The sequence below is a fragment of the Corticium candelabrum genome, chromosome 8 (assembly GCF_963422355.1).
Source record: "Corticium candelabrum chromosome 8, ooCorCand1.1, whole genome shotgun sequence".
Taxonomy (NCBI): domain Eukaryota; kingdom Metazoa; phylum Porifera; class Homoscleromorpha; order Homosclerophorida; family Plakinidae; genus Corticium; species Corticium candelabrum.
In genome coordinates, this window is record NC_085092.1 from 992,923 (window position 1) to 1,065,011 (window position 72,089).

The 72,089-nt window shown below is 42.0% G+C and overlaps 4 protein-coding genes and 1 long non-coding RNA gene across 5 annotated transcripts; 3 read left to right on the forward strand and 2 right to left on the reverse strand.

Moving 5' to 3' along the window:
• The first annotated feature begins 2,348 nt into the window (after window positions 1-2,348).
• Window positions 2,349-3,809, forward strand: LOC134183521 (uncharacterized). Its single transcript, XM_062651084.1, has 5 exons — window positions 2,349-2,577; window positions 2,942-3,037; window positions 3,166-3,315; window positions 3,390-3,448; window positions 3,510-3,809. Exons 1-5 carry the CDS (start codon window positions 2,418-2,420, stop codon window positions 3,591-3,593), a joined length of 549 nt encoding a protein of 182 aa, XP_062507068.1. The 5' UTR covers window positions 2,349-2,417; the 3' UTR covers window positions 3,594-3,809.
• A 25,747-nt stretch (window positions 3,810-29,556) lies between these two features.
• Window positions 29,557-32,122, forward strand: LOC134183423 (uncharacterized). Its single transcript, XM_062650953.1, has 2 exons — window positions 29,557-30,043; window positions 31,115-32,122. The coding sequence occupies exons 1-2, from the start codon at window positions 29,635-29,637 to the stop codon at window positions 31,885-31,887; spliced, it is 1,182 nt and encodes a 393-aa protein (XP_062506937.1). The 5' UTR covers window positions 29,557-29,634; the 3' UTR covers window positions 31,888-32,122.
• Window positions 32,123-57,656: 25,534 nt separating this feature from the next.
• Window positions 57,657-58,999, forward strand: LOC134183627 (uncharacterized). The gene is made up of 5 exons (XM_062651211.1): window positions 57,657-57,871; window positions 58,224-58,319; window positions 58,448-58,597; window positions 58,672-58,730; window positions 58,792-58,999. Exons 1-5 carry the CDS (start codon window positions 57,730-57,732, stop codon window positions 58,873-58,875), a joined length of 531 nt encoding a protein of 176 aa, XP_062507195.1. The 5' UTR covers window positions 57,657-57,729; the 3' UTR covers window positions 58,876-58,999.
• Window positions 59,000-59,924: 925 nt separating this feature from the next.
• Window positions 59,925-61,015, reverse strand: LOC134183769 (uncharacterized). The gene is made up of 3 exons (XR_009970554.1): window positions 60,434-61,015; window positions 60,057-60,181; window positions 59,925-59,990 (listed from the first exon to the last, which is right to left on the reverse strand). It is a non-coding gene; the product is annotated as an uncharacterized LOC134183769 (long non-coding RNA).
• Window positions 61,016-67,177: 6,162 nt separating this feature from the next.
• On the reverse strand, window positions 67,178-70,978 carry LOC134183626 (uncharacterized). The gene has a single exon (XM_062651210.1). It carries the CDS (start codon window positions 70,976-70,978, stop codon window positions 67,391-67,393), a length of 3,588 nt encoding a protein of 1,195 aa, XP_062507194.1. The 3' UTR covers window positions 67,178-67,390.
• Between the last annotated feature and the right edge of the window lie 1,111 nt (window positions 70,979-72,089).

Genomic DNA, 72,089 nt, shown 5'->3' on the forward strand with positions numbered 1-72,089 from the left:
CCTTTTTGGTGATGATACTATCATTCAATAATCTATCTATGATCTCGACGATCTCGTTGTCCAGACCGAGGCTCTCGTTATCGGCGTCTTTGCTGGCAACGAGAACTTCCAAGCGAAGACAGAGTTCGTCCGGGTATTTGTAATACTTGATTTCGGGGGCTTGCGGTCGGTACTTCATGGATCGCTTGCTAACGGGAAGATCAGACAGTTCGACCAGGTTGTTCCAGGTCTCGAGGGATCCATCGCTGTACGTCTTGTTCGTTTTGAATCGTTTGGTCAACAGCTCCAACAGGTCCGTATCAATCTTTCTCGATCTGACCTTATCTGTGTATATATCTTATCTCATGATCATGCATCCAGTGAACTTCAGGCGAGGAGCTGACAAATTTCCGCATATCAAGCACGAACTTTACGAGCTACAGCCACCATCTCTCGCTCTGTACTAATATATAGCCACCATCTCTCGCTCTGTAAGTCTGCTGTTTCCTAGCAAAACCGGCATCATTTCCTCTGCTGTTCCTGTTACATTATAATTAAAAAGGCAAACTAGCATGCATGGAGATGATTGTTCAATATACCAACAAACCGGCAGATATCGTAAGCAATTTATCCTCCTCGCGGCAAGCATCTAGAGTTTATGATAAAGCCTATCATATCAGTAGAGATTCACTCGTCAAAGTCTAAGTTGGAGATTACATTTACACCCCAACACAACCTGAAATAAAGGAAACCAGCCGAAATGTTGTCTCAATTAAGAACATAATATCAGTACATTTCATACACCACAATTGTATAAAATTGTACAATCAGTTTCATATCGTTTTCTGCATAAAATTATGTTAACTACAAACGTTTGCTATCATCTAGACAATAACATCAATCAAGTAAGCATACTAGAGTCTTCTGTCTCACAAAATCCTCATCAAAGCTGTGAATCCAAATTACAAACTACTGAGTGAACATCAAACGTCTATTACATAGAAAGTACGTAATAAGAAAAATCAAATTATTTATGTAAAAAAGAGAACCGGACTAATGAAAAAATAGCGAGACAGAAGGAAAGACACCAAAAGAAAAATTTAATACAACGAAGAATAATAAAAATCTAATTAGGAAGAAACGACTACAGACAAAAAATAAAAGAGAAAAGTTAAAACGAGAAGAATGCAGACCGGGAGACAGGAAGAAAGAAATAAGACTAAATAACACTGAAAAAGAAAATACAAGCGCAGAAGAAAAATATAAAACAGAGTGAAAAGACAGTAAACCAGTAACAGTACTAGCTCTAAAGATTTTAAACCCAAAGAATGTCGTCTAGTCCACAAAGCCAAACAAAATTTTCGCGCGCGTATAGGTCTATACAGCAATTTACCCCAGTTAGCGTGAGCAAAGATAAATATACGCTTACCTAGATTCCCTTTCCACACAAACTTATCTAGTTAAATTTGCGTAAACCTTTCCTTCATGATCAACTATGCTAGCTATATTATCAAACGAACTACAGATGTGTAAGTTAGTACAGATATTTATACTTCTAAAGGTGAATTACATGTTTTCTTTAGTACACTTTTCTTTAGTACTACTTTCTTTAGTAGCAACCCTTACTATATAAATAGTAACAGCATGAGGGAAACAAATTGCCTTCTAGCGGTGGAGCTAAATGCACAGGAGGTTCAAAAGTAAAGCCCCCCTCCCGCTCCCAGCAAGGCGCAAAACCACCTAGACAAAAATTGTCTTGCCTGTAACCTAGACGACAATAAATAGCCTCCAAACAATCAACGCACACCTGAAGGCCTGAAGAATCATACAAAAGCGCCCGTACTTCGTAGTGAACGTACTTACCGGACACCGTGCATTTCAAGATCAGCCATTTCCGCCCGTTCCATCTTCCTCTCTTGTGTAAAAGAAATCACGAAACCAACGGAAACTGCATGCTGTTAGCAATCGGCTAGGATACACTGCATCCTATGCTGATCGAAACAGGGTAGTTGGTCATCTCGTTTCCTGGGACGAAATTCACGAAGTGAGGCGCCATGGCGGCAGCATCAGAGCGCGTCCACTTCCGTCCCTCTCCTACTCGTCCTCTGTTGCATCCTACCTATCGTTGAACCTATTCTCCAAACCTTCTTTTCACTACACGTTGCGACAATGGAGAAGAAAAGCTCTGGTGGCTAGACACAGTATCAGTAAAGTAGTTGACATATCAAGCAGCCGAATACGGGACAATGTAACACAATCAGATGCAGTTAATCCGGGTCTTGCTGTGGAGGATAACGCGCGGGCTGACGGTAACTTACACTGCCATAGAGACGGTAGGCGTTCCTGGTTGATACGGGACACTACCTGAGGGTACTCTAGCTAAAACCCAGGCCTGGTTCGCGTACACTTCACATCTGTCGTCTCCGCCGTGCTGGATCATGTTGTATGAGTGTTACGGAGTCTCTCTTCTTCTATTTAGTCTTGCACGAGCATCTTCACTTGGAGTCTCTTCTCTGAAAGAGCCAGCAGAACGGGAAGCAATGAAGGAGCTTGATGCCAATTTGCCTTGTTCAAAGAACTACTGCATCACAAGCTGTGGTACACAATATCTATGACATTGTACTGGTTTCGTACTTTTGTGAAAAGCATGGACAGATCGAGTTCATTTGACCTTTCACGTAGAAGAGGAAGTTCCGTGTTTAGTTCCGTGTTTAGTACCGACGCGTAAACGCTAAGTATAGTACATCGGCCACGTGACGTACGTACTAAGTAAACACGCAATATGCACGAGTCCTGCTAAAAACTCACCAGACGACAGGCCCCCTAGGAAGACCAGCTCTAGGCTGATAGAGCTACCTATATAAATATATCTATCTATCTATCTGTCTATCATGCTTGCAGTCACTATACACTCTGTAAACTTGATAATACGGTAACTGTTGTAAACGTTTTTTTCCAACAGGTGGTTCCGGACTAGAGGACTTTCAGTTGCAAATGACAGGATTTCCTTTTCTTCCAAACTCCAGAAAAACAATTTTTAATATAACATTTATTCCAAGTAAGCAACGTAGACGTAGAGATCGATTGAAGTCTAACGACCTGTAACTAACTGGTATATTACATACTACACCGAGACGTACTGCATGTATATTCGACTAGGTGTATCTGCTGTTTTGTTCAATGTAGGCAAGATCATCACTTACCTAGTTGTAACTGGCAATTTTTCTATAAAATCTGCCAAGTATCCTGACATGGCGCCTGTCACTCTCTTCAAAACTCTAAACGGATGTAGCGATAGTCCAACTTCACAACTGCAGTGTCCGTTGATTGCAGGAAGTATGATGCCATAAACGAGACAAAAGTCACTAAATTATTAATTAATTAATGAACTTGGTTTAAATAAATTATAGAAAAAGTGGACATTAGTCAAACATACAATCTAGGAGGTCCTTTTGATTTCGCATTTGAGGTACACAATATGACAACTTTTGCCAGATGAGTCGAGTCTATTAGCTATGTATTTGTTGCAGATTGGCGTGCAGCTGACTTTTGTTTTAAAGGCTTTTGATCAGAATGAAGACCTCCTTATTTGCGGGAAAGGAGAACCAGTGTAGAACTCTAGTCAACACTGCAGAACTCTGTAAGGTTGAACGACATGAAGAAAACAGTAGTGACACTAATAGTGATATCTGTAGTTGTACTGCTAGCAGCAAAACTATTAAAATCATTGAAAATCTAGTTGTAGATCTCTAGACCGCATTGAGGTATGTATAAGACTGAGTATGTTAAAGGTAACTGACATGAAAATAAAAAAAAATTATTTTATTGCATTTTTCGTTTGTTATTAATGTTCTTATGGCCAAAAAATTAAAAGTTAAATTTTTGAAGCTACATTCGTGAAGATATCGAGGCGTAAGCGCACCTGCCGTGACGTCACAAGAGGAACGGAAGTGGCTAGAGCGCATGCTGGCAATAGAAAATGTCTGACGAGATAGTACATCTCTGGTTGCCTGCTGGCTCCAGTAATGTGCTCAGAAAGAAAGCATGGTTTTGATTCGCTTCTCCAATAATACCAAGATGCCAAAGAAATGAGCAGCGCGAGGAAACAGGCGAGAAATCGGTGGGATTGGCCAACCGCACGTTTAGACCCGTCTAGTGCGTATTCTCAGCCGGAATGTTTCGAAACGGAGGATAACGTTAGTGAGTCACTTACTGTGAGGCTTTGGGCTATTGCCCAAGGTAAAAGGAGACTGAAGCCTGAAGCATCAAGCTGCGCTGATGATTTGTGTACTACTTAGTAGGAAGCCATTGAGAGGATAGGCTCGAGTGTCCAGCCGGTCGTATCCAGCCGGTCGTATCCAGCCGGTCATCTCCCCCCCGCGGCGGAGAAAGACCGGCTGGAGACATTCGCCACTCAAACAAACCGCCGACTCTGTATCCTCCAATCAGAGTGCCGTTCAATGTTTGTGCATCCTCGATAGGGATGCCCATCTCTATTGGCTCTTTGCTAATGTAATTTCGCTCTGACGCAAGTGCGTGTAGTCTCGACACGTGCCATCCAAGTCTACAAACAACATGTCGACTCTTTCCGGCTCTTCTCGTTGTCTGTCTCTCGTTCTAAGATCGCTAGACTCAAAGTTTACCACAGAAGCCAACCAATGGTCGACCGCAATGTACGCAAATCATAGCTCTGCACGTCGCCCTGCGTTGAGTGCAAATACCACGCTTTGTAGATGGTCAACTCGTTCAATGCATGCAACGTACGACACCTTAGCTAAGCTACTAGAAGTTGTTTTGCATGCGCTGCCTAGTCCTCCAAGTACGAAACGGAAGACAAAGGAGAAGACGACATGCAGGTGTAGCTCACACGCTAACGAAACGTGATATCAGACGGTAAAAGCAATCGACTACTCAGTTACAAAGCCATTAGTAGAGAGCCAATAGCGACAGGCATTGCTATCAGCAGTTATCGTGAATACACGTGCATGCACAAACACTAACCAAACGTGTAAAATCCTGATTGGAGGATAGAGAGGCAGCGGTTTCCTTTGAGTGGCGAATGTCTCCAGCCGGTCTTTCTCAGCCGCGGGGGACATGACCAGCTGAACACTCGAGCCTATTGAGAGGATTGCAATGTGACAATGTGAGCAAGTCAACAAATACAGAAGGGGAGAAAAGGCTGAAAGAAAGTGTGAGAAATGAAGGGTAAGTCATGTAGAAATCATCAACTCACAAGACTCCGTGTGCTGGAAGTGAGTTGGAGAGAACATGAGTTGTACTGTCATACATACTCACTAATTAATTGAATCATGAATTGATATCAGAAATCCAGATCTAACTGGCTTCTTCTCACCTTTTTCATTTTAAACAACGAATATTTGAAAATTAGTCAATTACCCATAGTCAGAGCAAACAAGATTATGAAATCTCTCCTAGTTAATTAAACCGACTCTAATTTATGAGGATGTTGGAAACTGCTGTAAGAGGATGGGTGGGAGGATTGTTGATAATTGATTACAATCTTCAGAAGTTTTAATCAACTCTCACAACCTACAAACAAAAATAACACCATTCACTGGTAGTTCCAGTGACAATTATGTTTCACATGAAAAAAACTAAACATATAATTATTGATGGCTTTCTTTTACTTGAGATACTCTATAATGTCTGAGAGTCCCTTCTGACGTTTAAATTGTGACCTCATGGAATTTCCATTTTATACAAAGCAGCCAACAACAATCTGTAAAAGCAACATTACTTTTATAAATAACTTGATATTGTGTTGCTTGTGTGCTAGCATTTTTATATAACAAAGCTACTGTGTGAAGTACAACAGAAAATAAGAAGAGCCATTTTGCCAAGACATTGTAAGTACATAGACAGTAATTCTAAACGACCAGAAACACACTACCAACAACAACAACAATAACAACAACAACAATTGGCATTGCAACCAACAGTAAGGAATGAAAAAACCGCACTCATATACCTGCGAATGCTACGTACTGGAGTCCAGGACTAACACCAGGACACTGATCAAATTCTTCAGCATTGTCGACGTAATCCACGTCAACATCAAGAGAAGCTCATCTCTTCCGTTCAAACTTACTTTCACGCTCTAGCAGTAGGTAGAAAATAGTCACAAGCAACTGTAACGATAGTAGAATTTTACAGGACTTACCCTTCATTTCTTATTCTTTCTTTCAGCCTTTTCTCCTCTTCTATATTTGTTGACTTTCTCACATTGTCACGTTGCAATGGCTTCGTCTAGTATAATTATATATATCGCCAGCGCAGCTTGCTGCTTCAGGCTTCAGTCTCCTTTTACCTTGGGGTAAAGGCCAAAGCCTCCTACTAACGTAATCCTCCGTTTCGAAACATTCCGGCTGAGAATACGCACTAGACTGGTCTGAACGTGTGGTTAGCCCATCCCACCAATTTCTCGCTTGTTTCACTCGCGTTGCCCATTACTTTCACGTCTTGGCATTGTTGGAAAAGCGAATCAAAGCCACACTTCCTTTCTGAGCGCATTGCTGCAGCCAGCAGACAACCAGACGTTTACTTTCTCGTAGGACTTCACTATTGCCAGTATGCGCTCTATCTAGCCACTTCCGTTTCTCTTGTGATGATGTCACGGCGGGTGTACGCCTACTAAACATCCGGAAGCAACTTTGCGCCTCAATATCTTCACGAATATAGCTTCCAAAATTAAACTTTAATGTTTGGGGCAAACGAACGTTAAGAAATAACGAAAAATGTAATAAAATAATTCTTGATTTTTTCATGTCAGTTGCCCTTAACTAGATCATTTGCAGTTCAGGGATATATCTTCAGTATCTTTCAAAGCACATTGTAATAAATGACCTAGTAGCTGAATATCTGTCTGTTGGTGTATGTTTTGTGTGTCTGTTTGTCTAACTCACTATCTATCTTTTTACCTGTCTGTTTGCTCTCCGTCTGTTTTCAATTATTTCCAAAATTACAACTAACGCAGAAAGTTCAAACTACTGTCCTAGGCTACAAGTAGCTTGCAGTCTAATTAATTAAAACATGATTTAAATTAGCATTAATGGTTTATTTAATACTAATTAATTGACTTATTAGCAACAAGCTATTGACTAGACAACTGTTAGCAATTAGAGGAAAACCCGTCAGATTAAACTGGTAAATCGCAGAACTGTCGTTTAGTACTTCGACACCGATGATTTACTAGTCTGGCAGGCCCAGTGAACTTGGAACTCCGCATACATGTACTGTACAATACATGCCATTCAGAGTTGCCAACTCACACGCAACTTGCGTGAGTCTCACGCAAGTTCCTCCAGGTCACACGCTCACACGCAAGAAACACAGATCTCACGCAACTTTTAGATTGCTGGAACTAGATCCAGGCAGATTGTAGACGTACCTAGAGTGAACCTGTACTGTAGGTACACCGTACTGCGTAAAAGTCAGTAGTGTCTGATAGTAACTAGTATAATTTAACGAGACTGCAGTAAAGTGATCGATGATTACGAATAACCAACAGCTTAACTCCCAAATGCCTGCGCTTGCGATAATTTATTCCGGAAATCGAGGATACATAGAATAGTCCCGTATATTACTGCGCGGGATAAGTGTAATTATGCAAATGTATGCAATATTACGCTACGCGATCTCGAGAAAGCGACCAACAGTGAACACCCAGCAGGAGGATGAATCTAGATACCGTATGCAAGTCCAGTTCTGAAGCTGTCAAAGATATCCAGCCAATTCTACTACTCTAGAGTCCGCGCATCCAGTCCGAGCATACTAAAGTCCCTGCCCCTTTTCGACTTCCGGATCCGAAAGTCCAATACATTGCACCCTGTACATATCCAGACTCAACGGGAGAGCTATGTAGTGTACTGTTTGTAAAAATTTAGTTGTTTGTGGCCACTCCCATATGCATATTTAAGATTGCAATTAAGTACTGATGAAAATCAAAGATCTCACGCATTTTCAGTGTATTCCTGGTTGGCAACTCTGCATTCTATTGAATCACGAGCGTTACTCTGGCCACGCCCACACTAGTATGTGAAGCTACGCGCGTTACTTAGTTAGGTTCGCACCCACGCAGATTTGCCTTATGATCAATGGCTTATCAAGTCGCTGGTTCCGAGCATGTCGTTATATCAAGGGTTGACAGTGCTGAGCAAAAGTGAGAATTAGTTATGTTCATTTTGGTAAACACTACATTACGTAATAGCACTGGTATTTGCATACGTAGACATCTATCTCCGCTGTGAAGATGTACGTTTCTGTTCTGTAATTTTGTTGGTTTTTGGAGTGAAATATATTTTGGTCCTCTAGTGTAATCATGCATTGCTACAGCAAGAGAGGCATGGAATAGCTACGTACCTATAACGAATCAGGTCATCATGTTTCTCTAGAGCTTTGTGAGACGATGACTTGTTTCAGTCGTTGGGGAGTCTGGCGAACGGTCCGTTGACGATGACGTTCTCGTGGTCATTGATATCCATTAGGCGTGCTCGACCGTGTTCGTGGTCACCGTAATGCCGCAATCTCTATGGAATTGGCTAGTCATTGATCGCCGTGTGGACTACACAGAAACATGTACCCTGCTGGGCTCACCTGCCGGGTTGCTGGGCGCCCTGATGGGGGTAAAGACCCCACTTGCCTATCATGGAGAGGCATAATGACACAATAGTGGTTAGAGTTCTGGTTCTTTGACCATGATGGCCTTGGTTCAATCCTGGGTGGCTACAGCAATAATGAAACGAGTCTGTTGCTTCTTTCTCACTGTCTATTTGGCTATGTCTGTGAGAGTATAGACTTGTTTCCTTCGATGGGGAGTTTCTGTTATCTGGCGTGGGGACCATTGGCAATGAGGATCAGTGCTTTCCTGGTAGTCATGTTTATCTACTGGGCGTGCTTTTAAGAGCTGGCGAAATCCTCGTAGCGCACGCAATCAATAGCGATAAGCCAGTTACTAGCACCGTGTGGATTACACGGAAACATGGACCTCTCTGAGGCTTAACTGCGGGGTTGGTGTGCGCCCAGTTGAGGGTAAAGACCCTACTTACCCTACCTAGAGGGTGATGATGACATAATAATAATAATGTTGTAGATATCGACAATGGCTACCACTCCATGGTTTTGGGGTTAGGTGACGACAGTAAATTATGAAACTTGTCTGTCTTTCTTTCTCATGTTTCTACAGCTTCAACGATTTCCTGGTGGTCATCGATATTTACTAGACGTGCTCTTTTGAGTTCACGGTCACCGTAAAGCCTGCAATCTATATCGAATTGGGTAGTCATTGATCGCTGTGTGGACTACACAGAAACATGTACCCTGCTGGGCTCACCTGCTGGGTTGGTGGGCGTCCAGATGGGGGTAAAGACCTCACTTGCCCATCATGGAGGGGATAACGACACAATAATAATAACTATTTTGTTGCTTAATATTAGTACACTGTGCTGTTGTAGTTTGGCGTTTTGTATTTATTTAATTGATTTTATTGACATTACAGACATCCTATGATTGTGCATGCATTTGTCATGTCTAGTTAATTAGATCATTGTTTCATTTGTGTTGTTACATACGAGTGCTCCATACAGTTTACCCTCATTATACAGATCTCGAAATTGCAGAGAAAATCGTAGAAACAACAGTACCTAATAATAAATGATCTTTAGTTGGTTTATTGACATAATATCGACCCAGTTAACTGGTTAGTTACCCCATCAGACAAGTTACCTGGTCAGCTTGATAGACTTCCAGTCGTGAAGTAGCTTTTGGTAAAGTGTCTTCAAATAATGGTATAACTAGATTTAGTTTGATTTACTTAATTACGATGGCTGCATTGGAGCAACTGCAGACATAGCAGTCGAGGTTGCATCTGCTACCAAAGCAATAGCAAGAGTTGCAATAATAAAGTAGTAGTTTGATGTGTTTGTATCAGAAGTTGTAATAATAATATTGGTATAGTATCAGCAATCTTTCATAACACATAAACAAGTTTCATCTGTTTATGATTATGTAAGAACCACAAATGCTAATTAATATAAAACATGTAGTAACATGTAGGTAGAAAAAATAAAAGTACACAGACATGTTGCTTCCAGTTGTTTGAGTAAGAATAGAGCCATACAACAACAGCTATAAAATCGTTAACAGCAATGCTATTGCTGACTGCTTGTAAGACCCAACAAAGGCTCTCGCAATGCATCACTTGATTCATCCATTATCTGATCTTTATCAAGTGATATAGACAGGTTTGATTTGTCTCTATTAGGTATGTTTACCGATTGCATTTCTACGGAGATACCTTTTGTGCTGACTTCAGCATTACCAGGGCTATGAGGTTGCCTAGAATTTGTTTCATGTCGGCTTTTACTTTTCCATTCTTCCTTTCCTTCTTTCTTTCCATATCTCTGCCAAGCATAGAAAAGGAACCACAAAAAGGCAGCAGCATAAGGAACAAGAAACAGAGTTTCTGTAATGTAGGATGGCACAGGGGTGCGAGATGTGTACATCTGCAGTGCATTCACAACAACAAGATTGAAAAGAAGACATGTCTCCACAATATTATCACGAATACAAAAGTAAGGCTGAAGCTGACCGTGAAATGAAAGAAAAGCAGAAATGAAAATAATCGTTAGTGTCTGATGGAGATGTGGTTCACCAGAAAAGCAATGAATAACAATTAGCAGAAGCCTTCGACCAAAATTCCAACCTTCTCCCCACCAATACTGCCCTTTGAAAGCTTGAAGACTGATGTCAGATACTGGTTTAAGTTTTGAAATCCAAGGCAAACCAAACGCAACAAAGAAAGGAAATGGAATAACGTAGAAAATTGCACTAGTGATAGCAACAATGGCAAATTTGGTATGTTCACCAGTAAAGCATCTAACGGTGGCATCTCCATACCAGTAGTAATCATCTCCATCTTCTAACGGCACACATTGCAAAAGAATAAATGTTGTGTATGATATACTAACATAAGTCAATGTCAGTAAACTCCAGAAAGCACGAAGGACAGGAATTCGTGCCATACCAGCAAACTTTCGAGCAAAGATGACAAAGATAGCCATACAGACAAAGATGCACGTTGGCATAAATTACTGGAGCACAGTACTGTGGAGTGGTGTCATGTTCTTCCACATACATATGTCCTCTCGGAAGTTCAGGTTGGCAATGCCAGCAAAGTAAGCAACCCATTTCTGGGACAGAATTCCACTCGGCGCAACTGCATTTAGTGTAAATCCAACCATCTGGAAGTAAAACACAAATGAACGGAGTACACCAGAAGCCACATTTAAATTGAATAAGACTGCAACCACTACTACAAAGGCTGATAATAATGAGAGTAAAGGAAGCTCCCACTTGTATTGATCAGCACAGTTAGTTTGACATTTGGAATAGAGCGAGCCAAATGTTGCACTGTAACTTTCAGCACATTTCCCACAGAGAGTTCCATCGCGTCCTATTATTACATTGAGCATCTGGTCGAACACGTGGATCAAACCAGCAGCTATCACTAGTGCACACGCAGTAACCAACAGAACAGCTGTGTGATACAAGGTGTCCACCATTGGTAATGTGGCCAATCCAATATCCAGCTTCCACTCTGACTAAACCGTAAGAAAGGCATTCAATGACATGAGTGTGTCTATCTTTATTGTGACACACACAAGTCCGGGACTGTTGATCATATTTAAAACCAGCAAAGCAATTCGTTAGTCTCACATAAAACGACTGGTTGAATGATGTCGTCTGAGGTCGAATTGAAATTTCTGAAGTCGTAGTTCTAACTCCAGAAAAAAATAAACGTCCAACCAGTTGCAAATTGAAATTCCTTATTAGGACCGTTTGGATAAATTAGCAAATGATGATAAGGTGAAATACCTAAATCATTTTTAGTACTTGTTTCAACTATTGCTGATCCAATCACATCAAGACCAAGAGAATCTTTTCCGGTAGCAGCCAGATAATATGAAATACCAGGTGCAACACAGTAGACATTATTATCATCAGGACATCGAGTGTCACTGTTCAACAAATGTTTTGTGGTTATGTGGTCTCTAATGTCAGCTTCCAGTGTAGCATTGATTGTTACCATTACAGACCTAATATCATTAGGCTGATTGTTGACATACGAAAATCTAGATGATCTGAGTGTATGTGTAGAGTTGAAGCCACCGCCTTCTTGCCATGCGCAAATGTCCAAGGAATATGCATAAATAGCTCCACCTCTACCAATTGCATCTGCTTTGTTGTTGACAAACTTGATCTTTGCATTCAGTTGCTTTTGTTTATCATGAACGGATGTGTAGACATACTGATAACTGAATGGATTTATGAAACAGCGATGATTCCGTGTAGTAGGTCCAAGGAAACGCCATTCTCTGAATACACCATTGTTGTTCACAAACAGAGCACCACCACTATATGCAGTGTTGTTTTCAAAACTTAGCGTTGCACCTTTGTGGACACGAATTGCAGAATATTCATGCAGGTGCATTGCCCCGCCATACAGACCATGATTGTTACAAAATGTGACTGAATTAGATACAAACACCCAAGTATGTCCTAGAATGAGAAATGCAGATTATGTCCTAGAATGAGAAATGCAGATTCATTATTGGATTTCACTTTTGTTACTCCAGTTAGAGATATGTCAGCATAGACGGCAACTAATGCACTACCTTGACCACCTCTTAACACTTTGTTTCCAACAAACAATGTGTCATGGCATATTGTGGGCATTGGCCAGTGTCCCTCCTCCAAGATATTATTCAATGAAAGTGCACCACCTTCTTTAGCCAAATTGTTTGTAAACTTTGATTTTGCTACTGCAACTTGAATTTCAGTAGAATAGTCAGCAAAGAAAACTGCAATTGCAGCTCCTGCATTTGCATAATTTGAATCCAACAAGGAATTGTTTATATTAATAGTACCGTTGCATTTTCCAGACATCAACAATGCAATTGCTCCTCCATAGCCCTTCTTTGTAATGTGCCCCTGGTGCTCTACATAGCCATTACTCTGACTACGGCAATTGGTAAAAGGGCACTTATCAATCAGAACATGAAAGTCATCAGGTGATGGGTCCACATTAATGTAGACACCAGCACCATTTACTGCAATGTTGTTGTCAAAACTGAAAAGAAAATGGACACATTTACTGAATACCTGTACATTGTGTTTCCCAGGAGACAAATTCCTGCACCATTCCCAACACGAAAGTCTGTCTGTGTCAAAGTTGTGTAATTTAAATTCAAAAAATGACAAAATTTTATTGTCAACACGACTGCATATGATGTAGGAGGCAAGTGTTGATCTAGACGAATTTTGACTCCAGCTGAATAACTAACATTTGATCCAATAAACCGACAATGAGATATTTCAATAAAGTCGTAACCATTTTGTACTTCAATCCCGATTCCTTTATTGTTGACAAATCTGCATGAATTTACGATCAGCTTCCTGCTGTTATTCACAGACACAACAGAGAAAGTCGATAAACTGTTCACTTGTGCAGAGCATCCGGTAAATGTCAAGTTTGTAATCACGAGGCTGTTCAAACCATCAAAAACCAAAGCTGCACGAGCTGAGTTTCCAGTGCACGTTATGTTGGTGCGATCTTTATCTTCACCCATCAAGGTCACGTTCATTTTGCTCTGAAATGTGGCCACACCCATCAATGTGCCGTACTCCACGAAATGGACAGTCGGTGAGAAGACGACGTAACAGTGCACATCAGTAGAGTCGTCCACATTAATTATTCTCATGTCTTGAATCACGGACTTCAGACTGCTGCAAGGAGCCGTTCTGTTGCCGCAATAGGGCGAGGCAGATGTGTCATTAGGGACGTCAGGTGAAATGTAGTACATGATATAATCTGATATAATCAGTGGACAGACAAGAAATAATAAAAATAAGCAGAACGCAGTAATTAGCCACATGCTTTTTTCACTCCAAAGCCACTCATAACAGATCTGCTAACAGAGCTCGCGCGCAGCTCTAAACGCCAACTTACAATACGCAGGACGAGGCCTTCAATTTTCGGCTTTTATTTGATCTTGGCATTTGCTGGAAGTCGGCTTTTAATTAATTAAATATGACAGTGCGGTATAAATATTTAGCAATTACCAATTTGGGAAAATTAATGTTTCCCTTAGACTTTACAGTAGGCGGGGCTTATTTTTTGCGGCTGACTTGGAGGACATCTGGGATCTAGTTAGCTTGCGTTGTAAAAATGGTGAACTTCTGTGCTGTTGTTGGCTGCGGCAAACGTGCTGGCAGGGACAAGTCGGTAAGCTTTTACAGTCTGTCTACTGTTACTGAAATTCAGGGACAGTAGACAAGGCAACCAAGTGAGAGGAGACGGCGAGAATGGCTACAGGCAATTTGTCGACAAGACGGACAACCTGAACGGTAGGTATGTGAGAGTCTGTTCCGTTCATTTCGTGAGTGCGAAGCCTAGCCAGCTATACGACTCTACACATCCTGATTGGGTGCCATTTAAAAATCTAGTGTATGTCAAGCAAACAGTAACTATAGCAGGCAAGGTTGAGAGATACAGTAGGGCAGGTGAAAGGAATGCAAACTACGTAGGATTGACATCACAGACTCGGATAAAGGGTTGGTTGATGAGATTGAAGGTGGTGATGAAGCTGAAATTGGAATGCTGCGCAAACAGACCTTACTATGGAAGATTACATGAAAGCTGAGTCAGAATTTGAAAATTTAAAAAAATGCAACTGGAGGACACTAGGAGCTTACTTCGAAGAATTGCACTGACTGATAATGCTTTTCGCTACAATGACAAGAAAGTGTCTTTCTATTCGATCTTCCTAGTTGGAAAATATTTTCAATTTGCTCACTTTCCTAGAGTCACACCTGATGTCACACAGCTCACTTTCTCTCTTTCAGCAACTTCTTATGACTTTTACGGGGCTGACTTAATTGACTTGTTATTAGAAAGCTTGGCCTACCGCTTCAACTTACACACAGCTACAGTCATTCGAATATTTTCCACACAATTGATGTGATGTATATACGACTGAAGCATCTCGTGTTTTGGCCAGAAAGGGATATCATTCGTGTCACCATGCCTTTGGACTTTGTCAAACATTGCTCTTCTTGCGTAGTAATAATAGACTGTTTTGAAATATTTCTAGAATGCTCCTGGAATTTGTTGGCTAGAGCTCAAACATGCTCTGCATACAAGCACCATAATACAATCAAATACTTAATTGGAATTACAGCAGAAGGTAGTGTGAGCTACATCTCTGAAGGTTGGGGAGGACGAGTGAGTGATAAGCGACTTACAGAGAACTTTAGAATTCTTCACCATCTTCTTCCAGGAGATACTGTATTGGCAGACAGAGGGTTCGACATTCAGGAAACTGTTATCCTGTATTGTGCAAGAATCTCTGTGCCTGCTTCCACCAGAGCCAAAAACAGCTAACAGGAACCAATGTTGAACAAACAAAAAGAATAGTTAATTTGAGAATACATGTTGAGCGTGTAATAGGACTGATTCGACAAAAATATCGATTGTTAAGTGCAGTACAGCCAATTGATGTTGTGATCTCCAGAACTGATTCAATTCCTATGCTAGACAAGCTAGTTCACATATGTTATTCTCTTGTAAACCTATGTAATTCTGTGGTGCCATTTGATTGAGCCTTAATGAACAGAAATTAAGTTATCATGAAGTTCGATTGAATCTCTTCAGTTTGATTGAATCTTAATAAACAGAAACAGTAATTGAATTTTGATCAACAGATAATAAAGTTATCATGAAGTATTTTTTGAGTCTCTTTAGCTGCTTCTTGCAATCGGGACAAAACCATTTTCAGTCTTTGGAGCAGAACTAAGTTTTAAGCAAGTGAAGTGAAACCACTTGTGTTGACATGATGGACTGTCACAAGCTACCGTGTCACCACATTCCGGCTGTTTGCAATAGCAATACAATGCAGTTGTGTTGCTATTTACTTGCCAATGAGCTCAGGCAAGGCAGCCAGTCTGAATAATAGACCAGCTTTTTCCACACAATCTGTCTACAAGTCTTCATCCGGATATACTCTTTCTATATGTATATCTTTTCCAGTCTATAAGATGAAGTCACAGTATCTTCGTTGACTGTAAAACAGCTGGCATTGAAACTATTCGACAAAAAACCATCAGATAGGATGTGGTTGATGACACTACCAAGAAATGACATACTTGGTAGTAAGGATGACGCTTCTTTAACTGAAAGTTTCCTCGAGGCGCTTCCTCCAAGGAAAAATTTTTGTCAAGGACGGCATCATTTAATAGATCGTTTCCTTTGCAGTAAGGAAGACTTTGGAGGAGAGGCAGATACAACTAAGGAAGGGTCATGATTCTCAATGAATGAAAGAGCGAAGCTTTTAGCAAGGAGAAAAGGTCGCTGTATGGAACAAGCTGAGATGTACAGAGTAATGGATGCAGGAAATCGTAATGAAGCAAAGGGACGGAAAACCTACATCATCCAAACACCAGACCGGAACAGAATGGTGCATGCTGATGATATAGTGACAGCCGGCGGTTCAGATTCAGTATCAACGAGTATTAGTACTCCCAACAAGGGAGCAGCAGAGATGGTAATTATGGGGACTATTCCAACAGATGAAAGAGAAGGTACTGTACCAAATGAAACAACTACCAGCACAAAGCATGAGATACCAAGAGAACAGAAGAGACAGCAACCATGGTCGAGAGACGCTATCCAAGAAAAGACGGGATGCCGTTAGCAAATTAGATTTATGAAAAACTGAACAGGGCACTATAGCTAATGGAAAAAGGAGGAGTGGAGTAGAGTGCACGCATGCTCAGTCTGGGAGGTCTAGTTTGAGTGTGTTCTTAACTGTCGGTCTACGAGTTGCACTCTATAGTAATATCGTACGTCTTTTGTACGTGATATACCCTTAGGGAATATATTATACCCACAAAGCAATGGTAAAGCGAACAGTGCCGTAAAAGTGGTAAAGCAACTGACTAAAGCTTTGGCAGATGGTCGAGATCCTTGGCTCTCTCTGTTGCAATTACGGATTACGCCCACAGTAGCAACAAGCTCTAACCCTGCTCAGAGATTGCTCAGCAGAAGAACTAGAGCTTTATTACCTATAAAGGATGAGATACTAAGACCTGAACTAGTGACAGATTCGACAGAACAATAGCAAAAGAAAAAAGAAAGACAGGCCAAATATTGCGACAGAAGAGCAATAGATATGCCGGAAGTATATCCCGGAGACTTCGTACGCATGCAGCCTATAGGCAAGAAGACAACATAGTGGAAAAGGCTACAGTGCGACTTCAGGTTAAACAAAGATCATATTATAGCATGCTAACAGAGGAAGGAGGAGAGTTCCGTCGAAATAGGAGACAACTAAGACTTTCTCAAGAGAAGATGGAAGAACAATAACTGCTGGAAGATATACAGCAGGTGGAAGAGAGTGCGGAAGAAAGATGTGAAGGTTAACAACACCTAACTGAGAACCACCCGGAAGATTCCGATAAATAATGAAGTGGAAATTCACAACGCATGAGTGAGGATCAATCGGAACAGAGTGCCGACTCAGATGAAATAAAAGTAAAAATTCAAGAAAGTGGAAATGGTGACAACAGCAATGTATACATACACGTAGTGGCAGACAGGTGAAGATGTCTACATACTTGGGGACTTGTGCATTGATAGATGAATGACGTTGCGGACCGAATAGGTAGTTATTGAGTTAGCACTATGTGGAGTATTAGCTAAGGAAAAGAGATTAGGATAGCCGGTATCCGGGACATGTCAGTCATCTGACTGAACTCCGGTCGCCGTTGAATACGTACTACTAGCAGTTGTGTTGAGTTGTGTTAGACTGCATAGTAAAATATAGCTACTGTCACGTGTCAACAAGCGACTATTTTGGTTTACTCAAATTATCATAACATTTGGGGAAAAGGGGAGGTACTTACATTGACTGAAGCGAAATGGCTGAATGCCGGTGCCGCTCACGTATATATTCTACTGACTAGTATAACAGAAGTAGTTGTTGTACGGTAGTGTTAAAGGTAGTGATGCGAGTTATACGCCTAATATTATATGTCTTTTGTCTATTGCGTGTCTTCCGTTTTGTGTGTGTACCGACTCTAGCCTTCCTTCAAACGACCTGTAACATTGGGGGCAAAGGTGGGAAAGGAAAAGAAGCATAGAAATAACGGGAAACGCTGGTATTCAGTGGAATAAGAGACGCGATAGAAAGATAATCGATGGAGCGTTTGGTGGAACTCGGTGAAAGAATGAGACTGCAAGGTAAGGAGTTACAAACCTTTGTGGTTGAGCGGCACTCGATTGAACGAGAAGACTGACATAAAAAAAGGGAATTGAGAGTGTTGGAGTTGGAAAACGAAGAAGCAACACACAGGCGCGAGTTAGAAATGAAAAAGATAAAGTTGGATGCAGCTGCCGTAGGCGCATGAGCGGTTGAGCCAGAGCCAGGAAGCAAAGGGCGTACAGGCAAGTTTCCTAAATTACTTACGTTTCAAGATGGTATCGACGAAATTGACAGTTATTTACAGCGATTCGAGAGGTTTGCGACTAGTAATTCCTGGCCGAAGTCAGAATGGGCGACAGCACTTAATTAGCGCATTGCTAACGGGGAAAGCTCTCGACGTTTATTCTAGGATGCCGGATGAAACCGCCGTAAATTATGATTTACTAAAAGAAGCCTTACTTAAACGATATGATTTGACGACCGACGGATATCGCGACAAGTTTTGCAAGAGTCGTCCACAGCAATATGAAAATCCTGAACAGTTCGTTACACGACCTAAATCATATTTAGATAAATGGATCTTACTGTCCCATACAGATGAGTCGGCGATTGGAATCAAGGAGTTATTTATGAGAGAACAATTCATTAACGCATGTCGCAAGGACTTGGCGATCCACCCTCGAGAAAGAGTTGCCAAATTTGAAAGAGACGACGCAGGCTACAGGAAGACATCTGGTAGCACACAATCGAAACTTCCACTCCGCATCAACGTCATACCTAATATCTGCGCCGTCAGAAGCTGTCGATCATGACGACATCCAATCTCGTGAAGAGGTTCAGAAAGCTGTCATTCAATGCTTCCTGTGCAAGAGACTTGGACATCGAGCGTCAGAATGTAAGTCCAGAATTAAGAGACAATGTTACATATGTGGTAAATTGGCTCACGAGGCTAAGAGGTTCTGGCTTGTGAGGCGTGGTACGAACGGAAATACCAAGATCACATACAAAGCTGCAGCGGGCGAGGATAAGTCTAAAGATGAACACAGTTTGCAACGTGGAGGGAGAACAAGCGATTCTAGAGACGTCGGTGCTAGATGTTTGTGGTCTCCAACAGTTTGTCGATCACAGCGTAACTTGTCTTATCACAGGATCGTAAGACCTCCGACGCTAGAGCCAAGAGGAAAGCAGCACGTAAGTATTATCACACCAATTGTGAGAACAGCAGTGTCTGAAAGTATGGCCATTGCCAAAGGTTGGGTCGGAGATGCTAGAATCACCGCACTCAGAGCCATCGGATGTAGTGGAGTTATTGTCAATCAACAATTTGTGAGGCATGACCAGTACACCGGAAATGATGGCTTTATCCAATTGTTCGATAACTGTATCAAGAAGGTACCGATTGCCGTGTCAATGTTGACACCCCTTATTTGTCAGACACAGTGGAAGCTATGTCTTCAAGACGCCATTTATGACGTTATCATTGGTAACGTGCCGGGGGCAAAGAGCCCTCATCAAGCTGATTCTGACATCCACACTGCCGCCGTAGTGAAGAGGGCTCAAGCAAAGTTAAAGGAAAGAACCACCCAGTTGACGGTAGCGGAGGCGAGCCGTTGCTCACAGTGCATAAAGAACGATTAGAAGAACTACAGAATCATAACCGTACGCCTGAGAAATACAGACATTTGGCATAGGCTATATAAAAGTCGGACGACCAAAATTGTCCGAAATGTGAAATCAAAGATGGTATTCTCTATAGATTGCACATCCATCCAAAAATGAACGGAGAACAGCCAATGAGGCAAGTTATGGTTCCAGACCCGTTACGTCGTCAAGTGATGGCACTTACTCATCAGTTTATTTTGGGCGGTCACCTGGGATCGAGGAGGACTATCGACCGGGACTTCAGCAATTTCTACTGGCCCTCAGTTCGAAGAGAGGTGACCCAGTTCTGTAAATCTTGCGATATTTGCCAGAACACAGACAAGAGAGGAGTTTGTGGTAGGGCACCGAAACAAAATATGCCTATAATAGACGTACCGTTCAAAAGAGTTGCAGTCGACCTGATGGGACCGATGTCTCCGCCGAGTGAAAGCGGGTATATCGCTATATCTTGACGCTGGTCGACTACGCGACCAGATATCAAGAAGTCGTTCCTCTCAAGAACATCGATACGGTATCGGTGGCGGAGGCTCTCCTCGACATTTACAGCCGAGTTTGAGTACCGGAGGAAGTTCTCAGTGACTTAGGAAGACAATTCGTTTCGGATTGCAGGAAGAAAGTGTCTAGACTCCTTAGTATCAGTCAATTTACCACTGCGCCTTATCATCCCATGTGCAACGGTCTCGTAGAAAGATTCAATGGTACTTTGAAGACGATGATGAGACGGCTGCGTGTAGAAAACTCTAAGCAGTGGAACAGATATGTCAACGCTCTGCTTTTTGTATAACTGGAGGTACCACAAGAGTCTACGGGGGTTTCTCCATTTGAAATAGTTTGTGGGAGAACGGTGCGGGGACCGATGCGAATACTTCGCCATCTCTGGACGCAAGAAGATGTTGACAAGGAAATTTTCGTACTACTTATCAATATGTCTTAGAATTAAAAGAGAGGCTTGAACATACTACACAAATAGCACAAGAAGAATTACGAAAGGTACAACGATATCAGAAACATTATTATAATTTAAGAGCAAGACAGCGCCAGTTTGAAAAAGGTGACATGGTCCTTGTCCTATTACCAACGGAGACAAACAATTATTGATGCAATGGAAGGGACCGTACTCCGTAGAAGAACGAACTGGGTCGAACTATTATAGAATCAACGTGAAGGGCAAAGTCAAAACCTATCACGTTAATCTTCTAAAGAGATGTCATGGGCGAAGTGAGGAGTTGATTCCAAAGGCAGATGACAACGTAAGAGGACCGCTGCTGGAAACAGTATGTTCCGCTATCGTCGAAAACACGGACGGCACTCAAGAAGCAGCGGGCAATGACGGATTATTAGAACTCGGAAATTATTTCTGCACAGAATACTTTAAGAACGTGAAGTATGGAGACAGACTAATCAAGGAGCAAATGGTCGAAGTCGTCGGATTAGTTCGAGAGTTTACGGGAGTGTTTACGGATCTTCCTTGGACAACGACCTTGGTAAGCCATCACATTCGTTTGATGACAGATTTGCAGGGTAGCAGCAAACCTTACGTAGTTCCATACAGTGTGCACAAGTCTTTGCAGACGGACATTCATAAAATGATGGAAATGAAGGTGATACGTCGTCCAGAGTCGCGCTATGCATCACCACTGATCGTGGTACGCAAGCAAGGTAGGACTAACTGCATCTGTGCAGATTATGGCCTACTTAATCGCATCACCATACCAGACCCTGAACCGATAACTCCGATGGTAGAGCTCGTGCAAAAGCTTGGAAAAGGTAGATTCTTTATCAGGCTAGATTTAAGTAAAGGATACTGGCAAATTCCCGTCGCTGAGGAAAATATAATATAAGCGAAACAGCTTTTGTTAACCCTCATGGATGTTATGAGTTTCTAAAGATGCCGTTTGGGATGATGAAATCAAGTGCGGCACTCGTGCGAGCAATGAGGAAATTGTTTCAAGGGATGGAAAAGGTAGACTCATATGTAGACGACACCATACTTCACACACTGACGTGGCAGAACCACGTAATTGTCCTTCGTGAGGTATTGGAGCGAATTCTAAGGGCAGGCCTGACATTGAGACCGTTAAAATGCTTGATCGGAGCTGAGGCTTTAGACTTATTGGCCATCACATTGGAAAAGGTATGATCAAACCAAACGAAGAGAACATCTCTAAAATACGCAGTGCACCGTGACCCACAACTAAGAAAGAGCTTCGAGCCTTTATAGGTCTTGCGGTGTTTTATAGAGATTTCATTACCAACTTCAGTGCGGTGGCCGTACCTCTGACTGATCTTACCAAAAAGGGACAATCCAACAAGATTGAGTGGGGGAACCACGAGAGAGAGCATATACATCGCTAAAACAGGCAGTGACGAGCAGACCTGTGCTACATCTTCCCGATCATGACAAGCCATACACGTTGCGTATCGATGCATCAGAGGTAGACGTCGGAGCCGTCTTACTCCAGGTTCATAATGGCAAATTGTTCCCAGTCGGATATTGAAGCAAGAAGCTTACCGGAGCCGAGCGAAAATACTCGGATATCGAAAGAGAATGTTTGGCTGTGGTTTGGCAGTAAAAATACCTATGCTACTTGTATGGTCGCGGGTTCACTATTCAGACTGACCATCAACCTTTACAGTATCTAAGCAAGGCTAAGTTTATCAACGATCGCGTAAAGCGCTGGGCTTTATACCTTCAAGGATTTAGAATGCGGATCGAGACCATCAAGGGGCGAGATAATAATGCTCCAACTTTCTCATTCGTTTGCTTGACGACGGTGACTAGGAGTGAAAGTTGAAGTCCCGAAGTTTCAACTTGGAGGGAAGTGGTGTCACGTGTCAACAAGCGACTATTTTTGGGTTACTCAAATTATCATAACGTTTGGGAAAAGGGGGAGGTACTTACATTGACTAAAGCGAAATGACTGAATGCCGGTGCCGCTCACGTATATATTCTACTGACTAGTATGCCAGAAGTAGTAGTTCTACGGTATTGTTAAATTTAGTGGTGCGAGTTATACGCATATCTATGGCTTTTGTCTATTGCGTGTCTTCCGCTTTGTGTGTGTACCGAGTCTAGCCTTCCTTCAAACGACCCGTAACAGCTACTATATAAACAATACAGTAGGAACAAGCTGTTGAAGAGGCCGAGGGAGACTCTGAAACACTAAATAAGACACTATCATACGAGGGCGTAGCAGTTGGTACGTGCTGTCCCGGGAATGTAAACTAGATACAGGGAATTTGGGCGTCGATGACCCGGGGTTCCACGTGCAGAGGTTGGCAGGTATGATCTATGTCTTGTGTGTAAGAGGGACTCTAAGAGCAATACACGATCCTGACTCTTATCAGCAGCTTCATCGTCTCTTAAACACGCCGGTCACTTCTAATATGTAATCGTAACGAAAATCGATATTCGACAGTTATAGAGTTATCTAGAGCTTGCGAGAGACGTCCAAAGGCATTCGTTAACTTACTATAGTAACCATCATGCGCAAGTCGAATCCTAGTCGCTCAGTGCTCTCACAGTCGATCCGCCAAGTGCGCTACGGCGCTTTATTTATTTTCTAGCGAGGGCATCCGCGCTCCCGCAAAAGAGTGCACGTAAATGGTTGAGCACTCGAGGAAGAAAGCAGCAAATAAATAATCATATGTACGTCCTCGGACAGTCAGATACCCGATATCGGAGACTGCAGTGTATGGGTACTCTAAAGCCACACAGACATCCTTTTTGGATTATCGCATCGATGTAGAAGCTCTCTTCGAATTCGCGTGCCTAGTCGTTGCGTGGGATGGACATTCTGAAAGAATCGACTACTTCAAGAGAACGAGCGTGACACACACTACGACATTTACCAAAATATGGTGGGCACACTATTTGCCTGTACTGCAATGGTGTTGCCGAATTCGAACTCCTCAAGAGACAGTTTTGCACCGATCTTTTCCACGAACGACTACTGGCAGTTTGGAGGTATGACGCAGCTAAATACAAGACGTTTTTTTTCTTCGGAATTATAGTAACATCAAACGTGCTTTCAGTGCACCAGAAATGTTTTTCTCTCTTTCTCTAACTTGTAAGAACTATAGTGTGATGCAGTTGTCAACTATGCCTAGATTCTGTTTAGTGCATGGCCACCACTATAACATTCACAAAACTCCATAACACAAACATTGCACACGCAATCTTATCAACCAAGCAAAGACATAATTTGAAGTACTCCGTGTCTCAATTCTATCAAGTGATTTCATGTTAGTTGGAATAGATCTTGCCAGGTCTTTGCTGTCAAATGAGCTCTGCGACATCTCAGTAACCTTGAAATGACACAACATCTCATGAAGACATAGTAGACAGAACTTGTTTGTGTGCATATTAGTGCAGGCATTTTGTGCCAAATTTTGAGTCAATCTTTAATAATAAACTAATTGCAACACAAACTTTTTCAAGTGTTTCCTATATAGAAAAGTGTCCTCTATAACATACCTAAAGTCTTAAGGAATATCTGCAGGGGAAGTGTCCAAAAGTGGTCATACGCTAACATACTTGTTGCCGATTGTACAACATCTTTTATCGTATACACCACTGTTTTTGTAAAATTGTAAATGTGTTTAAACTTTCTGAATTTTTTTCAACTACTTACCTGTAAAAGGTATAAAGTATAATAAGTAAATAACGGATTTTTGAGATGTAATAGCTACTACAGTCAATAATTATTATCTGTTCAATCAATGTTATTTTCTTCTTTTTCATCATCATGATCATCATCATCATCATGATCATCATCATCATCATCATCATCATCATCGTTATCATCATCATCATCATCGTTATCATCATCATCATCATCATCATCATCATCATCATCATCATCATTATCATCATCATCATCATCATCATCATCATCATCATCATCATCATCATCATCATCATCATCATCATCATCATCATCATCATCATCATCATCATCATCATCATCATCATCATCATCATCAACATCACCACCTTTATGTGTCACCCGGTCTGAGTTTACATAGCCAGATCCTCTGCAGTTGCCACAGGCAGGTAAGCATTTCATATTGTGCTTTTTGCATGTACATCTTAATGTACTGCAATCAGTCTGACAATTAGACCTTATCATACGTAGGAGCTCATCAGGAGCTGGAGGCAAGTCAGGTTGAACTGGCTTAAGTCTTTCTTCACTCTCTCTCCACCCTCATGCTACTGGCGTAAGTTCAACGTCAGAACCTTCCATTGTTGTATCTGAAAGTAGACACGGAGACTGTGGTACTTTGTTGCATCTGAAGTGGATGGCAGAGTCTGTGGTTGAATATGAGATGTTTTGGTAGCCACCTTCTCGCAGAAACACGTATAACGCAGCGAATCAAGTCCTTCTGCAGGTTTCCCATTGTACAAACAAACCAATGCTTGCAATCCTGCAATAATAACATCTTTGAGGAAGCTGTCTGTGCAACGAACACTTTAGCTTGCTCTCGAAAGTGTATACTAGATTTGAACTTCTTAAGGGAAGTTTCTTTTCCAATGCCACACAGGTGGAAGGTTGTATCACATCCAAGGACGGCATGCAGAAGAGCTTGTGAGTGCATGTTTCAGGACCTAGCTGTTCCTCGACAACCTGGATGTTCCACACGCACGGATTCTTTGTGCTCTTTCTTGTCTCTGTTTGGAAAAACACTCTGTGAGAGTGCAAGCTTGAGTGATAGCACAACAAGATGAGAAGGTCTGTGTCATCACCAACTAGAATAGGGGTCGACATTGTCACAGACTCCACTGATTTTTGTATAATTAGCAAATCAGCATCCCCTGGACCATGATGAACTTTGCAGTTGTTTATCTCTAGTTGATCTCCGAACATTTAGATGAACTGCTGCTTGTTGGTCTTGTTGGCCAAAATCTTAGCCTTCGACATTGTAAGCTTCATATTGCTGGTAAATGCTACAGTTACTCCAGCATGCCCTTTTGTTTGTCTTCTATGCGTTGTGTCTCTGTGGATTTGTCACTGTAGCCATCAAACACGACAACTGCTTCCCCATACCTTTTGAGACATACCTTGCGTACACTGAGCCTATCTCTTGGTATGTTGCCCCTCGATCGCATCCATGGGATGTGCTGAATGAGTGCACCGCCATCCAGCACATACTGGACCTCTCCAGTTATCTCAGAAATGTCTGGTGCCAATAGGTTTTAGATGGCATTTGCCAGCACTGGCTTCAGTGGCTCCCGAAGCAATAGTGATGAGTCGAAGAGGTCTGGTGGATAACTGCATTGCCCATATACCTGAAGACGTCTTCAAGATTGTCAGTTGCCTTTGCAGCAATTATCGTAAATCTCTGGAAAGTTTTGGGTCAATCTGCACTGCAATGCCATCAACCTTGACTGCATTCTTTGTGTCTAGAGTGATGACCCGGTCTTTCTTCTTAAATTATACTCTGCAGCAGTCTTTCCCTTCTTTCTAACCAGAATTGCATTTCCAACATCTTTTGCCTTGTCAACATTGATGGTGCTGTGTGCTCTCCTGTAGAGATGCTTTCTAGACTGGTGTTGGAAGTGAAGGGGTTCATATCTCGAAGATACCTGAGAATTTTGTGGGTATCTTCTTTTCCAGTCACGAGCTTGTCTAGCCTTGGTTATATCTTTGTTTTGCTCTGCTGTGTTGTAGCTAACCCCAGTCAGCCCTTGCATGGCACAGTTCACATTAACACAAACTGGCTTAGACAACAACCATGTCAGGCGTTGCTGCTCAGTCACCCCTCGTCTTCTTGTGAGACCCCCGCTGGTCTTCAGGTTTCTCATGAGCACCTGTTCGATGATGAGATCTAAGGACAAGCCAGCCCAATAACGATCACTTCGTCTCGCCACATGGAGACCTTCTCGAAAATGTTGATACACATGTGGCTGCTCATTGTGGAGATTAGACATTCGCTACAGATATATCCATGCAGGTTTTGTGTAGTGGTTGTGTCCACATGCGGCCAAGTAAGGGAGCATTTCTGAAGCAGTTTGGAGATGCGATTCCAGTTACAAGTACACTCTGCCCGAATATACTTGCAAAGTATATCAACCATATGCATGTGCTGCAACCAAAGTGTAGCAGTCTTAGATGACTACAGGCAATTAGTTTCTCTCTGAAGAGCATCACAGATTCTGGTTATCAAACTAGACTGGCAAACTTGATCTGCAGACATTGAACCTTGCTTCACCTTCTCGCAGAGAACAGCAGCTTCATCCAGATCTGGATGTCTATCAGACTTCTCGTGCGATGAAGTTGTAGCCACTAACAACTCTTCTGTTTCCACTTTCCTAGATTCTGGGTCATCTGAACTTCCGTGTACAGTCACATTAAATGTTTTGGCTAGCACCAAGGCACCGAGAACTGCATCAACAATAAGATACAATATGATACAATCTTCAGACACCTCTAACGCGTCCATTGCCACATTGACAAATCTAATATTCCCGGGTGTACGGGAACTTGACGCCGGCTACTCTCTGTAATTTTGGTCATGGTCTGAAAAAGTGAGTAATGGAGAAGCAAAAAGGGTAGACTGTTTTAGAGGGATAATCGTAACCTTGCCAGAGCGGTTTCTACATGAGAACACGACGATAATTTGAAAACGACGGCTAATCGCCGGTGGAGATGCCTTGAACAAGTCTCGAGTGAAGTATTTGTTATTCACTATAGTCTTTCTACAGTACCCAATGCGATATCCGTGTTTCAGTTGAACTGTAAGTTAGACAAAGAGATAGTTTTGGAGGTCGCGTGATTTGAATGCTACCAGAGGTGATACGCTCACTTCCCCTCAAAGAATTTACTAACACTTTTAGTATGTTATAGAGCACACTTTTCTGTGTAGGAAACATTTGAGAGAGGTTCTGTTGCAATCTGTTCAAGGTCAAACCATATGATGCCTGTACTATATATATTATTTACTATTATGATTTTTCATTACTATTGCCATTATTAATTATTTTCATTATTATTTTTAACCCTAGGATAATAATAATAATAATAATTATTATTATTATTATTGTTATTGCTGCTGTTGTTGTTAGTTGCTGTTAATTAAGATAGTCCACAACTTATTACAAAACATTTATTTAGAATAAATAAATTAAAAGTTATTTCAACAGCCTCTAGGAAATGACTCTCTCTGATAAATTTGGATTTTTGAAGGAGTAAAATGGACTTTCTTCTGGGCGCACAAATGATGAACAGACGAGTACAATGATAGCATGAAAGCCACAACATAAAAGACAACACAACAGTCAATAGACACTTGGCGACAAAGAATCAGATGATGAGGGCTCTTCTTCGTCAAATTCTCTTGGAACATCTGCATCCATATGCACACATAGATATGGAACATTTTCCCACTTCCTTCTCGACGATCAACTAAACTTTGGACACAAGCAAGACTGAATATCAAACTGAGATGACGTCATGATCTACTCCTTAAATTCTTCGTTCCACTTGCTTGTGTGGATGAAGAAAACTGCCTCCACAAACACTACATGACACACAATTCTTCCCTGGGTGAACATCCTCTCCTCTCTTCCACCTGCTCATTGTAGTATTGAAAAACACTGGAAAACCTAGGACTATTCTTGCAATACAAATTTTATTGTCAAAGTTAAAAAAACGGCAGTAAGAGTAGGCATAGTTGTCACCTACCTCTAGCTGTTGCAGTAAATAGAATCCAAGAACTACTGGTAAATGCAACTACAACTAGAAACGCGACCCAGATCAAGAAAATCGCTGAACAGACACAAGATAATCAGTTCTAGTGGATTGCAAATCGAGAAGCCCACCAACTTATTCTCAGGCGCAGAAATGTGGTCTCTACACACTTCCCCGTGCGTGTGGACGGTCGATAGGTGGGGCACTTTGCTACACCTGAATCGGCGAAAAACGGCAGTGCACACAACATCATACATCAAAAGCATCGTTAATTCGTGTCTTCTACTTTTTGCATGCATTTCAAACAGAAATAGCCCAAGAGACAAGAGTGCACAGACAAAGAAGTCACGTACCCTCTGAAGGTGTTCGCGCTCCTTCCCATCTGAAACGCAGTTGATTCCAGTCAAACTCGTAGAAATGATAGATATTTAACAATATCCATAGTTTTAGCACACGTTGCTGGCTGTAATGGTCCTCGTCTTTGCTAAAACGATCAGGCGTCTCCGCTGCAGCAAGCGCATAATCCCCGGATATTAGAAACTAAATTTTGACCTCGCTTACGCAAATAACGCACTTGGCGGATCGACTGTCCACATCTGATCGAAGGCCAACATACGTCAATGGTGATCTAGAAGTGTACACTACAATATATCTTAGCCTCAGATTGTTGGAAGAATATTATATAATTACAACACAACTTGATTAAGAAAGACTTGCTCGAGTTCTGCAGATGTCTCCAGCGTAGCTCTAAACCTGCCTGCCTAGACTCATGGACGTAAGAGACATACGCCGTCAAATCTCAGACTGTGTTATCACTCTTCTCAACACAGTAACTTGAGTTGCAAACCCTGTACGAGTCTATAGAGCCACGCCTTCATAAAATGGCGCCCCTCTCAGGTCTCTAATTATTTGCAAGAATGCTGATTTCACGTGAGCCAATGATCACGCATCCATGAGCGGCGTTGTTATTGAGTGTCAAGTCTAAGCTATTTGCGTGGAGCCTTTTATGTCGTTTGCTAGATATCATGGCTGAAAGACAAACGTCAGGAATAGACAGAGAATGGGAAAAGATGAGGCCCCTCACAACGGAAGTGGCTAAAGTTCTGTTCCCACGCCGAAATCGGCTTGCTTCTTTGCTATACAGTGCGAAACTCCTTCGTGGAGACGAAGAAGAAGTATTTGCGCGATCGGATAAGTCAGAAACAGATCTAGCTGAGGACATGTTGCGTATTCTTCGTACACAAGGTCCTGGATCATTCCATGCATTCTGTGAAGTACTCTTACAAGTTGAAGATGGCGCATTAAGACATGTAGAGAAGCTTCTTCGTCCAGACTCTCAAGGATGCAGGCAGCGTACAGTTGGAGAAGAAAGGTTACACGAAACTTCACGTGGAAAGTTCGATCCACCCCAAGGTTTAGTTTCTACTAATACAGGTATCAATTTTCAGTGTTTCTCTGTGCACGTGTCTGTTTAGTAAATTTTGATTCGTGTTGTATGAATTGTGCATCCAAATAGTGATGCTACTAGTACATGAACAACTACTGTAGAATGGTATTCCATTTAAAATAATTATTGCGTTTTGTTGCATTACATCTGGATTAAACTATATGACTGGCAAATGATAGAAATTTTTTACTGGTAACAGAACAAAGATCAGAACAGCTATCAAAGAACGGCGGAGCGACTGGCAAGTTGGGGGCGGGGCTTGAAAGTGATGTACATCGGAGTACATGAACTACAGTGAGCTTTCAGTAGGCATTTTCTGTCGGAACGCGCTTTCTGATGTTAAAAATCTTTAACTTAGTAACCTTTCTTAGACAACAGAAAACGCTTGTACACATCTATGTAGTTTTGCTGAACATTGTTATACTGCATAGAGTACGAAATTCAAATATTTTTTTCTAAAATTTCTTTGCAGTTGTTGATCGTCAAGTTGGAGGGCATAATTTTTACATTTACTTAGTAAAAAACTCTCAGAGCCACCTAACGCTCGACTATAAACGGTACAAATGACACTTTGTTTTGCGTCTATGGCCTTTGGCTTAAAAAGAACCCCTAATTACTGTCTCTCTGTAAGATTCCTTTGCAAGCATTGTGTACAGATATTCAGATATGAGAAAACGTTCTATTTATAATTATCTTGTAAACGCCGGCTGCATGAGTATGGGATTGCAGACAAATTTGACAGCTGAACTCTCGTGTCAGTTTGCTACTTGTCAATACTGTACCTCCACGTGAATAATTCTTTTTGCTGCTGAACAATTTAAGTAAAATATATTATATTTGCTTTGTTAAATTAGAACTAAATATTTCGTTACAACTAATTGTGACTTTTACGATAAATAAATAAATTTAGCGCGTTTTGCTAAGTATGTTCAAATCCATTATTTGTAATTATTTTGACCAATGGGCTAAAGCATTGTTACGTATGCACGATCAAATTGTAATAATAATTATTTTAAGCAAATTGAATTAACACATGTATAATAAGATAAATTTGATAGAGCGTTCCTGGCGTAAGGACTTTCAGTCTACGGTGATGGCAAAGAAAACAAAAGAGAACAATTCAAACAACAAGCGCACGGTCGTGCTGATCGGTAGGACGGGAAATGGAAAGTCAACCTGCGCTAATGTCATCGCGGGTTGTAACAGTGACGATCCCGAACAACAGCTCTTCAGAGAAAGCGATGGAGCCGATAGTGAAATGAGAGACATTATTCAGAAGATGGTACGTGTCACGTGGAATAAAACCGTATACGATTTGAACATAGTTGACACAATCGGGCTCGGAGATACCTCATTGTCTGAAGAGCAAGTGCTGAAACGTCTAGCAAAAGTTTGTTATATGTGCAAGGAAGGATTGAATGCTGTCTTCTTTTTAATCAGTGGTAGACCGACAAAGCAAGACGCTTACGCATGGGATATCATTTCGAGAGTTATTTTCACTCCAGAAATATGCAAGTGGACGACAATCATCCGAACCAAATTTCCCCAATTCATGAATCCTGAGAGGGTTTCTGCTGATATGGCTGTTCTGAAAAGGAACAAACCAGGCTACAGAGTCACGTCAATGGTAAAGAAGGTACTGCACATTGACAACCCATCGTTACTTTACACATTCGGACAGGAAACACGCGCCAAGTCACGAGATATGCTGCTAGCAGAAATTGCTCTCTCTGACCAAGTTTACAAACCGGTAGAGCTAGATCAAGTAAATGAGCGCATCTCGACTTACATGGAAAAACAGTCTGAAGCAGACAAGAAAACAGAAAGCTGATGGCGGATTACGCAAAGAGGGAAGACGAAGCAGAAGCCGAACTCCTCCGCGAAATGAACGAAATGCTCAGTAAACTAGATATTGAGCATCATTGTGCTAGACCTCAACACTTTTGCATATCGTAAGCATGCACTTGCGTTTTTGCATGACATTTCTGTATTTGAAAGATTATTTATATTGTTGGTATTATAAGCGTTGCAACTGACTATGTACATGCTTGCAATACAACCATGTAACAGTCACTGACTAAGATACATTTGCAATTGATCAAAGTGTACAGTACAAAATGCATGTTGTCACCGTCAGTTACTATAGCTGCTCAACACATGCAGCGTTACCGAATCGCCTCTGTTTTACAAGTATGGTAGCTTAATTAAATGAAGAGCGCGGAGAACAATTTGGTTAAGACAAATATTTGCTAAGCGCATTGCTGCCTCATAAACCGAAAGTTAGAGTGTGAAAGCAAATCTAGAGAAAATATACCGCTACTAAAATGTGCTAATCTGTGAGTAATTGCAGATAACCAAATTAAGATTAAAATAATAGCATATATATTATATTATATGTTTCAACACAACAAATCTACGATACAGGCAAATCCCATGAACTAAAATTACTGTCATTATTGTCTAACAACAATCTACTGAGAATCATGCGTGCATTATACCACCACAACTTGACTGACAATTGCTGCAACAGATTATTTAAAGTCTGACTAAAAGGAATAGTATTAATTAACAAAAACAGTTTTAGATGCTATAGTCTTCAATGTATCTAAGCTGACATCCGACCATGACCCAAATGATTCAACTGCAAGTGGAAAGAAGAGAACACCAGATGAAAACACTTGGGTGTCATACTTCATACACTTTGAAATTTCTCCTTCTAAAGCCGCAAAACCGGCGTTGATTGCTGAATGCGACACAAATCTTTGCTGGAAAGAATTACACACGGTTGCATCAAAATAAGCCGGGCGGCCAAACAAAACGTTTGGATGATAGACATCGACTATAGTTGTCTGAAAGAGATCTTTGTCTCGTCCAGTTCCTTTATCGTCTACTAGCAAAGCTTGAAAAATGACATCTCTCAATGCATCATGATGTCTAGAAAGCAAAGAAATCTTCCGGCAACCAAGAAGATGATCACCAAACTTATCCAATACTTGGCCACAGATGCAACGGACAGCATTTGGAGGTGAAGAAAACAGTGGAAGACCGAGCCAAAGGTGAACAGCAATCGTGAACTCATGGCGACTCATGGCAAGCCCGAGATTGGGGTTGGAAATGGCTGTAAGCCATGCTCTGGCATGACGCTCAGAAATAGTGTTCAACCTGGCTTTGTCTCTAGTAGAACAAGACTCTTTAAATAGATCAAAATCCCATTTGTCCACTTGGCTCTGAAGAGATTGCTGAGAAGCAACGTTTATCTCAGTGTCTATATGAACATTTTCATAAGTAGTAAAGAACATGTCTCTAGCCTGCGATTCACTATTCACTTTGAGAAATAGAATTTTGCCAATTGAGGAAACGCCAAGGAAACGACATACCAACTTTCGAGTGGAATAAAAACTCCCAATAAAAGCCAAGCACGAGACTCTATTAGCTAATCGTAAACCAAGACCACCATATTTTATTGGCAAAGATGCTTGCTTCCAAGCAACGTCTGCCAAAGAAGAATGAGACAGGAGTTCAAAGGCACGAAGAAGATGTTGATCAAAAGATGACAATTAACGAAGCGCTTTCTCTGCTGGCACAGTACGAAGGAGATGATTAATTTTGGAAAGAGATAAGCAACTTCGAAGGAGTTGAAATTCAATTTGAAGACCATCAATATTCATGAGATCGCATTCTGCATTGATCACTTTGAAAAGCTGATTCAGAAAATTCCTCGTTTCCATAAATGGAAGATCCCAGTAATTCTATTCATTCTCCTTGTTCTGCCACACGTTGAACTTCAGGTGAAAACTCTGAAAATGTTTGATCTCCAGTGGGCCAGAAAACTTCACACTTTTTTAAGTTCAAGTAAAGACCATATTTTGGACCCTTGGATAGCAGAGAATGAAACAGAGAGACAACTGAACTTCTTTCACCAACAAAAGTTTCATCGTCTAACTACCACAGTTGTAAACGAAGAGCAGCCACTTCTTTGGCGATATCATCCAAAAGGTCCAACAAGACCAAACTGAAAAGCAGAGGACCTAGGGGATCCACTTGTTGAACTCCTGCCTTAGAAAGAAGACGGCGTTTACCAAAACGAAGTTCTCCTGCTCAGTGGTAAGACCAGACAGCCCATGGAAACAAATCAGGTGGGTCCTTATGTAGTCGATAAAAAAGCATTCCTATTACGTTAGTTAAAAGCATTCGTTATGTCGACCTTCTAACAACAAAGATTTTCTTCTGCAGAATGAGTATCAATGAAGGATCTGACTGTATGCACAGCAACTTCTAATCCTTCCCTAATCCCCACTCCGCCTTGGCCATAAGGCAACAAGAGCTCTTCAAGACGAGGTCTAACAGATAGGCAACATAATCGACTTGCAAGATACCTAATTGTTTCACCAACTGCAATGGATCTGAACCCACCAGACTTCTTTTTCAAGGCAGTGAGAGGTGCACCACAAAGCCAAGGAGCAATTGTAGTGGGTAGTTTTCCTGCTATGAGATTATTAATGAAAAATGTAAGGCTACCCAGACATGATTGACCTGATGGGGCTATTGTGCCACAAATAGCATCCAACAAGTGTTGTGCACGAAGCTGTGAAGCACCAGGGCTCGACCCTCTAGGTTAAAGCTTTAAGACATTCCAAAACCTGTTTACTTTCAATTACTAAAGGTGCAGGCATCTCCATAACAGTGGCGGATCTAGGGTAGGGTTGTGCGGGTTTCACCCCTCTCCCCCCCTTTGTTGGCCTCGGATTTAAAGCACAAGGTCTTGAAGCCGCATTGTGCTCATTTCCAATATTTAATTAAAAATAACTAAGCAGATTCTTGACAAAGTGAGACATCTGGCAGCGAAACTCCAAACTCGTGACAAGGATATCTTTGTTGCGTAGGGAATGGTTCACTCAATACGCATCTGAAAGAATGAAAGCAACAAGGCAGGATATACACAACCTTTTTGACATCTAGTATCAAGACATTCTGCGACTGGCAAACAGTATTGGATCCGTTCAATCTGTTCCAAGAAAAACGAACTTAGAGCGAAACCGGAGCAATACATGTACACCTACTAGTAGTCGGAGTCCGATTGAGCTCTACAAACGATCCGTTGCGATACTCCTCCTAGACTTCCTGCTTCTTCAGATGCGTGAACGATCTATTGGTGAGCATGGTAATGTCCGAGCATTGTTGTGTCTAGTGCTTACCCTTCTGGTTCGTTCCGACGTTGACCCAATGGAAAGCCGATCTTCCATTCCCGAAGTCTCTAGAAAGTGAAGTGAGAAGGTGTAAGTCAGTATGGGAAAGCAAATACCAGGAAATGCAAGAAGCAAGGAAAAGAGAGCAAGAGTGCAAGAAGGCCATACCCAACAATTACTTAATCTTCTCATGGCCTTGGGAGCCTGTGACTCTCGGTTGTACCCGAATGTTCATCGTCTGCTATTGATAGCATGTACACTGCCTATCACAAGTGCAGAAGCAGAGACGTCATATTTTCTACTGAGGAGACTGAAGACTTATACAAGGTCTACCATGGCAGAGGAGCGTCTTGCACACCTATCAGTGATCGCCATGCATTACAAAGACCGGTTACTAGCAGACGAAGTTTGTACAAAATCATCAATGGAGATTGTTCATACAGCCTTTGTTTGAAAGAGACATAGTTGCACCGTAGTTTACTTAACTTAATTAACATTTATTTAGCATTAGTCTATGCATAATGAAGTTAGATTGTGTTAGACAGTTTTGATGATTTAGGGAGTTTATAACATGACGAACATGCATATATATATATATATATATATATATATATATATATATATATATATATATATATATAAATACACACACACACACACACACACACACACACACACACACACACACACACACACACACACACACACACACACACACACACACACACACACACACACACACACACACAAGCATGTATATATATATATATATATATATATATATATATATATATATATATATATATATATAGTGTATGTATATACATCTATACCTGCATGGACAAAATTATAGGAATACCCCACTATGGGTATGTAGTACAGTCAAAAGCATGCTAATCCGAAAAGCGCTGTGCCAAGCCCGTCCGGATTAGTGAAGCTGTTCGTATTACCCAAAATGCCAAAACACGTAGCCTTGGAGATCCAGGCTTTGCCTCGGACACCAACACCTCTGGCGCATTAACGTATCTCTACACATATATCATGTTTGTGGTAAACGACACGGCTGCGACGACTAAATGTACTTCTAAAATAATGTGACAATCAAGATTTAAAATAGTCAGATACGCTTGTTTGCTGAAAGCTTACCGCAACCCGGCCGTATCAGCTGCCCACTAGGATCTGGGTACGGAAAGCAGGCCGGGTGTCAAGCGTAATTTTGATTACCGAGGATTCGGTTCATCAGTTCCTCAATGCCGAGTGTTGCCGCCTCTCACCCTCCTCATTACGTCCAGACGTCGCGGAACGCTTTTTGCCAAGATCCGCACACGCACGGCTGCTGCAAAGGACTGGAATCTGCTGCCACGCCTCTTGTAAAGCTGCAGTTATTGGTTGGCGACGGTTGGCAGCAGTTTGGATTTCAAGTCGCAAGTACTCAGTTCGATTGGCATCAGGCGATTTTGGCGGCCATTCCAACAGTGTGACGTAATGCCAGCGTAGCTATTTGTCTTGTTGACCGAGACGTGTGAATTTAATTGGCGCGTTGTCGACGTTCTGATGGAAGCCAAAGTCGTCTCCTATCAGTGCCGTTGCGTCTGTAAGCATGAAGTGCAACTAAAAACCTGCTGGTACGCCGTAGTATCCAAACAACATTCCAGTTTCACCAGTGACCCCACACCATGCCAACACATCGATCTCCACACCATCACAGTAGCCTCGTGCTGGACAGAATTTATGAAAGAAATTCCTCAGCTTTGCGACGCCAAACAGAGCACCGTCATTTTCTATGCTGGCTTTAGACTCGATCATCTGAAAGAGAACATATTTCCTTTCATCTGTAACAATGGGACTCTGTCAAACACAACGCAACGCAGACACACGGCAGTTGCTCCATACCAGCGTACGCTAATCTACTACTATATTGTAAACAACAGAGTGTTCTATAAGCTAGGCTAATCTAATTAGCAACGTCATCACAACATCACTACATTCCTCTCGCCTTATAGTTATGACCTAGCCTTGCGAGCCAAGCCTTCCTCCGTACCCACTGCGCTACCTCACGTGCTGTTTGCATGCTCGCACGTGAGAGGAGTTGCTTCACTCGAACTGCTCGCACGGAGGAAAGGCTTGGTTGCAAATCCGTACGTCAGCTCATGACGTGCAGCGGCATGTTCACGTCACGAAACTTGACTTACTTGATTAACGTTTAACCTAACATGATTACAATGAGTGTGCGTTGAAACGAATCACCAAGGTTTGTATGCAACAATTCACCAGCCCCAAACGTACAGATTGGATTCTTTGCAACTGAGTTAAATGCAGTATGACTCCGGGTCACTTGAGACAATCTCTAATATATATAGAGTTTTTAAATTTCAAACTCAGGTAACACTATTATCCCAAGTTGCTTACTTCTAGAGCAGTGAGAAAACTACTCACTAGGGACTGTGAAGAGAGCGAATGCTTTCTTCTTCATCTTACTCACTTCAATTGAAGTTGTCCAAGAACTTCGGACGTTCAGATGCAGCCTAACCAATCGGCAGCAAACTTGAGCAAGTGTGTAACCGCGCTACAAGGGCAACTGTACTGTTCAGTAGTATATAGAGTGCCGGTTCTGGACCACTTGGATATCTCCAAGACAAATGTCCATTTTTCGTGGTTTAGTATTTCACTTGGATCTCTCTAATACAAATAGCTATTTTTGTCATCCTACTCCAGCTATTTCACTCCTTCACCCACTGTCTCCCGTTCGTGAGTCTAAAGTATGTATATATCTTGTCTATCCGGTGTCTTCCCTCGTCTCGGACGCGCACCCTCACTCGGCGCCCGAGACGCGAAAACTCGTGTTGAGCGTCGCATTAGATGTGATCTATAGTATATAGCACAGCGATTATATCTTTGAGAATTCTTACCGCTGTTCAAGCGGTGCGTTATCATAGCGAATCTCCTGCCACTTTTCCTATACATTTTCAACGACGGCTAGGAGTCTACTGGTTAGGTGGTCGAATGCATCCCAATGAAAGATTTCATTACAGACCAGTATTCCTTTTCTCCTAATCAAGTCATGACCATGGCTGCCACTTGTGGCCATACCGTTATGGGGCATCTGGCTCGACAACTCAGCGCCACTCGTATCCAAGAGGCTATGAACATGGCTGCATACGGCGGTTATATACACGTCGTGCGATTGTGTCACAACTATGACAAGGTCAATCTCGAAGAAGTCATGGTATGGGCCATGAGGAAGTCGTCCGTTTATGCCGAGAATTAGGAGCCACTGATGTTGACTCGGCTATGTTATGGGCCGCAAGTGGCGGTCAAGAAAACATTATGCGCTCGTGTCGTGATTGGCGTATCACCAATTTCGATCAATGCATGGCCTGACGCTGGCCATGAAATATAGTACGACTATGTCACAAATAGGGAGCCACTAACATCGACAAGGCTATGGTGTGTGCTGAATGCAAGAATCACGAGTCCATAGTTCGCCCGTGTCGCGATTGGGTAGCCAACAAGATCGACCGGGCTATAGCGTATGCCGCAGAAAAAGACCATGAATCTATCGTGCGACTATGTCGTGATTTGGGAGCCAACGACGTCGACATGGCTATGGTAGGTTGCATACAACGCCCACGAATCTATAGTGCGCCTTCGTCACGATTGGGGTGCTGAAGCATTCAACGCCGCCATGGCTCACGCCGCCAGATACGGTAACATTAGGATCGTGATTCTATGCCATAGATGGGGGAGCCACCGACCTCGAATGGGCCATGACATGTGCCGAAGAGGAGAATCACGAACAAATCGTGCAATTGTGTTACATCTGGGCCGCTATCGATTCAGAATGAGCAGACTCATTAACATCATCACCATTAATCCTATAGAAAGGATATGTTTGGTTACTCGGATGTCGGTTCGTCGGTCTTCTCGTGGAAACCGGACATACAACAAGGCTCGTCGCACGACTAATCTTTCAATGGTGACATCTTTGTCCAAGAATTTTGATGGTTTCTCTACGTCCAATTTCTATGGAAAATCTCAGCGCACGCAACTCCGAGTCGAGGGCTTCATCACGCGATAATCTTTTCTTCGTGCAACTGTAAAAGGTAAAATAGCTCCTTCTTCCGAAGGGCACACTCGAGCGCCGTACCACCGTTTTGATCTTGCTTGAATATCTCCAATAGATACTTGAGCTCCTTAGCGGGCGCATTAAAATCGCGCAATCCACTATCGAGCGCCACCGCACTGATATGATTTTGCCGTACAAATGTAATAGGTACTCGAGTTTCTCCATAGTTATATAAACGGTTATATATAAATGTTGCGTCCTACTAGAGAAGTAAAATACCTTTAGCTATAGGATGTTGTGTACGTGCAAAGCAGACGATCGTTACGGCATTGGCACCTGCCACGAACAGTGAGAGGTCATCCAATGTTCTCATTGTAAGACCACCATCCACTACAACGACGAGTGTTGGTATACGTATTGCGCCCTCCATCCTCCTCCAAAATTGGAATGGATCCATCCCATACATAAAAAATGTGAGTGTGGTGCAACATTTTAAAAAGGGTGCGAATGAGAATACGAATGCGAATACGAATGCGTGGGATGTGGCAGCATCACGACGTGGAACATCCGAAAGAGAGGTCAAACACCGACTACCCCAAAGATCTAAATACAACATCAAGTACCACCTCAAAAAGAATTGGAACTCTTCAATCTCACCGAGGCTGAGAAGAGGACGGTCGCGATGAGAATTTGACAGAAAGAAACAATATGGTATAGATTCCACCAAAGAAAACCAATCAAATTGGTTTTTATTCTATCCAAGTTTCACGCGAATGGGTCTTCCAGAGCAAGCCCAAAGCTGTGCCCCCACCACCAATAAGAATCTCATCAAATACGAGCAACTATGGAATACTATCAAAGATCTTATCCGAGGGTGGTGAGGTCGTCTATGGACACCCAACTATTGAACGTATATCGCGACGCTCGTCGATTCTTTCTCCGTATCATCTTCTCAATACGAAAGACGTCTTAGTACGTATTTCGTAACTCTGGTTTGTAGAAGGAGCCCTCGATATTCTCCCCCGTTCCAGTCTTTGATCTTGCAGGTCAGCGGATTGGTGTTCTGTATTTCAACAATTTGGACGACTTTTTCGGTCCAATTGACTGTGCATGCTCAGTGGGCCTTTCGGCCATTTCAAATTTTAAATTTTCAAAATTTTAAATTTTATATCTTTAAATTTTAATTTTTTAATTTTTAAATTTCTAATTTCTAATTTTTTACATAACGTTTTTATTTTTAAAAAATTTGCATTACATTTGCAAATTTTAATTTTTAGAAAAATCAAAATTTAAAATTTTATTATTGCAAGTTTGTAAATTTTTATGTTCAGTATATTAGAAATTGATTTGCCGACGAGACAGCGGACGTAGTTGTATATATGAACTGATGGTCGGATTTGAACTAACAGAAATTGAACGCTCATCCGTTCTCTCAAATAATTTGAGTACATCAGAAAAAGAAAATTGATAGAACGAGTAGCAGTGTACGCGGTAGGGAGTCCATTGGACGGCGTAGGGGTGCATTCCAACGCGTGCTGATACGCTGATTCAATTAAACTAGGCGCGGTTTCTGCTAATCACATCAGCACGTTTCCTGTACTGTGTTTCTAGACCTGTACGCCGCTTCAGACAGTTAGTAGTAACTCGAAGTGCATGGTCCCGTCATTACTGTAGATACGATTGGCCCAACTGCAAATTGCACTTCGTGTCTAGATTTTGTACATCACATAGAACACTACCCGATAGCGCAGATAGATAGAACCTCTGCAACCTCATGTTGTGTCTCTCCTGTGCCAGAACCCACACTGACTACAAGTGAATTACGACAGCAAAATAGTAAAGATGGACACGCACGCAGTGCTCATGGCAGGAGGGCCTAGTAGGGAACGTACGTATACCGTACTGCTGACACGCCCCTCCCCTCGACGGTACCGCGTCCAACTACTACATTTACGTATGTCGTACAGTACTGTACCGGCAGAATAACCGCCAATTCAATACCAACCAAGCAACGTACTGCATGATCGCGTGAATTGCGTTTGTACTGTATCGTAACCTTTCTACAGAGTCTGTAGTTAGCTAAGAATGCAACAACACGCAGCTAGAGATCCTGTAATATCAGTATCAACATCAATTAGGGGTTTCCTCCTGTATCGTTAAAGGACGCCCCCACACTATATGCATGGACATCTGAATTCTGTCTCTAGGAATACCTTTTCCTAAAGTTAATGTATACCACACCAATTACAACGATTTCAAACGAGCTCATTGTATACGCAACATTCTAAATCTCATACTTGGAATGAAATGATTATTCCAGGCAAGAACGCAACGTTTAATTCCGACTTGACACACTCTCATCGTTATCCAGGACAAACAAAATCTAACAATAGGGTCATCATGTTCAGCTGGTCTACCTCTATTAGAGCATTGAGAGCTTGTTTTGTCGGGTAATTCACTCTTTGATTGACTTCTACCCAAATTCTTTCAGCAGGATGATTCTGTTTCAGAGAGCAAAAGATGCATATCATCACAGGCTGTAAGAAGTAGAATAACATGCATGAGTGCACAATGCATAAGTACCTCTCTTGACATAGACTGCACATGAGGTGCTCTCATTTGATTTCGTCTTAGATAACTTAGGTGTTCTGCACATACAGGAGAAGATAGAACTCTCTCCCATGGTTAACGCGGATCTGGTCCCATAACCCAAACTGCTAAAGTATAGGTCTAAAAAGATGATTATAAATTATAAGGTTGTTCTTGACTGGCATAGTAATTAGACCAAGAATAAAACCACTGTAACCGTCTATGGCAAGAACGTGTGTTGTTCCATACTTAACAAGTTTCTCATTTTGATCTATAGGCATTTTATGTCCAGGATATTGAGCGTAGTAAGGCATAGGATTTATTTGCCGATGAGCTAGTTACTGCCTTCTTCCATGATATCCAGGAGCAACTTGTCTTAGAATGCGTCCAATGCGTTTGTCACCAACTCTAAGTTCTCCTGCTTGAAGATTATTATGTAACCCTTTCATCATCTTTCTTCCGTACGCTGAACCAACCTACGTAGAGACGTGTAATAACGGCAAAAGTCTCCATCTGTTTATACGGGTTTAGTAAAAAGAGAACATATTACTTCTCTAACAGCTGCCTGGACTAGAGTCCCGGATCTAATCTCGGACATTTCCTAATCTCGGTCACTCGTTCTCTGCCAAAGAGCTGCAGCCAGACCTAGCTGCTACGCTAGCGTCATAGCCCTACTGGATAGCAACTAGGTAGAGCGGGTCACGTCAGCATCCGTCGTAACGTTGCTGCTGTAGAACTTGAAAACTGATCGCACCTATTCTCGGTCGCAGAGTATCATATCTCGGTCAATGCTTGCCATCCCGTTTCTACAACTCCGTTTGAGACGCAAGTCATCTCTGTCGATTGGCTCATTCTATGACTTTCTTTCGCAAAATTGTTGATTTGTCTTGTCAACCTCTACTCTCGCAGACAACGAAGAAGACGGATGACTCACGGGACATAATTTCGGTCACCTGATCTCGAGTGATTTTCTCTCTTCAGACGCAGATCTGAGGCGTTCTTTTGGCTAATGTTATAGTCATCACCGCTGGCTACTATACCTACGGGGTGACGTTAGTGTTCATCGTACTGTTGCTACGGCAGAACGTGAAATGTGGGAGACAAATACTCGGACATCCGGGATCATATCTCGGTCAGTCGCTTTCATCGCGTTTCTACAAGACGAATTGAGACGTTAGTCACGTCTGTTGAAAGGTTCGCTTTGGATGTTTATGCCACTGAATAGCCGGTTTTGTCTCTGCAGTTTTTACTGTTGCAGGGCGGTGAGAAAGGTGATGGCGTACGGGACATAATCTCGGTCAGGCGATTTTGAGAAAGACGGGTTCCTGAGTAGGCTGTATTGTGCGGTTTTTAGTCTACTGTTGTTCTAGAGCTATATTGTCACGAATGTGTCTGTCTAACTTACTATTTTTAGCACTTCAAACATACAACGTGATGACTCTGAATTTTCACATTTTGTTGGCAGTTAACCAGAAAGTATTTCTACCTGTTTCTACAATCTTGACTGGCAGATATAATGATTCTTTATCTTGGATGAGATTATTGATGATTTTATCAAGTAGAATTGCACACAAACTTCTTTTTTACATCCCTAGGAGAGGTATGCTGAGAACTTATGAAAATGGTGACATGTTGCCAAAGAGAAAACAATCTTTCTCGTGACACAGTTCTGAGTCTCATGACACAGTTATGAAGTTGTGAGAGAGAATGATAATTAGTCCAGTGAAGATATCCAACGAACCTTCTGTGTATAGAACTAAGCAGTGCATGTTGTTGATAATAACTGACGTAGCTAAAATCTTACAATCAACAAGATCGTAGTACACAAGTTTACAAGTATGCAGAGTCCTGGCATACTGAAAAGGCATCTTGTGATATTCAACTTGTGCCAGAATGAATTCAATGTAGACTCCATGATGATAATCTACCAGTCACAAATTTGCTAATTAGCACTAAACCAGATGTACTAAATAAAGGTTATCTTAATTATTATTCAGAAACATAGTTTAGACAGAACAACTAACGTTTGCCAACACAGTCTAATTACTAGAATCTGCTATAGTTATACAAATTCACTACAAAACATTTTCAATCAGCCTTAGTCGACTGCGACCGTATGTACAATGCCCAATGAAGGTAAGACCACTTACCTGAAAGCTGTAGAACCCAACAAGTGCGCTCATACTGTGACCGAGATTATGTCCCGTACGCCATCACCTTTCTCACCGCCCTGCAACAGAAAAACTGAAGAGACAAAACCGGCTATTCAGTGGCATAAACATCCAAAGCGAACCTTTCAACAGACGTGACTAACGTCTCAATTCGCCTTGTTGAAACGCGATGAAAGCGACTGACCGAGATATGATCCCGGATGTCCGAGTATTTGTCCCTCACATTTCACGTTCTGCCGTAGCAACAGTACGATGAGCACTAACGTCACCCCGTAGGTATAGTAGCCAGCGGTGATGATTATAACAATAGCCAAAAGAACGCCTCAGATCTGCGTCTGAAGAGAGAAAATCACTCGAGATCAGGTGACCGAAATTATGTCCCGTGAGTCATCCGTTTTCTTCGTTGTCTGCGAGAGTAGAGGTTGACAAGACAAAACCAACAATTTGGCGAAAGGAAGTCATAGAATGAGCCTATCGACAGAGATGACTTGCGTCTCAAACGGAGTTGTAGAAACGAGATGGCAAGCACTGACCGAGATATGATACTCTGTGACCGAGAATAGGTGCGATCAGTTTTCAAGTTCTGCAGCAGCAACGTTACGACGGATGCTGACGTGACCCGCTCTACCTAGTTGCTATCCAGTAGGGCTATGACGCTAGCGTAGCAGCTAGGTCTGGCTGCAGCTCTTTGGCAGAGAACGAGTGACCGAGATTAGGAAATGACCGACATTAGATCCGGGACTCTACCAGCCTCATGTCAACGTCAGATAATGCAGAACGATAATGAATGTTTTGCTCAATGACAAAATCGTCTAGCGGATCGTTTAGAAAAACCTTTGACTCCAGGATGTCTTCTTCGAAGTATATAACTTATGTTTGAGTGCGATAGCCCAGCCTCCACCATTTCTTGAATTTCGAATTCTCTCTCTCGTCCATCTGTGACTCAATTTGATACGATGTGCCTATACTGTACGTGCTGCACTGCGGTATAGGTTACAGTTAATTAGTTGGGGAATTCCCAAGTTTGTCGAGTCTGCACGGCTGTCCGGAAACTCGCGTATCTGGCTACGTAGTTAGTCGGCGCTGTCAGCTCTCACGATCCAGGAGAAATTCCAAAGCACCATCGACCACCAACGTGATTGTGCCCTCCACGACCTCGTAACGTCAATATAAATTACTATCGATCTTGCCGAACATGTGACAGCATTCTTTCAACGCACGCTCTACGGATCAACCCCTACCAAGTGCTAAAGGATGTCTTTGACTCGGATCCGTGTTTATTGTGTGTGCGTGTGTTCTATGTGTAGTGTGGGGCGTCCTTCAACGATACAGGAGGAAACCCCTAATTGATATTGATACTGATATTACAGGATCTCTAGCTGCGTGTTGTTGCATTCTTAGCTAACTACAGACTCTGTAGAAAGGTTACGATACAGTACAAACGCAATTCACGCGATCATGCAGTACGTTGCTTGGTTGGTATTGAATTGGCGGTTATTCTGCCGGTACAGTACTGTACGACATACGTATTGGACGCGGTACCGTCGAGGGGAGGGGCGTGTCAGCAGTACGGTATACGTACGTTCCCTACTAGGCCCTCTTGCCATGAGCACTGCGTGCGTGTCCATCTTTACTATTTTGCTGTCGTAATTCACTTGTAGTCAGTGTGGGTTCTGGCACAGGAGAGACACAGCATGAGGTTGTAGAGGTTCTATCTATCTGCGCTATCGGGTAGTGTTCTATGTGATGTACAAAATCTAGACACGAAGTGCAATTTGCAGTTGGGCCAATCGTATCTACAGTAATGACGGGACCATGCACTTCGAGTTACTACTAACTGTCTGAAGCGGCGTACAGGTCTAGAAACACAGTACAGGAAACGTGCTGATATGATTAGCAGAAACCGCGCCTAGTTTAATTGAATCAGCGTATCAGCACGCGTTGGAATGCACCCCTACGCCGTCCAATGGACTCCCTACCGCGTACACTGCTACTCGTTCTATCAATTTTCTTTTTCTGATGTACTCAAATTATTTGAGAGAACGGATGAGCGTTCAATTTCTGTTAGTTCAAATCCGACCATCAGTTCATATATACAACTACGTCCGCTTTCTCGTCGGCAAAGCAATTTCTAATATACTGAACATAAAAATTTACAAACTTGCAATAATAAAATTTTAAATTTTGATTTTTCTAAAAATTAAAATTTGCAAATGTAATGCAAATTTTTTAAAAATAAAAACGTTATGTATAAAAATTAGAAATTAGAAATTTAAAAGTTAAAAAATTAAAATTTAAAAATATAAAATTTTAAATTTTGAAAATTTAAAATTTAAAATGGCCGAAAGACCCACTGACCGTGCATCCTTTCAAAAGGACGTCTTCTTTTTAGCAATACGAACACGATTGCCGACTTTGAATTTTCAATGTTTTATGGGTAATTCTTCTCTATACAGATGATTCCAACCAACGAAGGGTTCGCTTTCCTGGCTTTGGTGGGCGTCATTCGCATAGATCTGTGATAGGAGGTATTATATTGTTTCAACAGGGTATCCAACACCTTGATATACATATAGGTGTTGTTGGCTGAGAAATACTTCCACATCTTCGTTTTCAGGGTCCGATTACATCTTTCTACCACCACCACTTTAGTTTCGTTGTAAGTCGAATACCTGTGAATACTAGTTTCTTTTAACCAGCGATCCATGGTCCTATTGTAAAACTCACCACGACGATCTACCCACAAGTTTCCAGGTTTGGGGGTATGATCGAATCCAAGGCGTCTACGATGACTCTGCTCATTTTATCACGTGTAGGAATCGACCACGCGTTCTTGCTGAACACGTCAATGACGTTGAGAAGATGCTTGACTTCGTCGTTGTATTTCGAAAAGAAATGCGTGTCGACGAGATTCGCAAACCACGTGTCACCTCCCACCCTGACACATCTAGTCGGAAACTGACGTTCTGTTGCAGATTTATAGAATTCTTCAGCGAGATCTGTCTACGCTACTTTTTACCTAAACCCATCGTGCTCTGTAGACGCAAAGCTTTTTCCGGCTCCACTACCAAATATCTCTTTAAGTACTGGCACGATAAGCGATATAGTTCACCCAATCCGCGATCTTTGATTTCTTTCCTCGATACAAATCTGGATTTATTGGTTCTAAACATCGGGCACGTCGATCTCAACACCATCCTATCATTGTTTGTCCGCATAGGAGTCGGATTCAGTTCCGGTATCTTCTTTACACTTGACACAGAACGACACCATGGTGCTACATATACGGTTTTATTAAAAAGAATATTTATCACACGGTGTTCATTTCCCAACGACGGCACTTGGGTGAAATCAAGAAGAATATCTTGCATGGAGCGCCGTTGCCACCGATAACGATAAATATAGGCAATAGTAGCCATACAGCACGCTATTTATATCTTGTAGCATAGTCGACTTGTCTTTTCCCGTCTTTTCTATATACCGGTGGACACCATTTGGAAGACGCATCACAAAATTATTAAAATATTCCACATTTTGTCCCCATCATTGTAGACGGCCACCCAATGGGCGCCATTACCATCAAAGGAATCTTTGAGGTTGATGACTAGAGACTCATTGGCTTTAGGTTTGTGGGGTAGGGTGTTTTTACTGTACGTTTCTCTATAGTTGGCTACCCCACGATTGTCGAGTATCTCTTTAATCTGTAAATTGGTTAGAGATTTCCACGCCTTCGCCTTTTTCCCCACCATTCACTGAGCCAGTTAACATCAATCCTTTACCTGCCCTACAGGCTCAACCACCGATACCCAACGCACTAGCTATGAGAAGTGCCGCCAGGAAGGCCAAGAACGTGCCCACATATCTACCTTGCTTGATCGCGGCCTTCCTTCTTCTCTCAGGTTTTGCACCATTACCACTGGTAGCTTTCTTGGTAGCTACAGAGATAGCACCTGATGCTGCGGCAAAACCTAGAGTACCTAGCACCGCAGGGGCAAGTTTGAGTGTTTTAGGTGCAAATTGAGCTATTATTGAGTCGATTGATCCTAGGGTTTTTGCTATCTGAGACTTGGACAGCTTCAAATCAATTAATGTTCCGTCGCTGAGACTTGCCTTTGTGATCTCGTTAAGTCCAAGTTATATTCAAGACATCTAGCTCCTCCCAATAACTGAGAGTGGGATAATCGTAGGGTGTAACTCATATGTTTCTGGAGAGCATTTCGTAACGCTTTCTTCTGACTGTCCGTCAGAGTGAACCCAAACTTGACGTAACTAATGTCTATATCTATAGGTTATATCAATCGATTACATTCATCTTACCGCTCACTCCTTCAACGTCATGTACCGTCACTCAATACAACGCAGTAGACGTGATACGCCGAATCGTCGTCGTCTGCCAGGTTTCAAAGTTGCTCGCCAACTGCCATCGTATTTCGAGGTCGGCCGTGCCCATTTTCAATCTTTCCCTGTGCTTGGACACATTGAAGTGTATAATCGGCTAGCTTTCCGCAAAGTCTTCGAGGAACGTTTGGCTTTCCGAATCCGAGCGAATATTCCTTGACCACTTTCTGGAACAACATGTACGCCCTCGAGCAATTTCTAGAGGCTTTGGCAAAATTTGTCTTGATCTCTCTGTTTGGGTACCGCCTGCTAGTGACACGCACGCTCAGCTTGGCGTTTCGAAGACTTGGTCGTTCTTTTGTTGATTCTCATCGCGCTTGACAGATGCAAAAGCAACGTGTCGAGGTTGTTGCTAGCTGGCAACGCTGGTGACTTTCCAAGTGGGACTTAATTCGGCAGCTCTAAACTGATTTCTGTACTCTCTGACTTGCACAAAGTAGAAAATACACTGAGCGTTTGCCCAGCCTTCTTCCAAATCCGCCTGCACGGAGAGGGACAGTCGAACCTTGGGCATTCACATGGACAAATGCTCGATGTTGAATTTATACCAGCAGCGTCAGCGGCAGCTCTATGGATATAGTTGTCGGGCGAACTTCTTTTTGTGAGGAATGTGTGCTTTACTCCAAACATAACCGGGTCGATATCGCGATGGGAGCCTAACACGGCACTCAAGGGTAGGACCATGGTGACCTATTTTGCACCCGTCGTGATCTCCTGCCTTCTGCGAAATCTCATGTTGTACTTGAGATTTCTGAGTGTATATTGGCAAAGTTAATAGCTCTAAACTTGCCTCCGGTTATATTAACACTGTCTTCAGCGAAGTCGAGGGAACCCTCACCGCAAGTGGTGGTGGGTAACAGAGCTGCTCCCGAAGCACCAAACTCGTTGGGCTCCGCACCACCCTCGACAGTATCGCCATACCACAGCATATTGGTCGTTGTACTTCTACCGTATTCGTCCTAGAATTCAACCAAATTTATGATCGTGCTGCTGCTGCTGATTGACGTCCTCGACTAGGTGGCTGTCAATTTGGTATTGAATAGATCGAAAGAACGACCATCCGTTGTTGACGAGTGTGCCGACATCGGTGGCAGCGTAATCGCTACCATCGGGTGCTGTGACCAGTTTGCCTCAAACTGTATATCAAACTACTCGGTTTGATGGAGAGGAGCGATCCGGCGATTTGTCGGGAGAGAAGCTGTAGATGACATCGCTGGGACTACCGTTCAAGTAGCTAGAGGATGCGAGAGAATATCGTATCAACAACGAGTGGATATCGGTGATGTCGACTTGTTTTCGCTGTCGTACACTTCATTTTGTTGCAAGACCTTTACATCGAATCCCATTAGACCAATCAACTCCTTTTGAGTGTGAAATCGACTTTGTAATCATTAGCGAGATTTATTCGTAATTTTAAGGTACTGTAATTGGGTCGTACGGTAATACCATTTTCGTCGTCACCGTTCTGTTTTATCAACCGTTTGATTTCCAAGTTCAAGTCGGTGGTGTTGTCAGCACCCTATGGTACACCCGACCAGTCTCCCGCCTTGTACCGTCGTGGTACTTGAACAGATTGTTGTCCGTCGTGATATTGTACCACAAATACCATATATCATTGGAGATCAACCCTAATCTACAATCGACTTCCTTGTCGAGGTTAAGAGCTGGGTCTAATTCTACGGTAAAATCAGAACTCGAACCTCTTGCACGAGCGCTGTCTAATTCTAGAACCGTATCACCCATGACACTATATATAAATACAATCGAGTCGCATAATCCAAAATAATATCGATCAACACTCTATCTTTATTTTCTTGAATAGCCATCACCAGTTGTAGAATAACAAGTCTGAATTTCATACGCATCGTTTTCATATGTTTTCATATGCTGATCATAGAGCTGACGGGGTGTCACACCTAGACTCGATTGTGCTTACTCCATATCTATAGCATTCCTCTACGTAATTATTGCGAATTTGTTGTAGTCTTTTTGGTGATGATACTATCATTCAATAATCTATCTATGATCTTGACGATCTCGTTGTCCAGACCGAAGCTCTCGTTATCGGCGTCTTTTCTGACAACTAGAACTTCCAAGCGAAGACAGAGTTCGTCCGAGTACTTGTAATACTTCATTTCGAGGGCTTGCTGCCGGTACTTCATGGCTCGTTTGCTAACGGGAAGATCACACAGTTCGACCAGGTTGTTTCAGGTCTTGAGAGATCTATCGCTGTAAGTCTTGTTCGTTTTGAATCGTTTGGTCAACAGCTGCAACAGGTCCGTATCTAGCTTTCTCGATCTGAGATTCTTATCACCCTTGTAGATTTCGAGTCTCATCTTCGTCAGTTGCATAGAATAAATGTACTGATTTACAATGTGGATTTGTATTTGAGTTTGTAGGGTTGTTTTAGTGTGTGTCTGTCACCTTTATTGGTTGTCTTGGGCCTTTTGGGTTTACTCTTGGGCATTTTCTTTTATGGGGATCTTCTTCCCGTTGATATCGATGTAATGCATATAATCCTGCAAAGCAACGATGTCTTTCCTGGCGGATGATTTTATATCTAGGTCGGCAATTCTGGTTTTACCACTTAGTTTTTGTAAAGAGTTGTTAACCCTGACTTTAAGTTCATCGATATCACCAGTACCCGAAGTCTCGACGGTCCACGTACTTGTCGAGGTAGTCATAGTAGAACTCAAGAATTCGTAGTTTGGCCAATTGATATACTGCGTTGCCCATCTGAAAGGCTCGCCTGATGGTGATCTGTGGCTTGCGGGAATGCAAATCATAAGAGTCACCGATCTCATCATATTCATTGGCATCAAACCACACGCTTCGCATGGCTCGGTCGACAACATTTTTGTCTTCGATGTAGGTGACATTGGTTTGGCACTCCAACGCTTCGATATGTTTCTCATAAGCGCTGTTGCCTATACAGCAGTTGGAATAAATCTGCTAATAGGGCTTGGGCATTGTCCTCATCTCTTGCAGCTGTCACTTGCTCAACGAAGCACTCAAAGATATTTTTTGGACTGATAGTCAATTGTGCGGTATAGGGCTGTGACTTTCAAACTGTGCTCGATATAGCATTGGAGTAGGGAAGGAAATAAGAGAATCTCTTTGGCAGATAGGATGCCAAGCATCTCCTTGGTGTTGACGCGTTTTCTGCTAATGCGTGTTAAATAGTCCAGTATCCCTTGGGGGACGTCGGCCTCGTCCACCTTGATTGTTGAATAGTGGGCACATCTCCGCGAACTTATCGTGGAGATTGGGAGGGACACACGGATGTCGACCTCTGCATACCCGAACCACTTGTCGGTAGTTTGGCCATTGGTTTGGACAAGGTTTTGGACGAGGGTTTGCGCATCGCCTTGGGGATTGTCGTATTGCCGAACAACTCTTGGTCCGCAAGGCATGTGCTTGGCCATTGTCGAAAGGTATAGACAGTTGGCGTCGTAGCCCACAAACTTTTGGCAGAGGCGAGCATTGTGTTGTATTGGTGTGATTAAATGCGTGTGACTCCAGCTTCGTGATACCTTGCGAAGACGAGACTTGGCCCGCCTACGACTGCACCTTTTAGCATGTCGTATGACTCCATTTTGGAAACCACGAGGTTGGGTTCTTTGTAATGTTGGTCGGTGTCTCGAAGTAGGAACTGGAGCGATACACCAGTGAGTGAGACTGCGTCTTTTAGGTTGTCGACTCCATACCCATGATAGAGGTTTCTCATCTTGGTAAGTGCTTCTAGGAGTAGTTCGACGTCGAGGTCGTTGTAGTACCGCAACCAATGGGCAAAGGTGGTCCTGCCTCGCTCTCGGAATGTGCGTTTGCATGATTGCCACTCTTTGAGGGAGAGTGGATATTGACCTTGTAACTTGAAATACCAAGCGGGGTAGTGAGGTACACCAAGGTGTTGTAGCTTGTCGGGATTGTCAAACCACTCGTAAGAAAACCATCTCTTCTACAATTTACATCCATAGGCTTTGAACCATTTATCGTAGCTGGTGCCTAGTCCCAGATAGTTTATATCGTCCAGGAATCGGAGGAGGAGTGTTAGTAGGAACATAGTCTGGTCGGCCTTCTTGGCTACCTTGATCTTCTTGGCAGTGTCGGTAATCTTGTTTACAAAGTGCTCTTTGATGAGGTCGTCCTTATCCGAATTAAATCATAGCACGGACACTTGGTCTCACCACTCTTGGATCCGGGTGTTTGCTTCGTGGGGAGAAAATTGAGATCATCCGAAAGATATCGTTGACAAGGGACTTCTCCTATCAGATCGCCTCGTCAGCGCAGCTCGTCGACAAAGTCTGTAACGAGTTGCTTGGAATTGGCGTTGCATAGGTGCGTAGAGGGGTTTAGTGTGTCACCAAGGAAGACCGAGATAGGAGTGTGCGCGATTTCAAAGGTGAGGGAGGTTGGGGGAGAGAGGGCCTTTCCCTTGTCGAAATAGGCTTTGAAGTCGGACACAATGGTATGAGGATAGGCTTCGATTTTGGGTTCTGGAGCGGGTGCTTGCCTATATGAGTCGCACTCCCATATGACCGCGAGATTGAATCCGGGGTCTCACATAGTTTGATCTCGCTCGAGGGTTGCTTCGTACAGGTTTTTGCGTTGGGTTCATGCTTTGGACACCGGTGCCAGTGACAGCCGTAAAACTAAAATACATTTCGGCCACCCATACAGTCGAAGGGAGCGCCCTAGATACAACGCTCACCACCGTGACCACATTTGGCGTGGTGGATGCGAACGCCACGCTGCTGGCTTTTGTATTCTAGCCAGCGAATGGCGATGTTTCTCGCGTTGAAGCTTGGGTGGTGTATGTCAATACAACGGAATTGGCATAGGCTGTCGTTGAATGTGTCCAGAGCAATGAGTCCCCTCTTACGGCGTAGCCAGTCGGGTAGGGGTCCCGTGCCTACGAGGGCATCTCTGCCTAGGATGGCGGTCAGCTGGACTTTTATAAAGTGTACGAGAGCCCACTTGGTGCTGGGGCTGTCTGCATTGTCCCAGAAGAGGCGGGTCCCTTCTTGATTGGTTATCAAGGCGCGGGCTTTTGTTATCCCAACCATTCTTGGGCTGCCTGGTGCGTATGTTCGGACGTTCCTCATTTACCCGTCTTGATATTTCTGATCATGTAGGTGTAGAGATACCTAAGGTAGAATGACGATTTTATCTGGTCTGCCAACTTTTCCATCATCCTGTCGATAAGGGCGTCTTCTACCTCACGACAGAATGTGAATGTCAGCATCCTACGTTCTTTGATCGTCCGTTCTTGTTCTCTGTCCTGCTTCTCAAACATGGCGGCTTCTTCCTTCACGATGCGTGTAGCCAGGGGTTCACGAAACATCTTCTTTCACAATCTATCGAGAGTAGCTAGACGATGCCGAGGATTTTTGAGCTTTTTCACAACCTTCTTGGCTCGCAGGAATGCGTCGACTTCTTCGCAATTTTTTTTGTAGCTCGGCTCGATATTGCTCCAGGCTGTCCACGACACCACGCAGAGCTGGGTAGCGTCCAGTTTGAGTGGCACGTTGTATTCTTTGCATCATCTTTGGGTCTCAGGATTTGGAGATGAACTCTACAAGCTCTGCTCTTGGTAGGCGAAGAGTATGCCTTCGGTCCGATGTTTTTGGCCTGCTGTCGCAAAACTTTCGTTGTTAAAACAACGGGTTTGGAAGTTAGACTTCCGTTAGCATTGAATTGGTGATTGATGTTACAGACCATTCTGCAGTTCTAGACTGTATATTATATTTCCCTAACAGAGCGCAATTTTTCTCTAAAGCCTAGACACACAATTCTGTAACTACAGAAGGAGCTATTTATCTAATAGGACGCAACTTTCTTTTATAGAACACACCACACGGTTCTGTGCCTATACAGTATAGATGCTATTTGTATAATAGACGTAACTTTCCTCTATAAAGCTCCCCACACGATTCTGTGGCTATATACTATAGATGCTTCTCTAATGCGACGCAATTCTCTTCATGTCTTGCGCGAGAGAATAGACAAAAATATTTGGAAACCTCTCGTTCGCAACCTTTCGGCGCAAAACAATATTTGACTATCATTGTTTGCACGCAATCCCAAGCGAGAGAGAGGGGTGGTTTTCTAGATATCTGCAATACAAAAAGATAGTTTTAAAACGGTATTTGAGAACTCCTCACTCTACTTACATATACCCATGCACAGAGAAACACTAAAAATTGATATCTGCATGTGTTAGAAACTAGACCTTGTTTTTGATCGATCTTTTTACGCGATGCTTTGTGCAAACTTTTTTCTCCAGCTGTGCCTTGCCTGCCTGAACGAAGTAGTCTCTACATCTCGTAATGCGCCGTCTTCAACTTGTAAGAGTACGTCACAAAATGCATTGAATGAATGTGTACTGTACGAAGAACACGTAAAATGTCCAAAGCCAGATCTGTTTCTGTCTTTCCGATTTCGTAAACGCTTCATCTTCAAAGCAGCAGACCCGCACTGTATAACAAAGAAGAAAGCCGATTTCGGCGTGGAAACAGATTCTCAGCCACTGTCACAGTGAGGGCCGAGCCTTAGCTTTCCCCATTCACGGTCTCTTTCTAACATTTTTCTTTCAACCATATGATATCTAGCAAGCTACCTAAAGCTAAAGCTTTACGCAAATAGCATATGCTTGCCGCCCAGCATAGCCCCAATAGTTAACAACTCTGACGAACAGACCGCTCACGTGAAATCAGTGTTGTTGTCAATAATTAAATTTGTCACGTGACCTTTAAGCACGTTGATTAGTCAGTATTATATGAGGCCTACATATGACAGAGACCTTTCGGCTGTGATCAAGTCAAGTCAAGCAAAGTCAAGATCGAGCAACTATTTCAACAAACAACTTATTCAATTATTTCACTAGTTAAAACACTATGTCCCCAGGAAGAGTGTCCTCCCGGACAAATTCTTAGGGTTAGGGTTGTGATTAGCGATAGAGGACACTTTTTCACTGTTGGGGGATTATTTACTTCGTTAAGGGTATATAGTGTTTCCTTGTCCTAATTAAGTTGCTGTTTACGTAAATCGGAGCCATTCCGTTGTGTCCATGCACACTGGCCACACTGCTATGCCATCGACATCTCAACGTTCGTACAGTTGAAGTACGTACATTGACCCCCCTAGATCTTGTCTCGCTTCCTATATAGTGCCTATACCCTCCCTCACTCGTTTATGAAGAAAACGTTGTACGACGGTCAAACTAAGCTTCTGCATCGCGCTTCGGGAACGTTCTAGAACACGCGACAATATTGAGTACCAAATATATATTAATTTATTTACGTCAACACTTACGAATGCACGCTTCTAGTTGGGTGTTCACGTGTTGTGTTACTAATGAATAACAGATATATAAAAACACAATCATTTGGATGGACAGACAATTTGGCAAGTCACGACCAAAAACATCTACACTGCTTGACATGTTTTTATGCATCCAATGGCACATTGCCTGAATTACTAGGTTGGCTTTAGAACCAAATCTTTTGTCCCACTAAACGTGACTTGCCCAATGCTTTTCGACTCGGGCAGAATAAACCTGTGGTTTCACGTTCTACATACATACGTACATTCATATATATATATATATATCTTATCTCATGATCATGCATCCAGGGAACTTCAGCCGAGGAGCTGACAAGCCACCATCTCTCACTCTGTACGTCTGCTCTTTTCTAGCAAAACCGGCGTCATTTCCTCTGCTGTTTCTGTTACATTATAATTGAGAAGGCAAACTAGCATGCATGGAGATGATTGTTCAATACACCAACAAACCGGTAAATATCGTAAGCAATTTACCCTCCTCGCGGCAAGCATCTAGAGTTTATGATATAGCCTATCATATCAGTAGAGATTCACTTGTCAAAGTCTAAGTTGGAGATTACATTCACACCCCAACACAACCTGAAATAAATGAAACCAGTCAAAATGTTGTCTCAATTAAGAAAAACAAAATATCATTACATTTCATACACCACAATTGTATAAATTTGTACAATCAGTTTCATATCGTTTTCTGCATAAACTTATGTTAACTACAAACGTTTGCTACCATCTAAACAATAACATCAATCAAGTAAGCATACTAGAATCTTCTGTCTCACAAAATCCTCATCAAAGTTGTGAATCCAAACTACAAACTACTGAGTGAACATCAAACGTCTATTACATAGAAAGTACGTAATAAGAAAAATCAAATTAATTATGTAAAAAAGAGAACCGGACTAATAAAAAAATAGCGAGATAGAAGGAAAGACACCAAAGAAAAATTTAATACAACGAAGAATACTAAAAATCTCATTAGGAAGGAAACGCCTACAGACAAAAGATAAAACAGAGAAGTTAAAACGAGAAGAATGCAGACCGGGAGACAGAAAGAAAAATAAGACTAAATAACACTGAAAAAGAAAATACAAGCGCAGAAGAGAGAATACAAAACAGAGTAAAAAGACAGTAAACCAGTAACAGTACTGGCTCTAAAGATTTTAAACACAAAAATGTCGTCTAGTCCACAAAGCCAAACAAATTTTCGCGCGCGTATAGGCCTATACAGCAATTTACCCAGTTAGCGTGAGCAATGATGAATATACGCTTACCTAGATTCCCTTTCCACACAAACTTATTTAGTTAAATTTGCGTAAACCTTTCCTTCATGATCAACTATGCTAGCTATATTATCAAACGAACTACAGATGTGTAAGTTAGTACAGATATCTAGACTCCTAAAGGTGAATTACATGTTTTCTCTAGTACGCGTTTCTTTAGTACTACTTTCTTTAGTAGCAACCCTTACTATATAAATAGTAACAGTACACGGAACAACCACGTAACCTCTTTTTCGAAAGTACCCGAAAAATGCAAAAGCGCAAAACATCAGCGAAAACGATTGGTTGTCATGACTTTCTAGTATATTTATAGAATAATACATAGATTTATAGCTGTTATCGAATATCTTGTTGTAAGCCGAAGAAATATGAGTTAGAGTACTGATAAATTGTGTGCAGTATTTTGAGAGATACGTAAGTAGAGAAAAGCGTACAGATAGACGAACCAGCTTACAGGAAAATGAGGTAAGCAAGGAAGTTTATGGTGCACGTGACTGGTCACGTGGAAACTAAGTTGCGCATGCTATAGAGACGGTAGGCGTTCCTTGTCGATACGGGACACTACCTCAGGGTACACAAGCTAAAACCCAGGCCTGGTTCGCGTACACTTCAAATCTGTTGTCTCCGCCGTGCTGGATCATGTTGTATGAGTTTTATGGAGTCTCTCTTCTTCTATTTAGTTTTGCAGGAGCATCTTCACTTGGCGTCTCTTCTCTGAAAGGGATGAAGGAGCTTGATGCCAATTTGCCTTGTACAAAGAACTACTGCATCACAAGCTGTGGTACACAATATCTATAACATTCTACTAGTTTAGTACTTTTGTGAAAAGCATGGACAGATCGAGTTCATTTGACCTTTCTACGTAGAAGAGGAAGTTCCGTGTTTAGTACCGAGGTGTAAACGCTAAGTATAGTACATCGGCCACGTGACGTACGTACTGAGTAAACACGTAATATGCACGAGTCCTGCTAAAATTTCACCAAACGAGAGGCCCCCTAGGAAGACCAGCTCTAGGCTGATAGAGCTACATGTATAAATGTATCTATCTATCTATCTGTCTATCATGCGTGCAGTCACTATACACTCTGTAAACTTGATAATACGGTAACTGTTGTCAACGTTTTTTCCAACAGGTGGTTCCGGACTAGAGGACTTTCAGTTGCAAATGACAGGATTTCCTTTTCTTCCAAACTCGAGAAAAACAATTTTTAATATGACATTTATTCCAAGTAAGCAACGTAGACGTAGAGATCAATTGAGGTCTAACGACCTGTAACTAACTGGTATATTACATACTGCACCGAGACGTACTGCATGTACATTCGACTAGGTGTATCTGCTGTTTTGTTCAATGTAGGCAAGATCATCACTTACCTAGTTGGAACTGGCAATTTTTCTATAAAATCTGCCAAGTATCCTGACATGGCGCCTGTCACTCTCTTCAGAACTCTAAACGGATGTAGCGATAGTCCAACTTCACAACTGCAGTGTCCATTGATTGCAGGAAGTATGATGCCATAAAGGAGACAAATGTCACTAAATTATTAATTAATTAATGAACTTGGTTTAAATAAATTATAGGAAAAGTGGACATTAGTCAAACATACAATCTAGGAGGTCCTTTTGATTTCGCATTTGAGGTACACAATATGACAACTTTTGCCAGATGAGTCGAGTCTATTAGCTATGTGTTTTTTGCAGATTGGCGTGCAGCTGACATTTGTTTTAAAGGCTTTTGATCAGAATGAAGACCTCCTTATTTGCGGGAAAGGAGAACCAGTGTAGAACTCTTGTCAACACTGCAGAACTCTGTAAGGTTGAACGACATGAAGAAAACAGTAGTGACAGTAATAGTGATATCTGTAGTTGTACTGCTAGCAGCAAAAGTATTAAAATTATTGAAAATCTAGTTGTAGATCTTTAGACCGCATTGAGGTATGTATAAGACTGAGTATGCTAGAGGTAACTGACATGAAAATAACAAATTATTTTATTGCATTTTTCGTTTGTTCTTAATGTTCTTATGCCCCAAAAATTAAAAGCTTAATTTTTGAAGCTACACATTCGTGAAGATATCGCGGCGTAAGCGTTCCCGCCGTGACGTCACAAGAGGAACGGAAGTGGCTAGAGCGCATGCTGGCAATAGAAAATGTCTGACGAGATAGTACACCTCTGGTTGCCTGCTGGCTCCAGTAATGTGCTCAGAAACAAACCATGGCTTTGATTCGCTTCTCCAATAATACCAAGATGTCAAAGAAATGAGCAGCGCGAGGAAACAGGCGAGAAATTGGTGGGATGGGCCAACCGCACGTCTAGACACGTCTAGAGCGTATTCTCAGCCGGAATGTTTCGAAACGGAGGATAACGTTAGTGAGTCACTTACTGTGAGGCTTTGGGCTATTACCCAAGGTAAAAGGAGACTGAAGCCTGAAGCATCGAATTGCGCTGTTGAGTGTACTAGGAAGCCATTGAGAGGATTGCAACGTGACAATGTGAGAAAGTCAAAAAATTAAGAAGGGGAGAAAAGGCTGAAAGAAAGTGTGAGAAATGAAGGGTTAAGTCATGTAGAAATCATCAACTTACAAGACTCCGTGTGCTGGAAGTGGGTTGGAGAGAACGTGAGTTGTACTGTCATACATACTCACTAATTAATTGAATCATGAATTGATATCAGAAATCCAGATCTAACTGGCTTCTTCTCACCTTTTTCATTTTAAACAAACGAATATTTGAAAATTAGTCAATTACCCATGGTCAGAGCAAACAAGATTATGAAATCTCTCCTAGTTAATTAAACCGACTCTAATTTATGAGGATGTTGGAAACTGCTGTAAAGGATGGGTGGGAGGATTGTTGATAATTGATTACAATCTTCAGAAGTTTCAATCAACTCTCACAACCTACAAACAAAAATAACACCATTCACTGGTAGTTCCAGTGACAATTATGTCTCACATGAAAAAAACCTAAACATATAATTATTGATGGCTTTCTTTTACTTGAGATACTCTTTAATGTCTTAGAGTGCCTTCTGACGTTTAAATTGTGACCTCATGGAATTTCCATTTTATACAAAGCAGCCAACAACAATCTGTAAAAGCAACATTACTTTTATAAATAACTTGATATTGTATTGCTTGTGTGCTAGCATTTTTAAATAACAAAGCTACTGTGTGAAGTACAACAGAAAATAAGAAGAGCCATTTTGCCAAGACATTGTAAGTACATAGGCAGTAATTCTAGACAACCAGAAACACACCACCACCACCACCACCAACAATAACAACAACAACAATTGGCATTCCAACCAACAGTAAGGAATGAAAAAACTGCACTCATATACCTGCGAATGCTACGTACTGGAGTCCAGGACTAACACCAGGACACTGATCAGATTCTTCAGCATTGTCGACGTAATCCACATCAACATCAAGAGAAGCTCATCTCTTCCGTTCAAACTTACTTTCACGCTCTAGCAGTAGGTAGAAAATAGTCACAAGCACTTCTATCGATAGTAGAATTTTACAGGACTTATCCTTCATTTCTTATTCGTTCTTTCAGCCTTTTCTCCTCTTCTATATTTGTTGACTTTCTCACATTGTCACGTTGCAATGGCTTCGTCTAGTATAATGATATCGCCAGCGCAGCTTGCTGCTTCAGGCTTCAGTATCCTTCTACCTTGGGGTAAAGCCTAAAGCCTCCTACTAACGCAATCCTCCGTTTCGAAACATTCCGGCTGAGAATACGCACTAGACTGGTCTGAACGTGTGGTTAGCCCATCCCACCAATTTCTCGCTTGTTTCACTCGCGTTGCCCATTACTTTCACATCTTGGCATTGTTGGAGAAGCGAATCAAAGCCACACTTCCTTTCTGAGCGCATTGCTGCAGCCAGCAGACAACCAGACGTTTACTTTCTCGTAGGACTTCACTATTGCCAGTATGCGCTCTATCTAGCCACTTCCGTTTCTCTTGTGATGATGTCACGGCGGGTGTACGCCTACTAAACATCCGGAAGCAACTTTGTGCCTCAATATCTTCACGAATATAGCTTCCAAAATTATACTTTTATTTTTGGGCATACGAACGTTAAGAAATAACGAAAAATGTAATAAAATAATTTTTGATTTTTTCATGTCAGTTGCCCTTTAATTAACTAGTTCATTTGCAGTTCATGGATATATCTTCAGTATCTTTCAAAGCACATTGTAATAAATGACCTAGTAGCTGAATATCTGTCTGTTGGTGTATGTTTTGTGTGTCTGTTTGTCTAGCTCACTATCTATCTTTCTACCTGTCTGTTTGCTCTCCGTCTGTTTTCAATTATTTCAAAAAATTACAACTAACGCAGAAAGTTCAAACTACTGTCCTAGCCTACAAGTAGCTTGCAGTCTAATTAATTAAAACATGATTCAAATTAGCATTAATGGTTTATTTAATACTAATTAATTGACTTATTAGCAATAAGCTATTGACTAGACAACTGTTAGCAATTAGAGGAAAGCCCGTCAGATTAAACTGGTAAACCGCAGAACTGTCGTTTAGTACTTCGACACCGATGATTTACTGGTCTGGCAGGCCCAGTGAACTTGAAACTGCGTAGACATGTACTGTACAATACATGCCATTCAGAGTTGCCAACTCACACGCAACTTGCGTGAGTCTCACGCAAGTTCCTCCAGGTCACACGCAAGAAACACAGATCTCACGCAACTTTTAGATTGCTGGAACTAGATCCAGGGAGATTGTAGACGTACCTAGAGTGAACCTGTACTGTAGGTACACTGTACTACGTAAACGTCTGTAGTGTCTGATAGTAACTAGTATAAGCAGGGGTGTCCAAACATATTTCTTTTGTCGCCAAGAAATTTCGACGGTTTGGCGACAAAACAGCGTGTTGGCGCCAAAGACCCGGATGTAGAGCACGCTATATAATTACAATTATTAATTAGGCATGCTACATACAAGATTCCAAGAATCATGGGTGGACTGGCGTTTTCTATTTTAATTGCACTATTTGGTACTCGTACCAGCAGTTATGAACAATCAAACACCTTATTAATATACTTAGTTGACAAAATCTGCAAACTGAAATTTATCTATGCTGAAAAGTTCTAGCTGCTTCCACTACTGAGTTCCTGAACAATTCATTTACACTTACTTGACAAACTTTACAAACGGAAAGTCATCTACCGTTCGACGCTCCATACCTACTGCAATGCATGCATTAACGTTTTCACTGGTGAGCTTACATCTGTATTCATTTTTAACAAAATTAAGTACGCTGAAACCACGCTCACAGTCACAAGTGTTAGGAGACAAGCTTAGGAGCAAGACGCTGAGTTTGCTAAGTTCCTTGCATCCAGAATAATTCAGAAACAAGTCACACCAAAAAGATACCACATTGACATCATTCTCTTGAAGGATGAAATCCACATCATCCTCATGCCTGTATTGTCCATACTGACGTGCTACCAACTGACCATCCATGAACCCATTGTTGAACCTGTCAATAACAGCAGTGATATTGCTGAAGAATTTTCCCGTCGCGTGGGGTCTAAAAACGAACAATCTTGTACTATAAACTGGCACTCTGGAAAGCGCTTGTTTAGACTCTGTATTAGTCTATGAAGAAAACGTGCACAGATCTCCAGAAGAGATCGTCTCTGTCGACTGGTCAACAAGTCATGCTCGACTGTCTGCTTCCAGATATCAGAAAATTCACCAGAAGGAAAGGAAATACCATTATCATCTTCGTCATCATTCTCATCAGCTTCATGATCTTGGTCATCTTTCTTCATCTACATGCCACAAGTTGTCATCTCTGAGGAGCAAGTCATCAGGCTTGTTGGCATCAAAAACAACTGCTTCAGCCAAATATTTCTTCATAGAAAGAATTTTCTTGTATGCAGACAAAATGTCAATATTCTCCTCTTGACAGAGTTCATTCACTTCCCCTAACATTGGCAGGTAGAAATTGAGGAATGAAAAGTACAGGTTAAATGATGGACCACACAGACGTTCATACAGATCTCTACAACAGTCTCTTGCAGACTTTCGGCTGTGCATGTCCATAGATCTGGATTAGAAATACTCCACTAGCAGATCATGAAATCGCTCCATTCTGTCAACACATTGGTGTAAGGACAACCAACAAATTTTGTGATACTGTACTAGTTTGACAAAGGGCTCACTGTTCCGTTTACAAATTTCCCTGAGACTGCTTTGAGCCACTGGGCTGTATTTAAAGTGATCTAGAACGTCTTTCATAGTGGTTTCTACTTCACCTGGAATCTCTTTCTGGGCATCTTTGGAAGCAAGTACAAGTCTATGGTTAAAGCAATGCTGAGTAAAGAGCTTTGGATTACATTGTGCCTTCAGCTTAGCACCCACTCCTTTTCTCACCCCTGTCATTACAGAAGCGCCATCACTTGAGCATCCAACCAGCGATCCCTTGGTAATTCAAACTTCTCAAAGATGGCCTTTATTAAGTCAAAAATATTTTCTGAATTTGGATGCCCTTCTAAAGGTTCTACAGCCAAGAATCATGTTTGAACATATTTTTTGGCAATATTGACAAATCGAACATACAAAATCAGCTGCTCTGTGACAGATGAGTCTGTCGTTTCATCAGTCATTGCAGACCAAAACAATGAACTATTGACATCATTGTGTATTTCTTTCATAATATAATCATGAATGTTTACCATTCTACGAGTAACTGTTTGTCTGCTAGAGTGCATCCTTGCAAAGACCGGTGAGTTTGGGTCAGCAGACATTGCAAATTCCATAAGCATTTGGCAGTCAGAAAGTGGTTGTTTATATTGACCAATAATGAAAGCCATTTTGTAAGGAGCAAACCTTTGAAAGCCAGTCGGGTGTTGTAAGCTTCCTCATTTCTTTTGTGACTCTTCCTTTCTTTGACATATTTCCTAATAATCAATTTTTCCTACTGACATCATAACCTTTCAGTTCGTCATGTTTCCTCTTGTGATGCTTCTTGATAGTATCTAGCCTGGGACCAGAATTACCAGAACAGTCAAAAGTTTGCCAGTAAATCATGCACGTCATCATTTCCTTGGTGTCTTTCGTCCATCAAGAACTCATCTGTTCATTCAGCCTTGAAACTTCGTTTCTCATTCACTATCACCTTAGCCACTTTAGGACTAGGTTCAGAGACTGAGTCAGAAACCTGAATGATCAAAATCAAACAAAAAATTGTTATAATAGCAGCATCTTGACTGAGCTATCTGTAACTAGAGAATGAGAAATGAAAGAGGCTGAACGACTTTTCGCACGTCGACTGCATTTTGGTTTCGTTGATCACTGCGGCTTGACGAGCAGTGCCAGAACCGCAATCACCAGTACCCGGATGCTGCATGCTTGCCACCAAATTTATATCTAAAATGGCCACACACTTCCTTGCAATTCGCGTGGTGTACGCGCGAGCTTTAACATCACGTGCTTTACCACATCTTTTCCTGTAGCCACCTACTTAGTTGATGCTGAAGTCAGAACTCTTGTCGCCAAAATTTGGATAGTCTGTCGCCAAATCGTGACGTCACACGACCTCTGTCGCCAGAATTGGCGACATGACGGCAGTTGGACGGACACCCCTGATATTAAAATCTAACGAGACTGCCGTAAAGTGATCGATGATCACGAATAACCAACAGCTGAACTCCCAAACGCCTGCGCTTGCGATAATTTAGTCCGGAAATCGAGGATAGATAAAATAGTCCCGTATATTACTGCGCGCGATACGTGTAATTATGCAAATATAAGCAGTATTACGCTACGCGATCTCGAGAAAGCGACCAACAGTGAACACCCAGCAGGAGGATGAATCTAGATACCCTAAGCAAGTTTAGTTCTGAAGCTGTCAAAGATATTCGATCAGCCAATTCTACTACTCTAGAGTCCGCGCATCCAGTCCGAGCATTCAGTCCCTCCCCCTCTTCGACTTCCGGATCCGAAAGTCCAATACATTGCACCCTGTACATATCCAGACTCAACGGGAGAGCTATGTAGTTTACTGTTTGTAAAAATTTAGGTATTTAGTTGTTTGTGGCCACTCTCATATGCATATTTAAGACTGTAATTAAGTACTGATGAACATCAAAGATCTCACGCATTGTCAGTGTATTCCTGGTTGGCAACTCTGCATTCTATTGACTCACGCGCGTTACTCTGGCCACGATGTGAAGCCCCGCGCGTTACTTAGTTAGGTTCGCACCCACGCAGATTTGACTTGATCAATGGCTTACCAAGTCGGCGGTTCCGAGCATGTCGTTATATCAAGGGTTGACAGTGCTGAGCAAAAGTGAGAATTAGTTATGTTCATTTTGGTAAACACTAGATTACGTAATAGCACTGGTATTTGCATACGTAGAGATCTATCTCCGCTGTGAAGATGTATGGTTCTGTTCTGCAATTTTGTTGGTTTTTGGAGTGAAATATATTTTGGTCCTCTAGTGTAATCATGCATTGCTACAGCAAGAGAGGCATGGAATAGCTACGCACCTCTAGCGAATCAGGCCATCATGTTTCTCTAGAGCTTTGTGAGACTATGACTTGTTTCAGTCGTTGGAGAGTCTGGCGAACGGTCCGTTGACGATGACGTTCTGGTGGTCATTGATATCCATTAGGCGTGCTCGACCGTGTTCGTGGTCACCGTAATGCCGCAATCTCTATGGAATTGGCTAGTCATTGATCGCCGTGTGGACTACACAGAAACATGTACCCTGCTGGGCTCACCTGCCGGGTTGCTGGCCGCCCTGATGGGAGTAAAGACCCCACTTGCCTATCATGGAGAGGCATAATGACACAATAGTGGTTAGAGTTCTGGTTGTTTGACCATGATGGCCTGGGTTCAATCCTGGGTGGCGACAGCAATAATGAAACGAGTCTGTTACTTCTTTCTCACTGTCTATTTTTGGCTATGTCTGTGAGAGTAGACTTGTTTCCTTCGATGGGAAGTTTCTGTTATCTGGCATGAGGAACATTGGCAATGAGGATCAGTGCTTTCCTGGTAGTCATTTTTATCTACTGGGCATGCTTTTAGAGCTGGCGAAATCCTCGTAGCGCACGCAATCAATATCGATAAGCCAGTTACTAGCACCATGTAGATTACACGGAAACATGTACCACTCTGAGGCTTAACTGCGGGGTTGGTGTGCGCCCAGTTGAGGGTAAAGACCCTACTTACCCTACTTAGAGGGTGATGATGACATAATAATACTAGTGTTGTGGATAGCGACAATGGCTACCACTCCATGGTTTGGGGGTTAAGTGACGACAGTAAATTATGAAACTTGTCTGCCTTTCTTTCTCATGTTTCTACAGCTTCAGCGATTTCCTGGTGGACATCGATATTCATTAGACGTGCTCTTTTGAGTTCATGGTCACCGTAAAGCCTGCAATCTATATCGAATTGGGTAGTCATTGATCGCTGTGTGGACTACACAGAAACATGTACCCTGCTGGGCTCACCTGCTGGGTTTGTGGGCGCCCAGATGGGGTAAAGACCTCACTTGCCCATCATGGAGGGATAACGACACAATAATAATAACTATTTTGTTGTTTAGTATTAGTACACTGTACTGTTGTAGTTTGGCGTTTTGTATTTATTTAATTGATTTTAATGACATTACAGACATGCTATGATTGTACATGCATTTGTCATGTCTAGTTAATTAGATCATTGTTTCATTTGTGTTGTTACATACAGGTGCTCCATACAGTTTACCCTCATTGTACAGATCTCGAAATTGCAGAGAAAATCGTAGAAACAACAGTACCTAATAATAAATGATCTTTAGTTGGTTTATTGACATATTGTATCGACCCAGTTAACTGGTTAGTTACCCCACCAGACAAGTTACCTGGTCAGCTTGATAGACTTCCAGCCGTGAAGTAGCTTTTGGTAAAGTGTCTTCAAATAATGGTATAACTAGATTTAGTTTGATTTGCTTAATTATGATTGTTGCATTGGAGCAACTGCAGACATAGCATTCGAGGTTGCATCTGCTACCAAAGCAATAGCAAGAGTCGCAATAATAAAGTAGTTGTTTGATGTGTTTGTATTAGAAGTTGTATATTGGTATAGTATCAGCAATCTTTCATAACACATAAACAAGTTTCATCTGTTTATGTTTATGTAAGAACCACAAATACTAATTAATATAAAACATGTAGTAAAATGTAGGTAGAAAAAATATAACTACACAGACATGTTGCTTCCAGTTGTTTGAGTAAGAATAGAGCCATACAACAACAGCTATAAAATCGTTAACATCAATGCTATTGCTGACTGCTTGTAAGGCCCAACAAAGGCTCACGCAATGCATCATTTGATTCATCCATTATCTGATCTTTATCAAGTGATACAGACAGGTTTGATTTGTCTCCATTAGGTATGTTTGCGGATTGCATTTCCACGGAGGTACCTTTTGTGCTGACTTCAGCATTACCAGGGCTATGAGGTTGCCTAGAATTTGTTCCTTGTCGGCTTTTACTTTTCCATTCTTCCTTTCCTTCTTTCTTTCTAAATCTCTGCCAAGCATAGAAAAGAAACCACAAAAAAGCAGCAGCATAAGGAACAAGAAACAGAGTTTCTGTAATATAGGATGGCACAGGGGTGCGAGATGTGTACATCTGCAGTGCATTCACAACAACAAGATTGAAAAGAAGACATGTCTCCACAATATTGTCACGAATACGAAAGTAAGGCTGAAGCTGACCGTGAAATGAAAGAAAAGCAGAAATGAAAATAATCATCAGTGTCTGATGGAGATGTGGTTCACCAGAAAAGCAATGAATAACAATTAGCAGAAGCCTTCTACCAAAATTCCAACCTTCTCCCCACCAATACTGCCCTTTGAAAGCTTGAAGACTGATGTCAGATACTGGTTTGAGTTTGGTAATCCAAGGCAAACCAAATGCAACAAAGAAAGGAAATGGAATAACGTAGAAAATTGCAATAATGATAGCAGCAATGGCAAATTTGGTATGTTCACCAGTAAAGCATCTAACGGTGGCATCTCCATACCAGTAGTAATCATCTCCATCTTCTAATGGCACACATTGCAAAAGAATAAATGTTGTGTATGATATACTAACATAAGTCAATGTCAGTAAACTCCAGAAAGCACGGAGGACAGGAATTCGTGCCATACGAGCAAACTTTCGAGCAAAGATGACAAAGATAGCCATACAGACAAAGATGCACGTTGGCATAAAGTACTGGAGCACAGTACTGTGGAGTGGTGTCATGTTTTCCCACATACATATGTCCTCTCGGAAGTTCAGGTTGGCAATGCCAGCAAAGTAAGCAACCCATTTCTGGGACAGAATTCCACTCGGCGCAACTGCATTTAGTGTAAATCCAACCATCTGGAAGTAAAACACAAATGAACGGAGTACACCAGAAGCCACATTTAAGTTGAATAAGACTGCAACCACTACTACAAAGGCTGATAATAATGAGAGTAAAGGAAACTCCCACTTGTATTGATCAGCACAGTTAGTTTGACATTTGGAATAGAGCGAGCCAAATGTTGCACTGTAACTTTCAGCACATTTCCCACAAAGAGTTCCATTGCGTCCTTTGGTACATTGAGCATCTGGTCGAACACGTGGATCAAACCAGCAGCTATCACTAGTGCACACGCAGTAACCAACAGGACAGCTGTGTGATACAAGGTGTCCACCATTGGTAATGTGGCCAATCCAATATCCAGCTTCCACTCTGACCTCACCATGGAAATGGCATTCAATGACATGAGTGTGTCTATCTTTATTGTTACACACACAAGTCCGGGACTGCGGATCATATTTAAAACCAGCAAAGCAATTCGTTAGTCTCACATAAAAGAACTGGTTGAATGATGTCATCTGAGGTCGAATTGAAATTTCTGAAGTGGTGGTTCTAAACCCAGAAAAATGAATAAACGTCCAACCAGTTGCAAATTGAAATTCCTTATTAGGACCGTTTGGATAAATTAGCAACTGATGAGCAGATGAAATACCTAAATCATTTTTAGTACTTGTTTCAACTATTGTTGATCCAATCACATCAAGACCAAGAGAATCTTTTCCGGTAGCAGCCAGATAATATGAAATACCGGGTGCAACACAGTAGACATTTTTATCATCAGGACATCGAGTGTCACTGTTCAACAAATGTTTTGTGGTTATGTGGTCTCTAATGTCAGCTTCCAGTGTAGCATTGATTGTTACCATTTCAGACCTAATATCATTAGGTTGATTGTTGACATACGAAAAGCTAGGTGATCTGAGTGCATGTGTAAAGTTGAAGCCACTGCCTTCTTGCCATGCGCAAATGTCCAAGGAATATGCATGAATAGCTCCACCTCTACCAATTGCATCTGCTTTGTTGTTGACAAACTTGATGTTTGCGTTCAGTTGCTTTTGTTTATCATAAACGGAGGTGTAGACATCATCATGACTGAATGGATTTATGAAACAGCGATGATTCCGTGTAGTAGGTCCAAGAAAACGCCATTCTCTGAATACACCAATGTTGTTCACAAACAGAGCACCACCACTATATGCAGTGTTGTTTTCAAAACTTAATGTTGCACCTTTGTGGACCCAAATTGTAGATCTTTCATGCAGGTGTATTGCCCCACCAAGCAGACCATGGTTGTCAGAAAATGTGACTGAATCAGATACAGTCACCCAAGAATGTCCAAGAATTAGAAATGCAGATCGATTATTGGATGTCACTTTTATCACACCAGTTAGAGATACGTCAACATAAAGAGCAACTAACGCACTGCCTTGACCACCTCTTAACACTTTGTTTCCAACAAACAATGTGTCATGGCATATTGTTGGCATTGGCCAGTGTCCCTCTTCCAAGATATTATTCAATGAAAGTGCACCACCTTGTTTAGCCAAATTCTTTGTAAAATTTGATTTTGCTACTGCAACTTGAATTTCAGTAGAATAGTCAGCAAAGAAAACTGCAATTGCAGCTCCTACATTTGCATAATTTGAATCCAACAAAGAATTGTTTATATCAATAGTACCTTTGCTTTTTCCAGACATCAACAGTGCAATTGCTCCTCCATAACCCTTCTTTGTAATGTGCCCCTGGGGCTCTACATAGCCATTACTCTCAGTACGGCAATTGGTAAAAATGCACTCATCAATCAGAACATGAAAGTCATCAGGTGATGAGTCCACATTAATGTAGACACCAGCACCATTTACTGCAATGTTGTTGTCGAAAACTGAAGAGAAAATGGACACATTTACTGAATACCTGTACATCATGTTTCCCTGGAGACAAATTCCTGCACCATTTCCAACATGAATGTCTGTCTGCGTCAAAGTTGTGTAATATAAATTAAAAAAATGACAGAATTCTATTGTCAACACGGCTGCATATGATGTAGGAGGCAAGTGTTGATCAAGACTAATTTTGACTCCAGCTGAATAACTAACATTTGATCCAATAAACCGACAATGAGATATTTCCACAAAGTCGTAACCATTTTGTACTTCAATCCCAATTCCTTCATTGTCGACAAATCTGCATGAATTTACGATCAGCTTCCTGCAGTTATTCACAGACACAACAGAGAAAGTCGATAAACTGTTCACTTGTGCAGAGCATCCAGTAAATGTCAAGTTTGTGATCGCGAGGCTGATCAAACCATCAAAAACTAAAGCTGCACGAGCTGAGTTTCCAGTGCACGTTATGTTCGTGCGATCTTTATCTTCACCCATCAAGGTCACGTTCATTTTGCTCTGAAATATGGCCACGCCCATCAATGTATCGTACTCCACGAAATGGACAGTCGGTGAGAAGACGACGTAACAGTGCACATCAGTAGAGTCGTCCACATCAATGGTTCTCATGTCTTGAATCACGGACTTGAGACTGCTGCAAGGAGCCGTTCTGTCGCCGCAATAGGGCGGGGCAGGTGTGTCATTAGAGACGTCAGGTGAAATGTAGTAACGACGCTTTACAGCATCTGATATAATCGGTGGACAGACAAGAAATAATAAAAATAAGCGGAACGCAGTAATTAGCCACATGACTTGTTTTACTGCAAAGCCTCGCATACCAGATCTCCTAACAGAGCTCGCGCGCAGCTCTAAAAGTACGCAGAACGAGGTCTTCGATTTTCGGCTTTTATTCGACCTTGGCATTTGTTGGAAGTCGGCTTTTAATTAATTAAATATGACAATGCGGTATAAATATTTACCAATTACCAATTTGGCAAATATAATGTTTCCCTTAGACCCTTTGCAATAGGCGGGGCTTATTTCTTGGGCGGCCCACTTAGAGGACATCTGGATCTAGTTAGCTTGCGTTGTAAAAATGACGAACGTCTGTGCTGTTGTTGGCTGCGGCAAACGTGCTGGCAGGAACAAGTCGATAAGCTTTTCCCGTATGTCTACTATTACTGAAAGTCAGGAACAGCAGACAAGGCAACCAAGTGAGCGGAGACGGCGAGAATGGCTACAGGCAATTAGTCGACAGGACGTACAACCTGAACGGTAGGTATGTGAGAGTCTGTTCCGTTCATTTCGTGAGTGGAAAGCCTAGCCAGCTATACGACTCTACACATCTTGATTGGGTTCCATTTAAAAATCAAGGGTATGTCAAGAAAACAGTAACTATAGCAGGCAAGGTTGAGAGGTACAGTAGGGCAGTTGAAAGGAATGCAAAACTACGTAGGATTGACATCACAGACTCGGAGAAAGGGTTGGTTGATGAGATTGAAGGTGGTGATGAAGCTGAAATTGGAATGCTGCTCAAACAGACCTTACTATGAAAGATTACATGAAAGCTGAGTCAGAACTTGAAGATTACAAAATGCAACTGGAGGACGCTAGGAGCTTCCTTCGAAGTATTGCACTGACAGATAATGCTTTTCGCAACAATGACAAGAAAGTGTCTTTCTATTCGGTCTTCCTAGTTGGGAAATATTTTCAATTTGCTCACCTTCCTAGAGTCACACCT

Coding starts and splice junctions, on each gene's coding strand:
- LOC134183521 (XM_062651084.1), top strand. CDS start 2,418: ATGTTGTATGAGTGTTACGGAGTCTCTCTTCTTCTATTTAGTCTTGCA. Junction 3,316..3,389: donor GTGTCCGTTGATTGCAGGAA/GTATGATGCCAT, acceptor AATAAATTATAG/AAAAAGTGGACATTAGTCAA. Junction 3,449..3,509: donor CTTTTGATTTCGCATTTGAG/GTACACAATATG, acceptor TATTTGTTGCAG/ATTGGCGTGCAGCTGACTTT.
- LOC134183423 (XM_062650953.1), top strand. CDS start 29,635: ATGGCTGAAAGACAAACGTCAGGAATAGACAGAGAATGGGAAAAGATG. Junction 30,044..31,114: donor TTTAGTTTCTACTAATACAG/GTATCAATTTTC, acceptor TAAATTTGATAG/AGCGTTCCTGGCGTAAGGAC.
- LOC134183627 (XM_062651211.1), top strand. CDS start 57,730: ATGTTGTATGAGTTTTATGGAGTCTCTCTTCTTCTATTTAGTTTTGCA. Junction 58,320..58,447: donor TAATATGACATTTATTCCAA/GTAAGCAACGTA, acceptor TGTTCAATGTAG/GCAAGATCATCACTTACCTA. Junction 58,598..58,671: donor GTGTCCATTGATTGCAGGAA/GTATGATGCCAT, acceptor AATAAATTATAG/GAAAAGTGGACATTAGTCAA.
- LOC134183626 (XM_062651210.1), bottom strand. CDS start 70,978: ATGAGAACCATTGATGTGGACGACTCTACTGATGTGCACTGTTACGTC.